Source organism: Camellia sinensis, chromosome 2 (assembly GCF_055761805.1).
Source record: "Camellia sinensis isolate YWXY chromosome 2, ASM5576180v1, whole genome shotgun sequence".
NCBI classification, from domain to species: Eukaryota; Viridiplantae; Streptophyta; class Magnoliopsida; order Ericales; family Theaceae; genus Camellia; species Camellia sinensis.
Genome location: NC_138962.1, coordinates 46,463,944 through 46,536,032, shown reverse-complemented (window position 1 = coordinate 46,536,032; position 72,089 = coordinate 46,463,944). Strand labels below are relative to the sequence as shown.

The 72,089-nt window shown below is 37.6% G+C and overlaps 2 protein-coding genes across 4 annotated transcripts; one reads left to right on the top strand and one right to left on the bottom strand.

Annotated features, from left to right (window-relative positions):
• The first annotated feature begins 30,068 nt into the window (after positions 1 to 30,068).
• LOC114282630 (uncharacterized) lies at positions 30,069 to 35,256 on the top strand. 3 transcript variants are annotated; one of them, XM_082905915.1, is made up of 8 exons: positions 30,069 to 30,236; positions 30,788 to 30,814; positions 31,179 to 31,301; positions 32,064 to 32,313; positions 32,641 to 32,745; positions 33,112 to 33,198; positions 33,287 to 33,373; positions 34,405 to 35,256. In XM_082905915.1, exons 3-8 carry the CDS (start codon positions 31,222 to 31,224, stop codon positions 34,789 to 34,791), a joined length of 996 nt encoding a protein of 331 aa, XP_082762041.1. In that variant the 5' UTR covers positions 30,069 to 30,236; positions 30,788 to 30,814; positions 31,179 to 31,221; the 3' UTR covers positions 34,792 to 35,256. The 3 variants fall into 3 exon arrangements, with proteins under 3 accessions (XP_082762041.1, XP_028081173.2, XP_082762043.1); XM_028225372.2 differs by having other exon boundaries at positions 30,069 to 30,479; XM_082905917.1 differs by having other exon boundaries at positions 30,153 to 30,479; positions 32,196 to 32,313.
• Positions 35,257 to 57,650: 22,394 nt separating this feature from the next.
• LOC145813532 (uncharacterized) lies at positions 57,651 to 58,115 on the bottom strand. The gene has a single exon (XM_082909026.1). It carries the CDS (start codon positions 58,113 to 58,115, stop codon positions 57,651 to 57,653), a length of 465 nt encoding a protein of 154 aa, XP_082765152.1.
• Positions 58,116 to 72,089: the final 13,974 nt, after the last annotated feature.

The window sequence follows — 72,089 nt, the reverse complement described above, 5'->3', positions numbered from 1 at the left end:
TGTGCAATTTTCATTGGTGGCCGACAGAGGGCATGTCGGCTACCAATGGTGGCCAGTCGGCTACCACTGGTGGCCGGTCGGCCACTGATAACATGAACTCCTCTTTTTGCTGCAACAGAGAACAAACAAAGCAAAACAGTGTATTCTCATAGGTTTGTGTGTACTGTTTACACTCATTATCATCAAATAAGCTCAAAGGAGTGAAACTCTTGGCTCTCAAACCACCAATCAAGCAATTTTCATGAATGATGGCCAAAGAACCAAGTTTATACAAGTTTAATGAGTGCAAAACAAGACTCAAAAAAGGACATCGCCCTATCATGTATGATCAAGGGTGATGGTAACCAAGGAAAATGGCACATTTCATCACTTTGAGTATGAAATGTCCCATTTTCCTCGTATTCGAATTAACGTTCGATTCGAACACATGCAATGCAACACGAAAGATGTTTATCTTGTCTCTTTTACTTGTTCATTTTATTTACTCATTTTACATTATCGGTTCTTTCTTTAATCGATTTGTCCAAAAGTGAGTGTCCTCTAATGAAAAGATGGCTCAAACCACAAGTTTCTTTGAGCATGAAAGAGGCATTACATTTTTGGTAATGAACCCCCTAAGGGATTAAACCATTAGGTGCAACACCTCAATTTCACACTTAGGCAAACAAGTGGTTTGAAACCACTTTCAAAGCAAACAAAAGAGTGAAGAATGGAGGGAGATTACAGAGATTTTAAGTGATGAAATGAAGTGCAAAACAACACTAAAACATGTTTTCAACTCAAAACAATGATGATCAAAGCATTAAAACACTAAGCTAGTGAAGGAATTAACACTATAACTATGCAATACAAGCCTCAACTGAATTAACCAGCCCAAAATAGAGCCAAAACAAGTCAAAACAGAGGAAAAAACATGTTGGACTTAAGCTAAAGTAAACTAGAAAAACATGCTAACTCATGAAGCTAACTAGGCATGCAAACTAGACACAAGGAGGGGAGGCTAACCCCTCCAATTTTGGACTTCAAAACAAGGTTTTTACCAGTAAAAAATCTCTGAGATTTAGTGGTTAAAAGGCCTAAAAAAGTTGTTTTGAAAGTGATGAAAAGATGGCACAAAAGCTTAACAAGCTAAGAAGCAAAAAGGGTGGACAACCCCCTAACTCAAATGGGGCTCAAACCACCACTTTTAGGTCTCCAAAATAGAACTTTTTACATGTCAAAACCAGCCCCAAAATAGTAGAAAAGGATGGCAAAGCAAGTATTGAAAGCAAGCTTAAATAACAAGTGTTATACCTCTTGAAGCTAAGGCACAAAATACGCAACAATCCAAGCCCAAACCTCATTCTAGAGCTCAAACAAGGCTCCAAGGGACCTCAACTCAAAGGTGGTCAAGTTTGATTAAGGTAGTGTATGTAAAAATGGGAGAGGAACCCCCCTATTTATAGAAAAACCACCCCTTGAGCTTAGAAACATCTCACCATACACATGTATGGAGATGCAGCTCAATGTGTAACAACTGGCACAGCTGTCAATAAATATTTGGAAAAAGAGACCGGTGGCCGACCGACCACATCCATGGCCGACAGCCTTGGGGGGTGGCCGACAGGTCACCAAGAGGTCCAGACACCAAGGCACAGAAAAAATAAGGTTCAAAGGCTCAAAGACAGGGCATTCTGCCGAGGACTTCGGGTGCTCAAAACGAACACAAACACACAATTATCGAGTGCACAGACGATGACGTACAAGTCTTGAGGACGGTCAAAAATGGGGTGTCTACAAAGACGATCGCTGTCAATTCGCTTTTGAGCAGGTCAAGCAGTATCTGTAGATTTTGTACCTGTCAAAGACAAACTCAACCATGGGGTGTATGTTAGCTCAAGAGTCAGAGGCCAAGGTGGGGAAAGCCATTTACTACTTGAGCAAGAAAATGCTGGATTATGAGACCCGTTACACTCCCTTCAAGAAATCTTGTCTAGCCTTGGCATGGGCTACCCGGAAGTTAAGGCACTACCTGTTAGCTCACTCTGTAATCCTGGTTTTGAGATTAGATCCTATCAAATATCTCTTTGAGAAACCAACGCTTACGGGTAGGCTAGCCCGTTGGTTGCTTTTTCTCTCTGAATTTCATCTTACATATGTTACACGCAAGTCGGTTAAAGGGAGAGCTGTAGCAGAATTCTTGGCAGATCACCCAGTAGAGGGGGATGAAGTAGTGGAGTACTTGTTTCCAGAAGAAGATATGCTGTAAATAGAGGAGAAAATATGGACGATGTGCTTTGACGGAGTAGCCAATCAATACGGTTATGGGATCGGTGTGTTGCTAATAGCACCTAATGATTCCTATATACCCTTAGCCTTCAAACTCTGATTCAAAGTATCCAACAACGAAGCAGAATATGAGGCATGTATTGTTGGCTTAGAAGCCACCCTAGAACTAGGGGCAAAAAGGTTGGACGTCATCGGGGATTCAAACTTGGTTGTGTCTCAAGCCAACGGAGATTGGCGGGTTAAAGAGGAGAAAATGAAGGTTTACCATCAAGTCTTGGATATGCTAATTCCGATGTTTGAGAAGTTAACGTTTACCCATCTGCTAAGGAAGAACAACCAATTCGCTCATGTATTAGCAACTCTGTCTTCTGTGATAGACATTCCATTGGGAGTCAAGATGCGTCTAATTATTATTGAGCAGAAGTACATGCCGACCTATGAGACCATTGCCACGATAGATGAAGCTTCTGACAAGAACCCCTAGTACTACGACATTTGGAATTTCCTGAAAAAATAGGTGTATTCACCAAGAGCAAATGCCAAGGACAAAAGGGGAATACGGCGTTTGGCCGTTCAATTTATCATCTACGGGGGCAAGCTGTACAAAAGAGGCCACCTGGGAATGCATAAATTATGTGTTGAGGAAGAGGAATCAAAAGCGCCTTATGGAGGCCATTCACAGAGGAGAGTGTGGAGCCCACATGAACGGTGTGATGCTCACCCGGAAAATCCTTAGACAAGGCTACTACTGGTCAACCATAGAAGAGGATTGTATTGGTTTTGTGCGGCGATGCCACAAGTGCCAGATTCATGCTAATCGTTTGAACGTTTTGCAGTCAAAGCTCTACAACATGACTTCACCATGGCCATTTTTTGTTTGGGGAATAGATGTTATCGGTGCAATCACGCCAAAGGGATCAAATGGGCATGAGTTCATCCTAGTAGCAATCGACTATTTCATGAAATGGGTGAAGGCTCAGTCCTACTCTCTATTGAAAGCGTTGCATGTGGCTAAGTTCATCAAGAACAACATCATCTACCGGTATGGATTTCCAAATGAGATTATCTCCAATAATAGGTCACACTTCAAGAAAGAGGCGATAGACTTGCTTGAGAAATATAACGTGGCTTTCCATAAGTCATCAACCTACAAGCCACTAACCAATGGAGCTGTCGAGGCTACAAACAAAAATATCAAGAGAATTCTACAGAGGATGGTGAAGACTTATAGGGACTGGCCAGATAAACTGTCATTCGTGCTCTGGGGCTACAGGACCTCAATCCGAACATCTATAGGAGTGACCCCCTATTCTCTCGTTTGTGGGATGGAGGCTATTTTGCCAATTGAAATTGAAGTGCCGTCGCTGCCAGTCCTGGCTGAGTCTCAAATAGCAGAGGAAGACTGGCAACAGAATAGATTTGAAGAGTTGATACTGTTTAATGAAAGAAGACTAAGAGCATTGTATCATGTCCAAGGCTACCAGCGCAGAATTGATAGGGCTTTTAATAAGAAAGTGAAATCCCAAAATCTTAAGGAAGGAGACATGGTGCTCAAAGATAACCGAGCTCCCATCCATGAACCTAAGGGCAAGTTCGGACCCAATTGGACTGGTCCTTACATCATCAAGTCAATCTGGTTAAGAGGGGCGATTATTCTCATGGACCTAGATGGCCTGGAGTTTTCACAGCCGATCAATATGGACAAATTGAAGAAATATTACCCCTGAGAGGCTCGCTAGGCTGAAAACCCGAAAGGGTGACCTAGGCAAAAGTTAGGGCATGAAAAATTAGAAATAAAGAAAAACTGAGTACGCAAGGTTAAAAACCCTAAAAGGCGACTTTGGCAAAAGTTAGAGCGTAAAATGAGAGAGTTAAAACCTGATTGAACCTGAATCGAACTACGTAAGGCCTGATTCCCATCTTCAGGATACATAGGCAACTTCATCCTGAAGTTCGGCCGTGATCATCTCTAATTCAACTGTCCTATCCATTTGTTTGATTAAGTCATCTTTGTTTGCTATTTATAAGCTTGGTTGTGCTCTTCGTAGTTTGGTTGTGACCTTCATTTTGGTACTCGTTGTATAGTGTATATCAGTGGTGGTATGCAATTAGGGACAATTATGATTTTTTCTGATTTAGGACTGTACATCTTGAGGATCGGTTCTGTACGTGTCAGGTGGTGATCATTTTTGAAAATAGTTTTGAAAAGTTTTAATAAAAGTTGATTTTTCTCAAAATATTACTTTTTACAATTTAGACCATTTTGGGACTAAAAGGAAAATTTTTAGTGCTCACAACTTTAATTCCATTGATTTCAACATCAAGTACATTCTAAAACTCTTTGCAACAAATTGAAGTTGCTTTTACATCATAAAACTTGAAAAGAAAGATCAAAGTAATAAAATTAAGGGCACATGAGTCAGGTGTTCCTGCGCCCTCTGCTCATACTGGCAGAAGTCCCTGCAGCTAAAGTTGGTCCAACTTGTGCCTCGTCCTCGAGCCAAGCCAAGCATTCGCCAAAAAGGGCATAACTGAAACTAGTGGCAGGGGCCAGAAGCTCTCTCGTCCTCCAAGCAGTGAGGTACCTAACAAACTGTGAAACACGAATCGAGAATGGAGCTGGGTATTCCACCCCCTTATCTGGGCAGGTCTGATCATGCCCGAATTAGCATTTGAACTGGAAGGGGAAATAGAACACACAGTGTGTGAGGCCAATCAACTAAACACCTGGTTGTCGGGTCATGCTGTAGCTCATCTCAACTAAGTCAAGACAGGGGCAACGCCAAGCTATATCGGCTGCAAACCTGTGGCACATCCAGTTGCACCACCATCCCTCATTGGGGAAGTCCACTAGGTGTTGGCAAAAAAGTACACTCAAGTTGACTAAACTGGGCAAGGGCTCACCACCTTCAGCTTGTCCATCAGCCAAACGTGGGAAGGGATGAAAAATAAGAGAGATTAAAGAATAGAGAAATGTATGTTGAGAGAAAAGTAAAGAAAGGACTTTGAGAGAAAATAAAGTGTGGAAGTTGAGTAATGTAAGAAATATATATGAGATAGGGTAGGAAACAATACTTGGAGCAGTAGTGGACTCCCCGCAAACCTAGTGGTCTCTCACCGATGAAAAGCGTCCAAACCCATTAGGGTCTCGGCCAAGGCCAAACCAATGCAACCCTTACCTTCTTTCAGGCGTTGGGCTACCTCGATCAACTTAATATTGGCACTGTCGAAACTAGGAGCAAGAAGATAGTGTGCAAGCATACACAAACAGAGGGCGTGTTGCCGAAAGCCTCGCTAGAGAAGGTCGCCTCGGTCACCGATGTCAGAAAATCGATGAATCAAGCTGAGTATATCTAGCTCTCTGTCGTGGGCCAAGGATCAAGCTTCGTACAAAGTAAGCCCACACATCTATTCCAAGGCTAAGACATGGCCAAAACAAGGCTAAAGTATGATTTCCTCATCGCGCCGAGATTCCATTAGTGCCTGAAATTCTTCAAGAGTCGGGCATATTTTTTGTGCTCCGAAGCAAAAGACATGCGTAATCGAGTCCCAGCATCGGACTGCGACATGGAGGAACGAAAAACAAAATGGAGTATGGCTCAATGAAAAAAGCACGTTTATGCTGAAACCCCGAAAATTCACCTTTCCCGTGCCGTCTAAAGTGGTTATCCAATCCGTGAGTTTCTCAGCAAGAAATGGCTCCATTTTATGGGAGAAACAGCAGCTGAAATGAAGTTCTGGAGAAGAAATCACAAAGAAGGACCTTTTGTAGAAGATAAAGCTGTAGTAGAGGCCAACTGTCAACTTTCTGGAGGTTCTCCACATATGTGGCCGACAGGCCACTAATGGTGGCTGGCAAACCACTTATCCTGGCCGACAACCTTTCTTTTGTGGTCGGCAACTCCCTCTTCTGGCCTGCCGTCCACTTATGTACTGGGCAGTGTTGGTAGCCTAGTTTTTGTCTTGATCTTTGTATTGTGCGGTCTTGTTTTGAGTCATTTGGGTTTTGGCAAGTGTGTATAGTTTTTTTTTTTTTTGCTTTATTTATTGAGTTGTTGCTTTATTTATCGAGTTGCATGTTGTATTTTTGTCGTTGGTTGGCTTATTATCTGATTAAGAACATTATTCCAATGCAAGCATGTTCGATTTCAAATTCAACTTCAAGTTCTTTTTTATGCAAGTATGTTACTCATGGTGCAGTGCTCATGTTATAGGACCAAAACTCTTTTCATAAAAACTACGAAGGTTTTATTCCGATCATGGATTTTACAAAAGAAGTACAAGTTTCAAAAGCAAAAGTAAAACCTATTTGAAGCTTTACATGTGCTAATCTACCAAACTAAAAGAAACTAAGCAAAAAAAAGTCCAAAACAGCGCCAATCAGCTCAAGCTTGAGAGGCCCTCTTCATCCTCTTCCTCAAAGGGGACTTAGAGGCACTGTCTCCATCGACACCACTGTCAGAACTGACTCTGAGCCTCCACTTTCTGCCTCGAAGCCAGCCTCGGCGTCATCTTCGCTCCCTGATCCTAAGCTGGCATTATTGTCCCTGCTCCCAAACTCAGAATGTCCATTTATTATCTCCTCGGAGACGCTGGTCTCATCATCATCATCGCTACTCAAAACGGGCTCTGAAGGACTGCTCTGGCCTCAAGCACCCTTGTCCCTGCATCGACCGTGATGCTCGTCTCGGCTGCATGCTGGGGCCTACCTCTCTCTCTTCCCTGCTGCTGGAGAAGGGGCTAGTGCCGCTGCTGCCACTGCTGCCCTCGGTACAACTGGGATCTGGAAAAATAGTTGTCAACATATCAGCTACAATATGTGTATCAGATACAGGCGTAGTTTGCAGAATGATTGTCATGCAGAAAATAGATACAGTGTAAGTACAGTGTTCCAATGCAATGTATCAGTGTCTGAGATGGTATGAATACTATAGTAAAGATGCTAATGTATTAGTGGAAATATGATAGTGTGGTGCACAATAGAATTAGTAATGAAATGCATGCCAACATGATGGAAAACACCTGAATAACATGGAGACCAAGCAGCGTCTCTCTCCTCTGCACCGTGCTGATCAATGAGGCAACTAGCTCGAGGAGGGTTTCTGCATACTTCGTAGTAGGTTCCTACAAGTGCATTTGACTGATCAATATCTAAAATTGACATATCTTAAATGGAAAATGTCGGACGCAAATTCTAAAGTGTGGTCCATACCTAAGGCGCGCCTCAAGCTGTAACATACTTGTGCTCTACCTCTGCTGGCTCGATCAGAATCTGGTGGGTAGTCCCATTCGGCCGCTAACATGTGATCGCAACAAGAATCTCTGGCCAACTGGTCATCTGCCCAATAGAAGGGACCCCTATAGTATGGGCCATGGTCGCCCGAGTTGCCCCACCCGCCATAAGAGCTCCTGCTCCATCGCTTGCATGGACACCCGTCAGATGAGGCATGAGATGAGTTTGGATGAATGTCGCATAATCACCCTCTGCTCTGAAGAAGTTCGCATCTAGGCCCGCCATGAACTGAATAATAGCCTCAAATAAGAGGCTATTTGTTGTCCGCATAGACACTAGGGGTGGCATGGGAATGACTGGATCAAGCAAGCCTACCGCCTAGCATACGAATCGTACTCTCAAAAACCAAGCCCAGCGGACTGGGCCCTCTAGCAAAATTTGGAAGTGAGATGTGCCCCAAGCTCCAGCATACTAGTCCTTTACCCCGGCCGACATCGTTGCCCAGGGTTGCTATGTGATCTGCAAACAAAGAATGCACAGATTGTTAGTTGTCGTCAGTTGCCAAGGTCTGAATTAGAGCAGTATTAAAGCAAAAATGACTGTGAATTTCGGGTTACCTCGTCGGCGACTATTGTATCGAAGTAGCGGCGGAAGAAAAAGAAGGTCGAATCGTCACGACTCCAGTACCAACACAAGCATAGGCACAGGCACCGGCCATCGTACCATCACGAATACGTTACTATAGGGGGGATCTCCTCCATAGGCTCTGAAGCAAGGGCAAAAAAATATGCATAAACCCATAACTGCAAAGAAAAGAACAGTAGTGTTATCTATAGTGTTAACAGATATAGAAAGTGCAAAGCAAAAAGCACCAAGCATGAACAGATATAGAAAGTGCGAAATAGAAAGCACAGGTGTTGAACAGATATAAAGTAGAAAATGTGAAGTAGAAAGCATAAATGCAAAGTATAAATTAGAATGCATACCTCTTAGGCTCGCTAGTAGCCTCTGACCCGTTCTCCCCTCATGCGGGAAGTAGAGCTCATGTAGCCGTAAAGTGTGGCAAGGCCAACTCCACTCCAGTCATAGAATCGGACCTGGGGCAAGGTCACTAAGGAGCTCAGTAAATACAATCCCACGGTGTTCATCTATTCACAAACAAGGTGGTACCGAGAAGGAACATCAGGAAGCCCTGGGGGTACTATTCTATCTCCTCTAGGGTCACGGGCTCAATCCCGTGGAAATGCTCAGAAAACCAACTATACCGCACCATCGCTGGTTTGGACACAGGTGGGCGCGCTTCGAGTAGGAAGATCTAAGTTGCCTCTCACTCGCCCATATCCGTGTCAAAGGGGATTGGATCATCCTCTACTCCTAAGCTTGTCAGCATGGAGAAGTTGTAGGGAGTTATCATCATCTCCCAACGAAAGAGAAGTGGAAAGAATCGGTGGTGTCCCATCACCTCACCACCAATGCTCTAAAGAGGGGCTGACTCGCTATGAGACGTGAAAAACTAGAGCAGAAAATGACGAAGCCAGCCTAGTCGACAATATCGCGGACCCTGCGGGGAGTTCGTAGTACCAGTCCCTAGCCGTCACCACTCCATATCCCCTGTAGGCCCAAGGGTCTCCCTGTGACAAAGAAGAGTAAATCAGAAGAAAGACAGTGATAAATGAACATTCAGAATAAAGGCAGTGCAAGAAATACAATTCGAGGGAAGGCAGAATTACATGAAAATAGATTTTTTACCTTTGTGGCGCCGTAAGAAAGATGGGAGTCTGGCTCCCTCAGCAAAAGGTCCTCTAGTACACAATGTGCAAAGTCGCTGAAGTGCCTGATGCCTCCAAGTGGTAATATATATGTGCGGGGATGATATGTCTCTGGATCGAAGGGCCAAATCCCCAGTGGTAATGGCTCGGGCTCGAGTCCCGAAGTGAATTTTGCCTCTAGGTCAGCTGTAATACCCACCGCTACTAGCTCCTCAACCTCAGCAGCAGGTGATGGTAGAGGCGAAACCTCGGGAGGAACCCTATCATGTGGAATATCGTCTGCTATCTGGGAAAGTAGGGGAAAAGTGGGTGAAAAATGAAGATAAATGGAGAAAAAATGAAAAACTTGGAAAAAGCCAACCCTAGGAGAGAGAAAATGGAAGAAAAAGTCAAAACCCGGGAAAGTTCACGAAACCCAAGAGAAACTCGAGGAGAACAAGCTTAACGTGGTGAAAATGCAAGAAAAAGTGACGAAATCAAATTATGTTATGTTCAAAACGTAGAAAATCAAAAGGGTTTTACGAAAAAAGTTTGCATGGGGCATTGGAAAGCGCGTACAAAGCATGGATCTAGAGAGAGAAAGCACCTAGAGAGAGAGAAAGGGAGGATTTTTGATCAAGTGTTTGTGAGGAAATGAAGTTTAGAGTTATATATTTAAAGACCCGAGGCTGAAAAGTCGAAACTGCCCCAATTTGGCATAGGTGGCCGACAGGCCACCTTTCTGGATGGCAAGCTTTGTTGGTGGCCTGCAGGTGGTAGGCGGCATTCCCAGGAGGTCGGAAGGTGGCCGGTGGTCTTCATTTGTGTCCTAGTACTGTTTTGTGCCTCTGTTTCCCGAGTAGTGTATGGAAGGTTCTTGTTTTGAATTCAAATTGCTTCTGGGGGAACTTGGAACTGCATTTTGGTGTGTGAATATGCCCCATTTGCCAAGATGAATGAGGTGTATCCTTTTTAATCACGTTGCAATGTCTCCGAAAGGTAAGCCGGAAGTTGTCGCTGAACATTGCTTTTGCACGTTCTGTCAAAATTAAGTATTTGTTCTCTTCTATTGCATCGAATATGTGTTTTCACATACACTTGTGTTACACGGATGCCTTACATCATTCATGATTCATACATTGAGTATGCGCCTTGAGTATGCCTACATAGAATATGCTTTCAATTAACATCATACATCGGTTGTCTGTCTTACATGGAACATGTATTATCATTATGTTGAGTTGTCATCTTGTTCATTTTGTGCATCTTTCGCACTTGTTCGCTTCATACCTTGTTTTATTATCCCCGTGGATTTCATTTCCCTAGGCCGAGGCCTTCTTGAGGAGAGATAATCCTACTTAAGTTCTAACTATTTGATTGTTCCTTTGTTCACTTGTTTAATCGATTAAAAACATCGGGTGCCCCCGGTGCTCACACCACCCTTTCTCCTCTCGCGTGCGACGCGTTAGGATTGCAAATCGGTTACAAACATCGGGTGTGCCCGGTGTTCACACCACCTTTCCTTCTCTCATGTGCGACGCGTTAGCATTGCAAATCGGTTAAAAACATCGGGTGCACCCGGTGTTCACACCACCCTTCCTCCTCTTGCGTGCAACGTATTAGGATTGCAAATCGGTTAAAAACAACGAGTGTGCCCGGTGTTCACACCACCTTTCCTCCTCTTGCGTGTGATGTGTTAGGATTGCAAATCGGTTAAAAATATCAGGTGCACCCGGTGTTCACACCACCCTTTCTCCTCTTACGTGCGACGCGTTAGGATTGCAAATCGGTTAAAACCATCGGGTTCGCCCGGTGTTCACACCACCTTTCCTCCTCTCACGTGCGATACATTAGGATTGCAAATCAGTTAAAAACATTGGGTGTGCCCGGTGTTCACACCACCCTTCCTCCTCTTGCATGCGATGCGTTAGGATTGCAAATCGGTTAAAGACATCGGGTGCGCCCGGTGTTCACACCACCTTTCCTCCTCTCGCGTGCAACGCGTTAGGATTGTAAATCGGTTAAAAATAACAGGTGTGCCTGTCTATTCACATTATCTTTCCTCCTTTCGCTTGTGACGCGCGAGGATTGTTTACCTCGATTAAAAACATCGAGTGCGCCTGGTGTTCACACCACCTTTCCTCCGCTCGCGTGCGACGTGTTAGGATTACAAGTCAGTTAAAAATAGTAGGTGCGCCTGTTTGTTCATACCATCTTTCCTCCTCTCGTATGTGACGCGTGAATATTGTTTACCTTGGTTAAAAACATCAGGTGTGCCTATTTATTCACACCACATTTGCTCCTATCGTGTGAGATGCGTTTGGATTTAGGTTGAGACCTCGGGTGCGCTCAATGGTTACGTCGCCCTTCCCCTTTCCTACGTGAGGCATAGTTAGGCTTATATTTTCTTACATCCTTTCTACATGTGACGTAGTTTGGTTTGTGCTTTTGTTGTCTCAATCGCATGAGACGTATTGATTTAATTGCATCTTTCTATGTGAGGCACAGTTGGTTTCGTTTTGCTTTAATTTATGTTGCATTGTTTTGTTTCATTGCATGATCATAAGTTATTTTTCCTACATGTGTTTTGCTTCTTGTCCCTGAACTACGCTGGTTTGATTCCTTGCAAAGGGATACGTAGGCAACTTGCGAGCGTAACCATTTACTTTATGACTTATTTGTTTTGCCCAAGTCTTACGGCCTCTTCAAAATGAGTCGTATTTGGCCTTTAACATTCACTCACGTCATTTCATGACTTCGAGTTCTGCCAAAAAGAAGTAACTGTAGACACCTCATTTTTTACCGCCCTTGCGACTTGGGCACCATCACTTGCACACCCAATGATGAATGTGTATGCTTGTCAAGTGCTCGAAAGTCCTCAACGAATTGTCGCAGCTCTGAACCTCAAAACCTTGCAAACCTTGTGCCTTATTTTTGCACTAAAACTCCAGCCTTTCAAACCTGAAAAACTTGGGACCTACAGGCCCATTTTTGTGGCCTATGGGCCATAAGTGTGTTTTGTAGATATTTTATGACAGTTGTGCTAGCTGTTTGCACAGATGCTTGCATCTGCTCCCACGTGTATGGATGGATGTTTTTGAGGGAGTGGCCCATTTTTCTATAAATATGGGTCCTCCTCTTCCATTTTTGAGGGTTAGAAAAATTAGAATAAAAATTAATTTTCTCTCTCTACAATTCTCTTTCTCTCTTGAAATTTCTTGAGTTTTTACCTATACACTCTTAACAAAACCTTGCCATCTTTGAGATGAGGTACTTTTGAGCCTAACTTGAGCTCTTGAGGGTGTGTGTGTGTTGAATTATTGCTTAAAAGTGTTCTTCTCTTCAAGAGTTATAAGACTTTGTTTGTTTCATTGCTTTACTTGCTTCTTTTCTTATTGTTTTTCTACTATTTTTGGGCTGTATAAACTCTGTATTTTTGGGCTGAAACTTGTGGTTTAAGGTCTTAAAGGGTGGAGGGGTGGTTCACCTTTCTCTCCACCTTACTTCTCTAGCCTTTACTCTTTTGTTTCTCACCTTTACAATATCTTCTTCTCTTTTTTTTGAGCTTTTAAACACTAAATTTCAGAGTTATTTCAGTGGTTAAAAACATGTTTTGAAATCCAAAATTGAAAGAGTTAGCCTCCCCTCCTTGTGTCTTATTCAGTAGCTTAACTAGCTCCATGTTATAGCTTACTATTTTAGCCATTTTTGTCTTAATTCCAACACTTCTTTTGCATGTTTTAAGACTATTTTGGGGCTGTTTTAGGTGTTCATTGCATTTATGCTTTGTTTTGCATGCTTATAGTTTAGTTGTCCTCATAGGTTTGGTGTTTTAGGCCTTAGTCACTATCCTATTGATAGCATTTGTTTATGGTTTTCCATACTTGTTTTCACCCCTAATCACTTTTGCAACCTCTCTCATTTCTTGGATTTTGCTTTGCTTTGAAAGTTGGTTCAAACTAGTTGCTTGCTTAAAGCATGAGATTAAGGTCTTGTCCTTAATGGTTTAATCCCTTTGGGGGTTCATTACCAACAGCATGACACTTCTCTCATGTCTAAAACAACTCTTGGTTTGATGTTTCTTTCCATTAGAGGACTTAAAGCTCACCTTTGGACTAAATGAATTAAAGAATGGAAAGGTAATTAAAATAGAATAATAAAACTTGGACTAAAATGATGCAAGATAACAACTTAGTTTGGGTTCAATCGGACATTAATTGAACCCTTGAGTCTTGGGTCATTTCATACTCATTAGTGATGAAAACAGTTCAAGGATCATTGTCAACCATTTCCCTTTATCATCTATGATAGGGAGGGGGTTTAAGAGTCTTATTTGTTGCATTTATTGAACTTATAAACTTTGGTTCATAAGCCATCATGCAATGAAATTGCATCGATTGATGGTTTGAATCAAGTTTACCACTCCTTTGAGCTATTTGATGATAAGGAGGGGTAAGTTGTGCAAACAACCCTTGAGAATACCCTGTGCTTGCTCTGTTTGCTCTCTGTTGTGGTAGGAAAAACTAGTCATCAATGGCCGGCAGGCCACCACTTCTGGCCGGCCGGCCGGCCACCTTTGCAAAATCAGGCAATGTACTTTTCTAGCAAAACAGAGTTGGTTTTGAGGTGAAAAATAATGCAAGTGTTCTATTATGCAACAGAGGCATTTTGCAGCAGAACGGTGGCCTTTTTCAGGTGGAAATCCGTGCATGCATGAGCACTCCTCGTTTCCCGAAGCAGAGTAATTAGAATAACTAGTTTAGTACTTCTTTCTTGTTTAATTAGTTAATTTGTAATTAATTAGTTCATTTTAATTTGTAATTAATTAATTTGTTGTAATAATTAGTTAGCTAGTTTAGTTAATTATTTCATTCATTTTGTAATTCATAGTAATTAGTTTTAGCTAGTTAGTTTATTCGGATCCTTCTGCATGAGGGCACAAATATTGTAATAATGTGTATGTCTTCCAACCTCACATCTTTCTTCCTTTTATTTACCTGTTTATGATGGTTAATTTAGAAGCATCATGTTTCATTTAGCATCTCTCATGTTTGCATCCACTTGTATTGCATGCATTGAGGCTCGATTCATCATTCTAACTCTCATTGTTAGTTTAACGCTTCTCTGAATACGTGCTTAGACCGCACGTTATTAAATTGATTCATATGTCATGTTAGTAACCGAGCCTAGTAATTCCATATCGCATGTGTTGTATTAGTCATATTACATTAGTTAGGATCATGCATTTTTTCTAATTCTTTTATTTTGGCTTGGATTACTAGGTGAGCTTTTACTCGCTTTAGCATTATTGCATAAGTATGATTGTTTCCATGTTTAGCATGCTTGCCATGAGGCTAATTGCTTAAATGATATAATTGTTTGAATTCCTGTGGGTGAAGGCTAGTTGCTTGAATCGGGATAATTTGATTAATGTCTATTTTTAGCCCACTTCCTCGAGATTCACAAACTCTTTTAAAAAAAACATGAAATCAAATGTTCCTATTTTTGCAAATTAGTCTACACTTGTGTGCAACACATAGTAAAGTTAGTCTAATAATCGGAACAAGAGCGTATAATGTAGATAAGATTCACATCATAATTAGTGGAGACTGATCTTTGATCGGGCGAGTGGGGGTGCTCAATTCATGACATTCCCTTCTTTTACCTAAGTTCTCGAGCCGAGACAATCTTGGTGATGACGGACACGTGGCCTTTGGCACGAGTCATGGGTTTCCTAAATTTTCAAAAAATATTTAGTTATCTGGAAAAGCAGTCCATTTTTAGCATTTTGATTCAAAATCAATTTTTCAAAAGATTAGTCAGTTTTGGACTCTTTTGTGTTTTCTATTTCACATTGCACTTGTGGAATCAAATTTAGAACCACAGGAGTCCGAACTGTAGGGCTTATCGTCTTCCGAAAGGAGCACGAAAAGTCGAGCTAAACTCGAGTGCTGCAATTTTCCATTCATTCACCTCTACAGTTGTCTTTTGCTGGTTTAGTTGTGCTATATTAACTTCCATTATATTCCTAAGGTTTCTTATGTTGTATTCATAGTTGTCAAATTGAGATACGAATCGTGTATCATTTTTTTCTGTTTTTCTGAATTATGCATTGTTTCTTATCATATTGTCGTTAGATTTTTTAACATCTTTAAAAATATGTAGAAAAATAAATGTATTTATAGAAAAATAATAGCTTGGGAGAACAAAACATTGACGATGAATAATTCTTAAAATTGCAAAAGTAAGGTTGCTTGAAACATAAAATGCATTTAAAATTCAAAGTGAGGTTAAAATATGCATAAAATACTATCTTAATTCATCATTTAGCTTTTAATATTTAATTTTCAACTTTATAGTTTTCAAATAGTTTGTCAACAGTAGAAAACTTTAAATTTTTACTGGTGTAAGTAGGTATAAATCAACCGCATATGATACTTAAATATTAAACAAATTGATTTTTTCTTTTAAAAAGTAGAGAAAATAAAAGAAAAGGTACCCATCTCATCTAAAAATAATAATAATAATTCGTTAAAGAAAATTTATAACAACATATTAATTTACTAGTAATTAAGTCCAATTACTTTTTTGAAATTTGCTAGAGAAATTGAAGTATTCATCTATCGTATTATGTCTCGTGTTTTGTAAATTGAATCGTGTATTGTAATATACATTTTACTTCAAATATGTATTGATGACACGTATTGTTTTCTCTCTAAAAATATTGAATCCTAATATATGTCTACTACCTACTTACTGCAGGTTAAGTGTGTCGAAGAGCCCAATCTTTCTCAAACTGAGAAGAAAACAATTACATCAATTAAAAATAAAGAAAAGACCATGATAGAAGTTGTTAGAGAGAATGGAGTTGTGAAGGTACCTGTTGTTACAATTGGTGGTGGAGAGAACAAAGTCTATGAGAGACCTGCTTCGAAGAATGTTCAGAAAGAGTGGACGACCACGTGTGAAGAAAAATTGAAGTCTCATCTTCATGGGCGAGAACACAAATCCCAGTGTGCAGAGCTAAAAGCAATTAAGGTAGCAAACAAAAACAAGGGCTGCCCGTCTTCAATAGCCAATCAGAAGCCCCAAAAGCCCATTTCTTGCAATTGGATAAACCAAAATAAAAGTAAAAAACAAGAGGACAAGGCACAAGTGAACCAGACTAGTGAGCAATGCAAACAGAAAAAAGTAAAGAACACAAAGGGTATGGAAAAAATAAGTCTAAATTATGGTGCACTATCTGTAATGTTAAGTGCCCTGGTGAGGTTGATATGGCTTCTCACCTTAAAGGGAAGAGGCACTTGTCCCATATTCGACAGATAATGAATCCTTTCGATGAAGGACATTAATAGGATCATGGAGGTAGTTTAGTATTTCATACTCACAAGATTAGTATACCTACAAAAGAAATTGAACATTGACATGGTTGTTTCTACTAATGATTTTGTGGTTTTCAGTTGTTCCGGCTTTTAGGTCATATTTGTCTCGGCTAGATAATGTATATTGTGGGTGTACTATCCCACATCGCTCTGTAACACTAGTATGAGGCTTTTTAAAGCCATGAGGGGTTAGCTGCTGGTTTTTGCCTAACTCCAAAATGGACAATATCGTGCTAGTCGAGGAGGGTTAGTTGATTCATTATATGGGTGCAGTATCCCACATCGCTCTGTGAGAGATCACAGCTCCACTACATAAGTGAACTAACTCCCTTAGACTAGTATGAGAGAGGTTAGTGTAAGAACCCCGACCTATGATTAACTGTTAAACCATGATTAAGAATGCCTAATAAGTAATTAAGGTGAATTTTTCATTAATTGCATTTGTTATATGCTATGTAAGTCTCTGTCTATTTTGCGTAGGAATATATGTCTATGGTTTTGTTCTGTTCTGCGAATTGAAGGCCTTATCGGCATTCAATCACGAAATTGACTTGGTTTATGTGTTAATTGGAATTCTTAGAATTTTATGGTAAGTTCAGTTTAACTTCGTTTTGGAATCGAATAATTAGAATAAATAATATCAATTGATTAACCATTAATTAGAGCCACTAATGGAACCTATATAAGGCTCATACAACCTCTAGAATACATTTGGCACTATCATCTCATCATCCATGAGAGCAAAAACGTGGAGAGAGAGAGAGAGAGAGAGAGAGAGGAGATTGAGTTCAAATTTGGAGGATTGCTAGAGAACTTGGGGTCTTGGCTTAGAACTTCACACAACTAACTATTTAGAGCATAATTGATCATCTAAGGTAAGAATTCAACCTTGTAACTTTGAAATTGAGTCACTTAGCGCATGAATTCAAAGAATTAAGTTGTGTAATGCTAGAATTGGGCTTAGATAGATGAACATGGGAGTGCATCATGCGCATATGCATATATCATGACATTTTGAGGTAGTTTTCAAGGAATTCTCTCATGCATGTGTCCATCTTCCTTTATTTTGAGAATTCATCTTGTTTGATACCATTTTATCTCAAATGATCATGTTTTGGAAGCTTTGAAGTCAAGGTAATACATGCATGCTATGTTTTCAAAGATTTGAGTTTCATTTTGCACAATTGGCATGCGTTTGGGCTTTGATTTTGCAAAATGATTTTAGATTTACAAGTTTGAGGTTGTTTTCTCAAGTTTTGGGGCCCAAACGTTGCATCTTGAAACTTTGGATTTGAGTTTTGAACTTAGTAGAGAAATCTAGAAATTCTAAATTCTGTCTCTCTGCTCGAGCGATAGAAGCAGCGCTCGAGCGAATACTCTGTATTTTGCACTCTCACTCGAGCGACCAAAAGTTGGCTCATGCGTAAAATGCATGCTCTCAGAAGTTTACACTTTTTGCAGACCGCTCAAGCGACCATCGAGCGTGCAGCGAGTGAAAAAATCAAGCAACTAGTACTTTTGCTAAGTTTACAGACCGCTCAAGTGAAGGAAGTTACGCTTAAGTGACCACTCACATGTTTGGATGTCCGCTCGAGCGAAGGAAGTTGCGCTCGAGCGAGACCCCCGTTTTCAGCATATTTGATTAAGTGTTTTCAAGTGCATTTTAGCATCCTCATTGTATCCTAGGCATTCCTAGGCCAAGATTAAGACATAATAATGAGGATAAGACTATACAAAGAATGAAATGAAGTAAGTTAAGTACAATCTAAGTGTGTGTTTCAGTATGTGTATTGTTATGTTTGTGTAGGTCACGCGCCGTAAGCTGTTGATCCATTGGTTGCTAGCAAGTTATCTGTGCAATTATCTATGAGTAATAACTTAGCAAAGCTAGATTTGATATGAAAATACTTTCTGAATATTCTAATATGATATGAAATGCTTCTTACTGAGACGAAAGGCAATTTTGTGATTCCATGAATGATGATCCATAATTTGAAATGTATTTGTGGTATCCTTGGCAGAGACCCTCGCCCAAGGGACATAATACTATGACTTATGGTCATGAGGCCCTTGCCCGGGGGAAACAATACAGTGGCTTATGTAAGAGATATGTTACCCGGTACCGGAGGTTCCATTATGGAACTTGATATGCTTGACCAAAGAGATATGTTAATGCTAATAGAAGTACCACACATGATTTGATTACAAATATGAACATGACTCTATTTTGACATGACTATGCTTATCTTTGAATGATATGATATGAAACTGGACATCATTCATTAAAATCTGTACTCTGTTATTATTCATTGAGCTTCGCTCACTGTTTATATTATGTATGTAGACGACCAGGCGTGTGACCAGGCTCAGAGTTAATGACTTGGAGTCTCTATTTTTCCGACCAACCATTGTGCCTCCTGAGGAGGTTCTGGAAAGAGTTCAACGGTCGAGTTTTGTAAACCATGACACAAGCTTGAGACTTTTGCTATTTTTGTGACCAGTTCTTTTGTTCTATTCTTGCATAATGACAAGGCTGGATAGATGTCTATGATGTCATATATACAGATATATATATATATATATATACAAAGTTTTAAATTATATGTCCCATGTATGTCTACACAGCTCTACGGACTATGTATGTTTCTATATTTGCTTCCCCAGCCCCTAATTATATGTTAATCTGTTCAGAGACCTTTGGTAATCCAAGGATTACTGGTCGGTTACGTTGCTAAACCTATAAGGGCGGGTTTGAGTCGTGACAGAATGGTATCAGAGCATGAGTTATACCGCACACACGAGTCTATATGAGCTATAGGATGTCTTAGAAACGAATTAGGGGCATTCCATTTGCATGTGTGGATGTGTAAACTAGTTGAGCATACTCGAACTAACATGAAATAATGTGAACATATGTGAATAAATACGAAATGAATTGAATTAGACTAGAATACAAAGAACGAGATTATTTTGCCTATGTTTATTATTGTCTTGTTTACCTATGGCAATGAAAAATACAAGAAATGATAGAACAGCTAAATCTTCTGAGGCTCAGATGAGTCGAATGGAACAAATGCTTGCAGCCCTAATTAAAGCAATGATACAACAGCAAAGACAACAACATTCCTCTCCTCTGCCCCTTCTGATCCAAGTTGAACCGGATAACAATGATATTATAAATTTAACTCAAAAGTTCATGAGGATGAAACCACCGACTTTCTTGGGTGGTATTAAACCCTTAAAGGCAGAAACATGGTTGCTTGAAATGGAGAAACTATTTGAAGTGTTTCCCTGTTCCGAGACTCAGAAAGTTCTATTGGCCACCTATACCTAAAAAATGAAGCTCGAAAATGGTGGTTATTAATCCGAATTAATAAGGGGAACATGACATGGACTCAATTCAACAAGGTCTTTTATGACCAGTATTTTCCTTAGTACTTCCGGGACCAAAAGGTTTCTGAATTCCAGGAACTAAAGCAAGGCAACATGTTTGTAGTCGAGTATGAGGCTAAATTTACGGAATTAGCTTGCTTTATTGCTCATATGGTGGATACGAACTACAAGAAAGCCTGCAAATTTAAAGATGGATTGGATCTAGATGTATTTAATCGAGTGGGCGTCTGGAAGTTACCTGCATATGTGGAAGTGTTTGATAGGGCATTGATGGCAGAGGTCACTCTAGCAGCAAAGAAACAAGTTAAAGCTCCAACAACTGAATGGAGAGGGAAGAGACCCGGCTTCAATTTCAAAAATGGTTGGTCATTTTCAAAGAAGCAAAACACGGGATCCTATAGTAACTCTAGTCAAAGTAGTGGAACTATTCCAATTTTCCCCGATTATGGAAAAAAGCATAAAGGAGTGTGTTACAATGCGTCTGGAGCCTGTTACTAATGTGGCAAAGTTGGCCATATGATGAAAGATTGTCCACTTGGGTTTGAGAGTGCCAGTTGGCCCACAGCAAGTTCAGCTGGATTTGCTTCTATAACAAGGTCAAATGCCAGAACTAATGCTAGGGGTAACACTAGAAATGAGACATTAAGGCAAGGGAGAGTGTTCACACTAGAGCCTGAAGATGTACAAAAAAACCAAGTCTATGGTGTCAGGTATACTTTCCATCTATGCCCAAAATGCATATGTCTTGATAGATTCTGGTTCTATCCACTCATTTGTGTCACATACCTTTTCTCGAAAATTTACTAAACCCTTAGAACCCATGAATTATTTATTGTCGGTATCTACGCCATCTGGGGGTTTTATGGTATTTGCATATGTTTATCTAGCATGTGATATTGTGATCGGTAATGTGACATTGTATGTTGACTTATCGCCTTTGGGAATTGCTCATTTTGCCTACATATTGGGTACGGACTGGTTAATGAAGTACTGTACAACTATTGACTGTGTGAATAAATCTATTGTATTTCGTCCACCAGGTTTACTTGAGTTTGTGTTTGTTGGGAATGGGGTAGTGTAGACACCCCATTTTTGACTGACCTTAAGACTCAGACGTCACCGATTGAGCGCTTGGTGATGTTACATAATGTGCTCGTTCAGAAGTTTCAGAGTTGCGGCCGTGAGCCCTGCCTCCGGACTTCCGAACCCTCTTCTGAACCCAAAAGCTTGAAATATTTCTTTACCCAAAAAGAACTGAACATGAGAAAGAGGAGATGGTTGGAATTGATAAAGGATTATGACTTACAGATTCTGTATCATCCGGGGAAAGCTGATACTGTTGCAGATGTTTTGAGTCAAAAATCTATTGGGAACTTGTCATGTTTACTCACTGGTCAAAAAAGATTTGTCATGTGACCTAGAAAGAAATGAAATTGAAGTGGTTTTGCACAAATAGGGCAGGATCCTAGCTGTCATTTCTGCCCAACCTGTAATCATTGAAGAAATTAGAAAGAAACAACTTAAAGACAAGTTCTTGAAGAAAATTGTTGATGAGATTGATTCAAAACCAAGACCAGGATTTGTGCTTGACAATAATGTGTTGAAATTTCAAAACCGACTGTGTGTCAGATTGTTTTGACTTGAGGAAGCGTATCATAAATGAAGCTCACAACTCTAAATTTGCTATGCACCTGGGAAACACAAAAATGTACAAGGATTTGAAACAAAAGTTCTTGTGGCCTGGAATGAAAAAGTGCATTGCTGACTTTGTAGCTAGATATTTGTAGTGCCAACAAGTTAAAGCTAAACATCAATGACCCGCCAGACTACTTTAACCGCTTCCAATACTGGAATGGAAATGGGAGCACATCACGATAGATTTCATTGCTGGACTACCTCGCTCCTCTCGAGGTATGGATTCTATTTGGATCATTTAACTAAATCTACCCACTTTTTTCCTATCAAATCTTTGTATAATGCGGATAAGTTGGCTAATTTGTATGTCAATGAGATTGTAAAATTGCATGGAGTTTCAGTTTCCATAGTGTCTGACAGAGATCCTAAGTTCACTTCAAGATTTTGGCAGAGTCTAAAGCAAGCTTTGGGAACTGAGTTAAGACTGAGCAGTGCATATCACCTACAAATAGACGGTCAATCAAAAAGAACGATACAGACTTTGGAAGATATGCTCAGGATGTGTGTGTTAGACTTCCAAGGCAATTGGGAGATCTATTTACCACTGGCCAAGTTTGTGTATAACAATAACTATCATTCCAGTATCGGTATGACTCCATATGAAGCTTTGTATGGTAGAAAATGTCGTTCTCCGATATGTTGGGCCGAGGTAGGTGACAGACCTTTGTTGGGACCGGAACTTGTGCAAGAAACAACTGAAAGCTGCACAAAGCCACCAAAAGAGTTATGCTGATGTCCAAAGGCGAGATAGAGAATACGAAGTCAGAGATCATGCGTTTATAAAAGTGAATCCAATGAAAGGCCAAACACGGTTTGGTGTAAAGGGCAAGCTAGCACCGAGATATATTAGACCGTATGAAATCCTTGAGAAGATCAATCTGCTGACGTATCGGGTAGCGTTACCGCCGATCATGGAACATATGCATAATGACTTTCATGTCTCAATGTTATGGGATTATTTGAGAGATCTATTACATGTCATCGAGCCAACACATGTGCTTTTAAAGGATGACTATACATATGAAGAACAACCAATACAAATTGTGAATCGCAGAATCAAGAGATAGAGGAACAAAGAAATTCCATTAGTAAAAGTTGATTAGCAAAACCATAGAGGGACCTATGCAACTTGGGAGACCGAAGAAGACATGATAAAGACATACCCTAATTTATTTCCTTTAGATCTGGTATTCTACCAAAACGAAGGTAATTCGAGTTTGGAGGACCAAACTCTTTGAAGGGAGAAGACTGTAACAACCTCAACCTATGATTAACTGTTAAACCATGATTAAGAGTGCCTAATAAGTAATTAAGGTGAATTTTTCATTAATTGCATGTGTTATATGCTATGTAAGTCTCTATCTGTTATGCATAGGAATATCTGTCTATGGTTTTGTTCTGTTCTGCGAATTGAAGGCCTTATCGGCATCCGATCACGAAATTGACTTGGTTTATGCATTAATTGGAATTCTTAGAATTTTATGGTAAGTTCAATTTAACTTCGCTTCAAAACCAAATAATTAGAATAAATAATATCAATTGATTAACCATTAATTAGAGCCACCAATGGAACCTATATAAGGCTCATACAACCTCTAGAATACATTTGGTACCATCATCTCATCATCCTTGAGAGCAAAAACGTGGAGAGAGAGAGAGAGAGAGAGGAGATTGAGTTCAAATTACGAGAATTGCTAGAGAATTTGGGGGTCTTGGCTTGGAACTTCACACAACTAACTATTTAGAGCATAATTGATTATCTAAGGTAAGAATTCAACCTTGTAACTTTGAAATTGAGCCACTTAGCGCATGAATTCAAAGAATTAAGTTGTATAATGCTAGAATTGGGCTTAGATAGATGAACATGGGAGTACATCATGCATGCATGCATATATCATGGCATTTTGAGGTAGTTTTCAAGGAATTCTCTCATGCATGTGTCCATCTTGCTTTTATTTTGAGAATTCATCTTGTTTGATACCATTTTATCTCAAATGATCATGTTTTAGAAGCTTTGAAGTCAAGGTAATCTAAAGATTTGAGTTTCATTTTGCACAATTGGCATGCGTTTGGGCTTTGATTTTGCGAAATGATTTTAGATTCTCAATGTTTTACAAGTTTGAGCTTGTTTTCTCAAGTTTTGGGGCCCAAACGTTGCATCTTGAGACTTTGGATTTGAGTTTTGAACTTGGAAGAACAATCTGGAAATTCTAGATTCTATCTCTTCGCTGGAGCGCACTCGAGCGACAGAACCTGTGCTCGAGCGACCACTCTGTATTTTGCACTCTTGTTCAAGCGACCAAAAGTTGGCTCGAGCGTAAAATGCATGCTCTCAGAATTTTAAAATTTTTGCAAACCGCTCAAACGACAAGAGTTGCACTCGAGCGAAGACCTTAGTCTCACACTCAAACGACTGTTGAGCGTGCATCGAGCGGAAAAATTAAGTAACCAGTACTTTTGCTAAGTTTATAGACCGCTTGAGCGACCACTCACATGTTTGGATGTTCGCTCAAGCAAAGGAAGTTACGCTCGAGCGAGACCCCTGTTTTCAGCATATTTGAGTAAGTGTTTTCTAGTGCATTTTAGCATCCTCATTGCATCATAGGCATTCCTAGGCCTAGATTAAGACATAATAATAAGGATAAGACTACACAAAGAATGAAATGAAGTAAGTTAAGTACAATCCGAGCTTGTGTTTCAATATGTGTATCTGTTATGTTTGTGTAGGTCACGCGCCGTAAGCTGCTGATTCATTGGTTGCTAGCAAGCTATCTGTGCAATTATCTGTGAGTAATAACTTAGTAAAGCTATGTTTGATATGAAAATACTTTCTAAATATTCTGATATGATATGAAATGTTTCTTATTGAAACGAAAGGCAATTTTGTGATTCCATGAATGATGATCCATAACTTGAAATGTATTTCCGGTATCCTTAGCTGAGGCACTCGCCCAGGGGACATAATACTCTGACTTATGGTCATGAGGCCCTCGCCCGAGGGAAACAATACCGTGGCCCAAGCCCTCGCCCGAGAGAAACAATAACGTGGCTCATGTAAGAGATATGTTATCCAGTATCGAAGGTTCCATTATGGAACTTGATATGCTTGACCAAAGAGATATGTTAATGCTAATGGAAGTACCACACATATGAACATGACTTTGTTTTGACATGACTATGCTTATCTCTTATTGATATGATATGAAACTGGACATCATTCATTAAAATCTTTATTCTATTATTATTCATTGAGCTTCGCTCACTATTTATATTATGTATGTAGGCGCGTGACTAGGCTCAGAGTTGATGACCTGGAGTCTTTGTTTTGTCGGCCAACCATTGTGCCTCCCGAGGAGATTCCGGAAAGAGTTCAACGGTCGAGTTCTGTAAACCATGACATAAGCTTGAGACTTTTGCTATTTTTGTGACCAGTTCTTTTGTTCTATTCATGTATAATGACAAGGTTGGATGGATGTCTATGATGTCATATATAGATATATATATATATATATATACAAAGTTTTAAATTATATGTCCCGTGTATGTTTACATAGCTCTATGGACTATGTATATTTCTATATTTGCTTCCATAGCCTCTAATTATATGTTAATTTGTTTAGAGGCCTTTGGTAATCCAATGATTATTGACCGGTTACGTTGCTAAATCTATAGGGGACAAGTTTGGGTCGTGACAATTAGCTGTTTCATTTTATGTGGGCGCACTATCTCATATCACTCTGTGAGAGATTACAGTTTCATTACATAAGTGAACTAACCCCCTTAGACTAGTATAAGGCCTTTTGAAGTCGTGAGGGCTTAGCTACTGGTTTTTGCCTAACTCCAAAGCAGACAATATCATGCTAGTTGGGGAGGGTTAGCTGCTTTATTTAGCACCGTTTGTGAGAATTGCCAGTTGAGGCAACTAGTCCCCTGGGGAGTTATGTGGGTGCACTATCCCACATCGCTCTGTGAGATATCATAACTTCACTACATAAGTGGACTAACTCCCTTGTATGAAGTCTTTTAAAGGTGTCGTCTGTGAGAACTCCCTGCTCAGGCAGCTAATCCACTAGGGAGTTATATGGGTGCACTATCCCGCATTACTCTGTGAAATATCACAGCTTCACTATATAAGTGGACTAACTCCCTTATTTGAAGTCTTTTAAAGCCGTAAGGGGTTAGTTACTAGTTTTCTCTTGCTCAAACAGCCAGTCCACTGGGGAGTGAAAACTCTCTGTTCAGGCAGCTAGTCCACAGGGGAGTTATGTTGGTGCACTATCCCACATCACTCTGTGAGATATCACAACTTCACTACATAAATGGACTAACTCTCTTATATGAAGTCTTTTAAAGCCGTGAGGGGTTAGCTGCTGGTTTTCGCCTGCTCAAGCAGCCAGTCCACTGGGCAAGTATATGGGTGCACTATTCCACATCGCCCCGTGAGAGATCACAGCTCCACTATATCCCTTAGACTAGTATGAGACCTTTTAAAGCCCTAAGGGGTTAGCTGCTGGTTTTTGCCTAACTCCAAAACGGAAAATATCGTATTAATCAGGAAATGTTAGCTACTTCATATGCAAATGGGATGTTATGTATTTTGGTACAACTTTACAATTTAACTAGGATTTTACGTGGCCAATCTTTGATTTAAGGAACTCTAGAAGAGTATTATGATGAATGCCGAGTGGTCATCCAAAGAAAATTGGCTATTCATTCCCCTTTCTACCTATGGGATAAAAATTGAGATTTGATTAGGTTCATGGACTACTTCACTTTTAATATATGATCGTCATATTATTTTCAAGAAAATTGAAGATAAGAACATCAATAATGAAATTTAAGTGGATGACCTTCACATTATTTTTAGGATAAATTACAAGTACCATCCATGATATTTACTTAAAATACAGATTGTCTTTTGTAATTTTAAAAATTACAAATGCTCCCTTTTCAAAAATTTAACAAAATTAACAAAAAAAATAAAAATAAAATTCCCAATCACTATCCTATACAATAATAAAATAACTTGAATTGTTAATTGAAATATATTTCTAACATCGTTAAAATTGTTAATTAACTTGATGATTTATGAAATTGGAAATTTAAAGGAGTGAGATGCAATTTTTAAAATTACAGGGGCAATTTTTATTTTAAGTAAATTTCTTGAGATATATTCGTAATTTATACTAAATTTATAATTTAAAAGTTAAGCATTACGTATTTATAAAGAGTTTTGTTAACAACTAACTATTTTTATTTTTATTTTTGGGAGTTGCCATTCTATGGGCTAACAAAAATTCACATGTGATAGCCCGAGCTTGTGAAGCCCAACTTTGCTAATATAACTATGCATGGTCTTCGGGAGATTCTATTTGGCCCCAAAAAAAAATGTCAAGAATTCCTAATTTTTTGATGCACTCTATTAAATTATTTAGAATTATAATTTATTCTTACCATACCTTATATTTTTTTTTCTAAATTACCCTTCAAGGTACACTCAAATAATAAATAAATCAAAAACTCAAATTATACCACTTTGAAAAATTCTTTAAAAAAATCCTTAAACAAATTTCTCATTACATATTTCTTTTGTACACAAATAGAGAATGCCGGCACCGGCAAAGAAAAACCACGAAACACATGCCTCTCTTCATCTCTACCTTCTCAATCTCTTCTAATATGATAATATTAATATCAAATAATATCAAATATAAATATATACATATTCATAGATATGATTTATAGACTATTTAAATCATTGTTGTTTTGGTAGTTTTTCGAAAATAACCCCATTAATGACCAATCCATACATGATCATCACATTTGAATACAGGAAGCGATAAGGCAAGAGAGAGAAAGAACAAATAAAACCAGAAGCATGAAGATGTTTAAAAGATTGGCTTCATGAAAAATTAAGAGGCTTTCAATGAAAATACAATGGCACATATTGTGTTTTTGTTTTCGTTGTAAGTAGTAACACAATAACAAACAATGATATTGATAATAATGGGAGAGTTTTGATGGAGTAGATTGGGGTTTTGGAGTGAGAAGAAAATAAAATAATTGAAACTTGAGAAAGAAAAAGAATACATATATAAGTTGTTTGGGTGTATTATGAAAATATATATATATATATATATATTAAGATTTAATATGTATTATCTTTATTAGTAAATTTACATTAAAATATAATAAGAATTAAATTTTAAAATTTTATTTAAACATATTAAATTATTATTTAGGTGCAAATCACCACACTATCCTGGATCCAAAAATCTGGATAGACCCACCAAGCCCAATCATATGCCAAGAATGGTCTGTTCACTTGGGGCCTTAAGGATACGTGTCTGAAGCGCGTATGCATTGGTTTATCCGTGCGGACTCCAAAAATTTTTGTAGACGAGGCCACTTTATAAATTTCATAAGTAAAAAATTAAATTAAAAAATATTCATTCTATTTGGTTTTAAGGTCTTAAAGGTAATTTGAGTTTTTTATTTTTCATATTGTTTATAGATTTTTTTTTTAGTTATAATTCTAATCAATTTTTTTTTTTTTTTAAATGTACATAAGTTAGATGTACCTAAAAAAATTATCAAAAAATCAATAAAATAAATCAATGAAGACAAAAAAAAATTGAAAATATACTGAATTTTTGCATTTTTTTTATATTTGGTGATTTTTTTAAAGATTTTTCATCAGTATTTTAATTTTTGAATTTATTTAGATTAAGAGAATCGGGAAAAAAAATAAATCAAACACTATTTTTAAAAACTGTTAACCAGAGTAATTTAAACTTTTCAAACACTAAGGTGCTGTTTGGTAATACTTACGTTTTCAGTTTTCTGTTTATATTTACAAAAATTTAAAAAAACTCAAATAAAAACTTGTTTGATAAAATTTTTGATTTATAAATTAGTGATTTTAGTTTGTAAATTTGGCCAAAAAATGAAAACACAAAAAATGTGTTTCCATTTTGAGTTTTCAGTTTTTTTTTTTACCACCCAACACTAGCCACCACCCGGCACCATTTTCCACCACCGTCTTCCGCCACCACCACCCACCATCCACTCCCACTTGCCACCACCACACACTACCCACCTCCCACCCACTCGCCACCACCACACATCCCTTGCCACCGCCGCCACTGCCGCCACCACCACCACCCGCCACCTACTTGCCACTACCACTCACCACTCACCTACCTCCACCATCCACCACCAGCCACCCACCACCACCACCAGCCATCCGCCACTCACCCGCCACCACCACCCACTGCCACCACCACCCACCACCACCACCACCACCATCACCCACCACCCACCCACCACCCACCTGCCACACCCACCCACCACCCACCTGCCACCACCACCCACCACCCACTCGCTACCACCTACCACCCGCCATCGTCACCCCACCCATCCACCACCACCACCACCTGCCACCACCCACCATCACCCGCCATCCCCCACCCACCTGCCACTACCACCCACCACACGGCACCACCATCACCACCACCCACTCGCTACCATCCACCACCAGCCACCGTCACCTACTCGCTACCACCCACCACCCGCCACCGTCACCCACCCACCCACCATCACCACCTACCACCCACCCGCCACCGTCACCCACCCACCCACCATCACCACCTACCACCCACCCGCCACCACCCGCCATCCGCCACTCACCTGCCACCAACACCCGCCACCACCACCACCACCACCCACTCGCTACCAACCACCACCCGCCACCGTCACCCACCCAGCCACCTACCATCACCATCTACCACCCACCCACCACCACCTGGTATCCGCCACCCACATGCCACCACCACCCACCACCTGCCATCACCACCCACTCACTACCACCCACCACCCGCCACTGTCACCCGCCCACCACCCGCCACCCACCTGCCACCACCACCCACCACCACCACCCACTCGCTACCACCCGCCACAGTCACCCACCCACCCACCACCACCACTACCACCCCACCCACCACCACCAGCTACCCACCACCCACCGTCACCACTTTCCACCACCGTCTTTCGCCGCCACTTGTCACCACTTGCCATTTCTCACTTTTTTTTATATTTTTAAATTTTTTTAAACATTTTGTCAATTAGCAAACGCGTTTGTAGTTTATGTTTTTCTAAAAATAAACAAAAAATAAACAAAAATCAATTTATAAAATTTTTGTAAATATAAACTGAAAACGTAAACGTTACCAAACAGACCCTAAGGGTCTAATAAATGAGAATCCCTATTTAATGGAATCCTTTAATTTTTTTAATAAAATAAAATAAAATGTTAATAATATAAATATTTTTTTTTTTCAAGAAATTTTTATGGCTTGACCTTGTGGGATCATCACACCTCAAGTAATGCCGGCCGTGTGGGTTTCTCTTAATCCTCAAGAAAGAAAACGAAGGAAAGCTGTGAGTTCTTAAAAAAAAAAAAGACTGTCGATTGACCTTCCACGCAACTACCACAGTCGTACCGTACAACATCAGCAGGTCACTTTCGTAATTAACAAAGTACTTCACGACTAGAATCATATTCGTGTCCCTCTTTCTCACAAAGTAAAGTCTTGATTTGTTTAATCTCCATCTCATCTCATCTCATCTCATCACATTATTACAAACAAACCCAAGAAATTCTTAGAAGAGAAAGTTAGGTTGGAAAGAGATCCAATTCTAGATGGGATTTGTGAGTTTTCTCAAGATGGGTTTGAAGTGCTTCTTCGATTTTCTTGCTTGGTATGAATCATTTGTTTTATCTGGCTACACCAAGAAAGTGAAAGAATTTTTTTTGCATTATTTAGTTACTTTGTCTTTACCCCTCTCTGTTTTTGATTTTCTCTTCGAATGTCCAACTTTCACGTTAGATATACTAGCCGATCTTTGGGAAGTTGATTTTCAGCTTTATCTCTATGTTTTGTTCCAACCTGATTTGTATATACACGTTTATGTGTATGTGTATGTGTGTATATATAAATATGTACGTACGTATGCATGTAGATACATACATATATATAATCTTACGTATTCTTGTATTTCACTTGCAGGCCTCTCTTTGCTCTGGTCTGTCCTCTGTAAGTACTCTCTCTCTCTCTCTAGTTTTTGATGAGTGAAGAGTAAAGTTGGTATCTTTTCATGCTAATGCGATTCAGAAATTTTAGTTCAGTAATTTTGTGAGAAAGGATAAAAAATGAAGGGAAAGATTACTCTTTCTTATGTTTGTTTGGTTTATAAATTAAGTGAGCAAATATGAGAGATCTCTGTTATTTTGTCTATTTCATTTCTCAAAAAAAGAAAAAGAAAAAGAAAAAGAGATTAGTGAGAAAACATAATCATTTTTTTTCCCTTTCTCATTTCATATGCTACCAAACGAAATTTTAATGTTAATGCTCGTTTTAATGGATTTTGCTTTGTTATATTCGGTGCTTTGTTTGACAGATATGCCTCAGTATGGGCAATCGAGAGTAATTCCAACTCGGACATGCGAAATATTGTGGCTTATTGGATTGTTTTCTCTTTGATTTCTCTCTTCGAGCTTGCTTTTGTGAAACTCATTGAGTGGTAATTAATTCTGGCACTACACTCTAGTACAAAGCTCGTTTTTGTTTCCTTATTTGTTTAGAAAATGATATTCGCAAATTTCATACATTTCTTCACCTCCTACTTCATTCAAATATTAAAAAAAGAAAAAGAAAAAATTATTTAGTAGTTTTGAAGTACTACATAGGCAATACATGGTACATAATAGGTAACCTAGGAGTCGCAAAATACACCGAGTGAATCGTTTTGTCTCCCAACTGCCTAACAAAGTTGGGTTAGCATTGTTCTATCTGTAAAGTTATTCGTTATGCTGTTGGTTATTGTACTCCAAAACTATTAAATAATTATTCAACATTAAATGTCGCCAATAGGATTTACTATGTCCAAAAAATATCAAGTAGTCCAGCCTTTAGGGCAAGGGATCTTTGTCCTCAACACACTCCCAATCATGCAAGATTGTCATATTTTGAAATTTCTGAATTAGAACCCTGCCTTATTGTCTTCTATGCTCGATACACTTCCAACCGCACAATCATGCTTAACTATTCCTGGCTTTCAACTTTTCCACCTTGGGAATCCCCAGCCTACATTTGTTTATCCATTGTTGTGTCCCTAAAATGTACCCAAGTTGGTCTTTATTTTGGGCTCTCATACATCTTAAGAGCGCAGAATTTTTACCAGACTTTCCCAAAATGTAGTATTGTTCTGTTTTTTTCTTTTTTTTCCCTTCTAAATTGTTCAATTTATTTGGCGGTGCTTTCTAATTTCCTTTGTGCATGTCAGGCTTCCATTCTGGCCTTACATGAAGCTAATGGCCATTTGTTGGTTAGGCCTACCCCACTTTAATGGTGCTTGCTATGTTTATGAGTGCCTTATTCGTCCGTGTTTATCTGTGAATCCACAAGGAGTTATCAGGCAGTTTGTCAAACACAAGGAGGACGTATCTCTCAATGCAGAAAGCTTTCTAGCTGTGGCAGAGATGTATGTTAAAGAGAACGGATCTGAAGCTTTGGAGAAACTCATCGACAGAAAGGTATGCCATACTCACTAAGCCTGTCAATGATAGATAAGATGTATAATGAGGAGTGTTTGAACAATTGGATAAATTTTGTAGAAAGCTAAATGTTTGTTAACAGAGTCTACAGTTTTATTAGGCTTTGAGTCAGCAAAGTTCATGTTATAATGTCATATGATAGGATCATTACGTGCAAATGCTGATATGCATGCATACATAATTGTCAAAAACTTGGATCTTTTCAATTTGGGTATACACGGAATATGCATGACAAAGTATATGCTCTCTCTCTCTCTCTCTCTATATATATATATGCTGTTGATTACCCTTTTGCCTTTGCTTCAGTCCAATCATACAATGCCAAAGATTGATGTGGAAGAGATCAAGGCAATAACAAATACGGTAGCAAAAGAAACAGTTGAGACAAAAGAAATGGCTGCAGCAATTCAGGTAAAGTTTCTTATGCTGCTTGTCTAATCCATGAGTTTTATCAGCTTCTGTTGTGAAATTCCAATGGGGGTTAGTGTTGGTCTTGCTTAGATTGAAGGGACAGACATAATCCTCCAATGGGGTTAGAATTTGGAAAGAGAAAAAAATCGTTGTTATTCTATACGATATACAATTTATTTAAATGTTTAGGACATATTCATGTACTTGCAGTACATATCCCAATATCAAATGATTAAGGTTTAGGGAATTTTGATGCCTACACATACCCACACCTGATACTCATACTGGAGTCGTGTAACAAATGTTATACCATGATTGAGTTTGTCATTGATAAGTATATCCTCTATGAACCATCTTTTTTGTTAGTCCAAATTCAAGGAGCCTAATGTTGCCAACAAGGATGCCAAAACAGTGGAACCAAAGGAGAAAATTCTTGCAGCTTCAACACAATGGGTAAGGTTTCCTATTTATTTTCTATCATAGTAATGTTTCTACTTTAAAGATAAAACCACCTATGAATCATCTGTTTTTCCCTTTTCAGTCCAAATTCAAAGAATTTGCTGTTGCTAAGGAGAATGCCAAAGCAGAAGAACTGAACGAGAAAAATTCCACAACTGCAACAGAACAGGTAATGTCTGCTATCGTATTTTTCACTATATTTTGGTTCCTCAAGTGCTGCAATTTTTCATTCATTTTTTTCATTCATATAATCAACTTATATCCCTTTCCCACCTCTACAGTTGCTTTTTGTTGGTTTAGTTGCATTTTATTAACTTCAATTACATTCCTAAGTTTTCGTTTGTTGTATTCATAGTTCTCAAATCAAAATATGAATCATGTATCATTTTTTCTATTTTTCTGACTCTGTATTGTATCATATCATATTGTTGTAAGATTTTTTAACATCTTTAAAAATAGGTAGAAAATAAACCTAACAAATATCTTGAGAGAACAAAACACTAACGATGAAAAATTCTTAAAATTGCAAAAGTAAGGTTGCTTGAAGATAAAACACATATAAAATGTATAATTCTCAATACTTAAATGCATATAAAGTGTAGAGTGAAGTTAAAATATGTATAAAATACTATCTTAGGCCTCGTTTGGGAACATGTTATTTTAGTAATTTTTTGGCTTTTTATGAAAAGATGTGCAAAAAGATAGAGTGTGATGTGACAACTTATGATAATTTTTTGACTAAATTATATAGTCGACAAACGAGACCTTAATTCACCATTTAGCTTTTAATATTTTCAAAGAGTTTGTCAATAGTAGAAAATTTTAAACTTTTACTGGTGTATGTAGGTATAAATCAACCGCATATGATACTTACATATTAAACTAATAGATATTTTTCGAAAAAGTAGAGAAAATAGAAGGGAAGGTACCATTCGCATCTAAAAAAATATTATTTTTTAATACATTAATGAGAATTTCTAACAACATTTTAATTTACTAGACATTAAGTCCAATTGCTTTTTTCAAATTTGCTAAAGAATTTTAAGTATTCATGTATCATATCATGTCTCGTGTTTTGTAAATTGCATTATGTATCGTAAGAGCATCTCCAATGCATTGCTAAAATAGCTGCCAAAGCCATAACACGTATTGATTTCTTGCTATAAATATAAAAATGTAAGATATGTCTGCTAACTACAGGTTAAGTGTGTTGAAGAGCCAAATCTTTCTCAAACTGAGAAGAGAACAGTTACCTCTATTAAAATTGAGGAAAAGACCGTGATAGAAGATGTTAGAGAGAACGAAGTTGAGGAGGTACCTGCTGTCGCAGCTGGTGGTGGAGAGAACAAAGTTAAGGAGAGACCTGCTTCAGAGAATGTTCAGAAAGAGTGGACGTGTGCTGTATGTCAGGTGACGACCTTGTGTGAAGAAAACTTGAAGTCTCATCTTCAGGGGCGAAGACACAAATCCACTTGTGCAGAGCTGAAAGCAATCAAGCAAGCAATCAAGCTAGCAAACAAAAACAAGGGCTGCCCGTCTTCAACAGCCATCAGGAGCCCCAAAAGCCCATTGCTGGTGATTGGATAAACCAAAATAAAAGTAAGAAACAAGTGGACATCGCACAAGTGAACCGGATTATTGAGCAACGCAAACAGAAAGAAGTAAAGAACACTACTGGGTATGGGGTGAACAAGTCTAAATTATGTTGCTTTATCTGTAATGTTAAGTGCCCTGGTGAGGTTCATATGGTTTCTCACCTTAATGGGAAGAAGCACTTGTCCCGGGTTCAACATATAGTGGATTCTTTGGGTGGAGGAGATTAATAGGATCATGGAGGCAGTTTAGTATTTCATCCCAACAAGACTAGCATACCTGCAGAAGAAATTAAACATTGACATGGTTGTTTCTACTAATGATTTTGTGGTTTTCAGTTCCAGCTTTTTTTGGGGTCATATCTGTCTCGACTAGATAATGTATACAAATGGGATGTTATGTATTTTGGAACAGCTGTACGATTTAAATAGATTTTTATGTGGCCAGTCTTTGATTTAAGTAACTCTAGAAGAGTATTATGATGAATACTGAGTGGTCATCCAAGGAAAATTGACCATTCATACCCCTTTCTACCTAATGGGATAAAAAAAAATTGAGATATGATTAGGTTCAAGGCTATTTCTGTTCAAATTAGTCTTTAAGCAAACACAATTTTAGGGGCTGTGTCTCTGATGTTGTAGTTTGGCGGCAAAGAAAATTTATTGACCTTTTCTTTGAGGTGCAACAAAACTTCCCTCTGACCCTTTGTCGTGTCCAAATCCGGACCTTGCAAACTTCCAGGATGCTTGAGCTTGACCATGTCCCAATACTCTCTCAAAATGTTTGTTTGGACGGATTGGATAATGAGATATTAGAATCTATCGGATTGTAATCCTGAGATTTATAGTCCTGGGACTATTTAGTTGGATAGGATATATATCCAAGTCGGTTTAGTCATAGGATTAGATGTCAGGAAATACTCAAATAACTATTTTACCATTTTTAATTATTTACTAAGTAATAGCAATATTAAACGTATCTTTAATATTTTAATTATTTTTAGCTTGATTAAATAAAAATTTATTTTATTTTATTTTATTTTTTACACAATTAAATAAATAAAATATAAATAAAAATATATGCTATTTTTTTAATTAAAATTTTAAATAATAATAATAATTAAATAATGAAATTAAATAAAACATCTATTAAAATTTAAATAATGAAATTAAATAAAATATCAACAAAATTTAAAAAAAAAATCAATAAAATATCTATAAAAAATTATTTAAAAAAATTAAATCAATAAAAATCAATAAAAATTAAATAAAATTATTTTATTTTATTTTTAAATTGAGACTACTTTATTAAGTATAATTAATACCATGAGGAAAAAGATATTTAATACTAGAGGGTCAACAATGTAATTTGACAACCTAATCTCACGGGATGAGTTTTTTCATGATTTGTGTCCCACTCCCCATCATGGGATACAATAGTTCGATAAATTTGGGATTAATAGTCCGAAAAAATTTAAAACAAACAATGGACAATTAGTCCAATCCCACCAAACAATCGTGCTATCTCTCTCTCTCCCCCTCTCTCTCACGCAGTCACACAGTTAAAAAGGAAAATTGAAGATGAGAACATCAATAATGAAATTTAAGTGGATGACCTCCATATTATTTTTAAAATAAATTATAAATATACCTCATAAAATTTGTTTAAAATATATATTGTCTCTTATAGTTTTAGAGATTAAGGTCAAGTTTGGGAAGATAAGAAAAAGTCAAAAAGTCAAAGTTACTCAAAAAGTTAAAAAGTTAACACTATTCACCAAAAGTCAACAATTACGGCTGCAGAACTCTCAATCCTAATTTTCCCTACAAATCAAATTTTACAATTTTTTAATACATATTTTTCCATAAAAAGTCAAAAAGTTAACCTAAACATTCATATTTTTTTCCTCAATTTTTTAGTCCAAAAAGATAAAAAGTGCACTTATTTAGGGCACCCCAAACAATCCCTAAGGCCAAGTTTGGCAAGTTGCCAAAAAGTCAGAAAGCCAAAAAAGTTACTCAAAAAGTTAAAAAGTTATCACTATTCACCAAAAGTCAAAAATTACAGCTGCACAACTCTCAATCCTAATTTTTCCCTACATACTAATTTATATAATTTTTAATACACATTTTTCTATAAAAAGTCAAAAAATTAACCAAAACATCCATATTTTTTTCCTCAATTTTTTAGTCTAAAAAGATAAAAAGTACACTTATTTAGGACAACCCAAACAACCCCTAAAAATGTCCCTTATCAAAAATTTAATAGAATAAATAAATAAATAACTCAACTAATCTTTTATACAATAATAAAATTATATGAATTGTTAATTAAAATATATTTATAATATCATTAAAAATAGTTAATTGATTTAATGATTTATTGATAAAATAAATTATTTATTATGGGATGAAAAACTTCAAAAGGAAGATATTTTACTGTCGAAATTGAGATCGCCTCCAAAAGATGCCTTCAAGCTAGTAAATGAGAAGGCAGCTAAAAAAACTGGATTAAGAACATTAATGCCGACTTGAGTCATATCCGGTTAATGCTAGGTTTATACACAAGTCCAATCATAAATGACATTTTTCTTAAATAAAACTACGTCTAGGATATCAAAAAACAAAAAAAAAAAAAAAAAAAAAAAATCCAGAAACACCAAATTTGATACAACCTTCTTATATGAGATGGGTTCTACTTTTTTGTGCATTTCACAGTCATACAAGAATGTCATGTCTGATTCTGTAATTAGTTATACATTGAAGAACTAAAAAGAAAAAAGAAAAATAAACAAACACGTCTAGTTGCTTACAACAAATTATTTTTTTCAATATCTTCCAAGCTTGTAGATAATTAGGCCAAAAATAGAGTAAATATATCAAAGTAATGTTTTGGAAAGATGGTAAAAATTTGATTTTTTGACTTTTTTGTGTAAAAAAATAAAATGGTGATGTGACTTAAAAAAAGATAAAAAACAAAAAAAAACAAAAAAGCTAATTTTTCCAAATTGTCCCAAAGGAAAATGTTATGGTGTGCACTCCTTTACGGATGCATACCGTATACACTCTACTACAAAATGTATAATTTTACCACAAAATTTTGTGAGCAAATAATAAAGAAGGAGATGGATTCAAGTGATTTGCCTTAGAAAATTACAACCCATTCTAACTATACAAAATTAGTGGCACAAATAAAAAATTTAATAAATTGCTCAAGCAAAATCAATACTCCGAAGGCAAGAAAGGGGGCTTGTAACAAAATCAATAATTTCAGGCACAAATAGCAGGTCATTTTCAAAGAAAATGAAAATGCTAGGGGGTTTTAAATGATTTTCTAAAAAAATATTTTGACTTAAAAGGTTTTATTTTGTTTATCCATGTGCCTAAAATAACCTTACAATCTAAGAAGTATAGATAGAGACACATGACACGACATAGATATGACACGGATACGCCGACACGTTAATTTTCAAAAAATACAGGATACGACACGTGGAGGACACCCATGAAATATATAATTCTATATATTTATATATATGAATATATCATTCAAAAATAATAAAAAATGTAATATGACACTAAATTTTATAAATTTTTATGGCTTTTGTTTTGTTATTGTGTTTTAAGTTGTTTTATTTAAACTTATAATTAGTTTCACATGTGTCTAATCAATAGACATGTGTGTTTAAGTAATTGGCACGTGTATCATCTAAATGTCCAAAGAGTGTCCAGATCTTTAAAAAAATTTAAAAAATAAGATACGTTTTGAAGAGTGTCGGACACGTTCTTATGAGTGTCCAAAGAGTGTCGATGTCCGACACGGATACGAAACGGATACATCACCTTCTTAGAAGTGTCTGTACTTCTTGGCTTACAATGAATAGACATAACTATTTATTTATTTATTTATTTTTCTAATTGGTTCTTTAATGAGAGCTTACTACTTTAAAATAAGGGGGAATTACAGCACGGTGAGAATAAGAAAAAAAAATTATAAAAATATGTGAAGTGCAAATGATTTTATGATGAGATGCAAGTGAAATATTGTGGGTCCCTCCGTATTTGTGCCAAAAAAAAAAACCTATATCCCATTGAGATGTAATTCTCCCTTAAAAAAACTAATCAGAAAAAGAAGTTATCCTTACTTAAAAATGGATGAATAAATTTTTTTTTAGCTTTAGGTTGATAACAATATTATTAAAAGAATAGCATTATATAAATATAATTTTTAAATAACATTTTCATACCGAGAAACAAAGCCAGCCTAACTTTCCATGACACATAACATAAAATTTGAATGGAAACATTTTTATATTTAAATAATATTATATTATAACTCTTTAACGTAAAATTTATTTCTTTTTCATTCTTCTAATTAAAATTCAATTTTTTTTTATTTTTATATTTGGGTCATTAGACAAGGAAATTTTTTTTTACCAGGTCTTTGAAAATAGAGATTTTTATTTATTTATTTTAAGCCTCAACTATTGAGGGTCTTTGGACAATGACATCTTTTATTTTTCTTCACCATTCTATGCATTTTGAATTACGCTTTGGACATTCAACAAATAACTTAAAAACTAGAGGTCTATGTGCATTTGATTTGGGTTTTCTCATCAAAGCACAACTTAGACAAAAAATTTCAAGTACAACATGACATGGGAAGAAATGCAAGCTCTCTCATGAAATGGAAAGGGACACACTTTTGTTATATTTGGACCACCTTTTTTAGAATTTTTAGACTTTTTAGATGTACATTTTGTATTTGTAGAATAATTATTTGGCACTAATAATGATACTGAAAAATTTATCAATTTGATAAATGATTGAAACATTTTAATTTTTGTTTGTGAATTTTGATTTATTTTTAGTTTATTTGTGATAGTTTGTATTGAAATACAATGCGAGAAGTATAAGTAGTAGTTAAATTTTATTTTTTAAAAATATTTTTACAATAATAAATAAGACTGATCCGTAACAACTTTTTTATTTTATTTTTTGGGAGTTGTTATTCTATAGGCCAACAAAAAATCACATGTGATAGCCCGGGTCATGTGAAGCCCAACTTTATCAATCCTCTTGTATATCACCACTCTTTTGGGGATTCTATTTACACCTAAAAATTCAATTATTGTGCTTAATTTCTCAGTACTCCTTATTAAATTATTTAAATATATAATTTAATCTTAATACATCATATATTTTTCTACAAATTACCTTTAAATATTATAATATTTTAATTTTATGGAACACTCAAAGTCACCATGTTCAAACTTACAAAGCCAAACATAGTCAGAATGTTCAGCCGTCCAGTGCCGAACAAGTTTGTTTTGTTTGGACTTTCAAATCTGAACAAAGTGAATTTGTTTGGATCTAAAAATTCGAACGGCATTAACGTAAAACAAGTTGAATATTCACTTCTATGTAAAAAAAAAAAAAAATTAGCACAGAAATCAATAATTGTATTTTGATATTTATGTAAATACTTACCTCTTCTTTGATAGGTTGTTTCAAACAAGAGTTTTGATTATTATTCTCATCTATTGTTTGATTTTATTCAAACTTTCTTTTTTTTGTAAGTAACAACACAATGAGAGACAATGACGTTAATTATAATGGTGAGTTTTGGTGAGGTTGATTGAAATTTTGGAGGAGGAAGAAGAAGAGAAGATATTTGAAATTTGGGGAAAAAATTAAAGAGACTTAAATATGAAAAATATGTATAAGTGATTAGGGTGTATTATGAAAAAAAATATTTTATTTTAGAGATTAATATATGTTATTTTTATTAATAAATTTTTATTAAAATATAATAGAAACTAAAATTTTAATATTTGAATTCAACTCAGAGAGTTTTTTTTTTTTTTTTTTTTTGTGCAAATAGAATCTCTTGCACTCTCTCCTAAGTTCAAAAAGGGCAAATTACCTAGAAATCTATTTTGAAAAGTGTGTATTCTATTTAATTTCAAACTTTTTAGATAGATCCAAAAGTCCTATATGCATTTATCTTCTTCTCTCTTCCCTACACCTTTCTTTTTCTCTAATATCAGCGCCACCGACAACCACGACCACAACCATGCCTTCTTTCTTTTCTTTCTCTTTCTAATCTACAGTCACCAGCGATCATGTAATAACCCCGACCTATGATTAACGTTTATTCATGATTTCATGTGTCTAATAAGTCGCCAAGATCAAATTTGGGATTTATTCCATATGTTTTATATTATTTGTGTTTCTATCTATTTATTGTAGGAATATCTGTTTGAGATTCTGTTATATTTTGCGAATTGAAGGTCTTATTGGCATCTAATTCTGAAATTGATTTGATTTATGTGTTATGTGGAATTTATAGGATTTTATGATAGGCTTAATTGAAATTCGATTTGGAACGATTAAATTAGAATAATTAATGTCAATGTGATTAACCTAAGTCAATCTTAATTAAGCCACTTTAATTAAGCCAATCTAAGGCTACTTAGACTCCGTTATTTTACTTTATACCCTCATTCCCTACTCCTTGAGCTCAAAAACGTGAGAGGAAGAGAGAATTAGAGAGTGAGAGTTGATCTCAAGAGGCAAAAAAGGAAGATTTGCTAGGAAATTAAAGGGAAATTGGAGAATTGAGTTGAGATTCACCAAGAGCTTAAAGAATTGAAGACCTTAAGTAAGAAACTAGGCCTTTAGTCTTGAAGTTGAGTTGATTCACCAATGAATTTAAGTGAATTGAGCTAGGAGATGCAAGAACCAAGCTTAAGAAGTAGGAGGGAAGATCAATTCATACATGCATGTACATTTTATTACATTTGGAGCATGTTTACTAGGAATTCTCTCATGCATGTCATAAATTGAGCTTAGTTGTAAGAATTCATTATGTTTTACATCCTCTCATTTCATTTTATCATAATTTGGAAACTTGAAGCTTAATCATTTCATGCATGTCATGTTTTTGGAGAGTTCATGAAGTTTAAGTTGAGTTTGCGAACAATTGGCATGCTTTTGGGCCTTGATTTCATGAAAGGATCTTTAAATCATGATGTTTTATGAATTTCTAAATGTTTTCCAGAATTTTGGCCCAAAAGGATGAGTTTTGAAGTATTTGGTTTGAGTTTGAAGCTTGGAGATTGTAACAACCCCGATCCGTAATTAGCTACTAATCCGTATTTAACGATGCTACTAAGAAAATTAAAATAACTTATATGTTTATTTTGTATTTTCCATAATTTTGGCTTTCTATCTGTTACTTATAGAAATATCTGTTTGGAATTCCACTTTAATATGTAAATTGAAAGCCTTATCGGCGGCCGAATCTGAAATCGATTAATATTTTATGCTAATTAGAATTTATGTGACTTTATGGTATGTTCAAATGAAATTTGATTTGGCATGATTAAATTAGATTAAAAAGTTGTATTACATCATTTTGAATTATTTACCAAATTGCCATTAGTGGACAATGCTAGGCCATCTATTAGTCTTGATTTATCTATGCTTGGCATCACTCTTCATTCATCTTCCTAGAGACAAAACCGACTAGAGAGAGAGAGAGAGAGAGAGAGAGTTAGGAGAAAATTGGTTTCAACTAGGAATTCTTGCTTGAACGTGGAAGAATTGAAGAGAGGATTGCATAATTGAGCTTCTAGACTTGAAATTAAAGACCCAAGGTAAGAAAATCATCTTCTTGATTGTGCATTTAAGTTATACCTTGCATGGTCCATGGTAAAATTGAAGATTAAAGTTAAGAATTGGTTTAAATGTTGAATTGAGTAGTAATTCATGCATGCATGTTCATATCTTAGCATTTTGAAGTGTTTTCATGGAAATTCTTGCATACAAGCCCATATTCTAGCCTTAGTTCATGAATTCATCATGATTTTGAGCTCAATCTTACATTTGGTCATGTTTTAGAGCATTGGATTTAAAATGAACACTTGCATGTTAAGCTCTTGTTTTGTTCTTGAAGTTTTATTCGAAATTGGGTTTAATTGACTCACTTTTGGGCTTTGATTTTACAAATTGATCTTTGAGACATCTTATACTATGAGTTTACAAGTGTTTTCCAGAAAATGGGTCCAAAGGGTTGAGATTTGACGTGTTGAATGCTTGGTTTGAGCTTGGGAGGCAAATCTGGAAATTCCAGAATTTGGCTTCCTCGCTTGAACAAAGGATTCCATGCTCGAGCGACCATCGTTTGTTTAGAGCTTCGCTCGAGCGAAGGAATGGTGGCTCGAACGTAAATTACAAGCTCTCAGGTTTTAGGTACACGCAGACGCACGCTCGAGCGACGAGACCTACGCTCGAGCAAAGAGCTGTGTCTCACGCTCGAGCGAGCATCAAGCGTGAAATTTCAACAGCCAGTACTTTTGCATTTTTACAGACCGCTCGAGCGATGGAGTCTACGCTCGAGCGACCTCTCTGTTTTGACAATCTCGCTCGAGTGAAGAAAGCCTCGTTCGAGCGAGACCCCTGTTTTCAGCAAGTTTTGAAAAATGTCTTCCAAGACATCTTGGTATCCTCATTCCATCTTAGGCATTCCTAAGCCTTAATTAAGCCATAGTATTGAGGTTATTGTCACGACCCAAACCCGGCCCTATGGGTTTAGCACCGTAACCGGCCAGTAATCCGAGATTACCGAAGGCCTGCAGAACAGTAATACAGTAAAACAGAGTACAGGGCCTGGCGGAAGCCAATACAGTAATTAAATAGTGTCCATTGAGCTGTGACAGTCTGTATGCAAAAAGGCTTTTCATACATTTATACACAAGCAGTACAGAACAGTATGTACAATATTGACATCCATTCAAACTAGGGACTCAACCCTACAGAACAGTACAGAAAACATTCCGTCTGTACAAAACAGTACGGTCTATACAAAACAGTAAAACAGTACAGAAGGGGGAAAAACAGACAAAACACCCCCAAGCCATAGCATGGCAACTCGGAACCTCGCAGTGAGGCACAAAGGCTGGCTTGACAAAACTGGAGTAACCCTGACGCCTCTAGCTGCGGTCTGGTGCCTGAACACCTACATATATATATGAGCAGTGAGCTAAAGCCCAGTGAATAACATAAAGCGTAAAGAGGTTTAGAATGAATGTCCTTACAGTAATGAAAACAGTTCAATTCAATCAGTATTTCAGTTGTTCAGTACAGTAAACAGTCATATGTGGTACATCCATTAGCATAACAGTAACAGTAGGTCTTGAAAGACCGAACAGTAATGATGGCCATCAGTCAGTAAACAGTAGTGGTTCCACGAGGGAACCGACAGAGATCTCTGTAACAGTAACAGTAACAGTAAACAGTAGGTGCTAAGGATGCCACAGTACAGTTCAGAAATAAAGGACATACATTCATTCAGTTAACAGTAATCAGTTCAGAAAACAGTACAGTTCAGTTGTTCAGAAAATAATCATTTGTGAACATATCTTTACACAATCGTTACTCACAGAGTTCTGGGCTACAGTATGCTAGAGCGTGTCTCCCCAGTTGCCAACCCTACACAGTTCACAGGTTGAACACACTAAGCTACACAGTTGGGAAATCTCATAACTTAATCCCTAATTTGCCTTGGTGTGTTCTACAATGATATCCTCATCTAAATGTCTTAAACTAGGCCTAAGAATGCCTAGGATGGGATGAGGATGCAAAAATACACTTGGAAAAATTTCGCAAAGTTTGCTGAAAATAGGAGCCTCGCTCGAGCGAGACTTTCTGCGCTCGAGCGTAAGTCCAAAATCAAAGGCTTCGCTCGAGCGAGGAATCCTTCGCTCGAGCGGTCTGCAAAACAGTAAAAGTACTGGATGCTGAAATTTTACGCGCGATCGTCGCTCGATGGTCGCTCGAGCGGAGCCCTGGACAAAGGTGCTCGCTCGAGCGGGGAATCCTTCGCTCGAGCGAGGAAGCCAAATCTGGAATTTCCAGATCTGCCTCCCAAGCTCAAACCAAGCATTCAACCACTCCAAACTCGACCTCTTGGGCCCAAATTCTGGAAAACATCACTAAATTCAATGTATAACAAGTTTCAAAGCTCAATTTATGAATTCAAGCCCCAAAGGTGAGTCAATTAAAACCATATTCAAACCCATTTTCAAGAACAACATTCAAACATGCATGAATGAGTTTTAAACCAAATTGAAGCTCCAAAGCTTGCTCAAATGAGCTCATTTCTTTCCAAAACCAGATGAAAACATGGTCTATAACAACAATATGAGCATGCATGTACCAATGTCTATGTAATCAACCTCAAAATGCAATAATACTAACATGCATGCAAGAGATGAGCTTCAATCCAACATGTATGCACCAAAACATGGCTTAACTCTACAATTAAAGCATGAATTGTGCAAGAATGAACTCAAGAACAACAACAAGAAGATGAATGTCCTACCTTAGTCTTGTATTCAAGGTCTAGGAGCTCAAAGTAGCAATCACACTTCAATTCCTTCAATTTCCAAGCAAAACTAAGCCAAAAGAGGTGAAATCTAACTCTCTCCCTTAACTCTCTCCCTTTAGTCGGCAAAAGCAAGAATGAGCTGAGCAAAATGTTTGATTCAAGCATTTCAAGGTTCCAACATGTTATAATAAGGGCCCACTAACAATGGCAAAAGTGTAATTACGTCGAATTCTTTAATTAGCTTATTTTAATCTAATTTAATCATACCTAATCAAGTTTCAAATAATTATACCATAAAATCACATAAATTATGAGGGTCATAGAACACTAATCGGTTTCGGATTCGGCCGCCGATAAGGCCTTCAATTAGCAGTTTAAACATATAAGCATGAACAGATAGTCAGACAATCAAACAGATAGAATGCAATTAACTAACATATACTCAGTCAATTCAGTTTCCAATTTCAGTCAGTCAGTTCAGTACTTTAATCAGTTCAATTATCAGTCAGTTATCAGTCATCATCAGTTCCGTTTAGCAGTAATCGGTGATTATCGGTAATCAATCAGTCCCTAATCAGTAAACAGTATGGGGGTTGTTACAGTTATGGATTAGAAACACACTAAGAAAAGAATGTACTAAGTTCCGAGACTGCAAGTGTGTGTGTTTTTAGGCAATGTGATAAGATAGAATAAGAACCAATGTAATAAAAGCTAAGCCTTAATGGCCTCTTGAATGTGTAATGATAAGGCATGCTTGTGTTATGAATTTTGTGACTGTAGCTCAAGACTCAGGGGTTGATTGACCATTGCTGGAACCACTGTGAGTAACATTTCTGTAAAGATATGTTGATATGAATTATGTTCCAAATGAAATGTGATAAGCTATGATTTCTGAAATGATATTTATTTACGTGAACGAACATCCCAAGTTTGAAATCTATTATGGCATCCATAGATAGTCCCAAGTCATGGGGGACGACATGAAAATGTGGGTCCATGACATACAAGTTTACGAGATCTCATTAGCCACTTCATTGTGGTGATATGTGTTTAATCGGTATCCGGAACCGATTACTCTAATCAGAAGACGTTCTGTGATGTGTTCTATGGGATGTACCATTATTATGTTCTGATATAAGAATGATTATGCTCTGGTCTATTTTTTGCTTATGATATATTCAGATTTCGTTCACTAAACCCTTTACCTTAATGTTATTCATTGGGCTTTAGCTCATTGTGTGTATATATATGTATAGGTGAGCATTCTGGAGCCCGAGCCTGAAGGCTTTTGTCTAGATCCGTGTTCTGTTGTCAGTCAACCATTATGCCTCACGTGGAGGTTCCCGAAGTGTCCTGTGTTCAAATTCTGTTGGTTTTGTGTTTATGTATGACTGGATTTAATTCTATTGGCTGGACTTAAGATACTATAATGTGTGTGGGTATAATGTATGAATGACTGCTGCATATGTATATAATGTTTTTTAAATATTCCGTATCATATAAGTTAGCACAGCTCATTGGACAACTATATTTATGTATTTGCTTCCGCTAGCCCCCTTAATTTTGTTAATCTATTCAGAGGCCTTCGGTAGTCCAAGGATTACTGGCCAGTTACAATGCTAAACCTATAGGGGCGGGTTTGGGTCGTGACAGAGATCAAATCTGAAAATTTCAGAATTTGAATCTACGCTTAAGCGTAAGAGTTCACACTCGAGCGAGCACTCTGAATGCGTGCACTTTCACTCGAGCGATATGATACCCGCTCGAGCGTGAGATGCATGTATCCATAAATTCATATGTTTTGCAGCACGCTCGAGCGACAGATGTCATGCTCCAGCGAGGGTCTGAGTCTCACGCTCGAGCAGAGATCGAGCGTCCATCGAGCGTGAAAAATAAGCAACTAGTACTTTTTCAAAGTTTGCAGTCCGCTCAAGCGAAGGAAGTTACGCTCGAGCAAACCCTCACTTTTTGCATGACCGCTCGAGCGTGGACCCTGTTTTCAGCAAGTTTTGGGAAATATTTTCAAATGCAATTTTTGCATCCTCATTCCATCTTTGGTATTCCTAGGCCATGGTTAAGACACCATAATAAGAATAAGGGTAGAAACACACTAAGAACAAATGAAATAAGCTATGTATAATTCGAACGTGTGTTTCAATATATGTATCTGTCATATTCTGTAGGTCACGCGCCACAAGTTAAGTGAATCACCTACTCTACTCGTCTACTTGGAGCCGTCTGTTAACTGTGAGTAATAACTTAGTAAAGCTATGTTCAACTTTATTTATTTCTATATGATAAAATAAGATCTGTTTTCTGAAATGTTATATTCTGTACAATGAATGATCGTCCGATCTCTGACAATGTATTCGTGGAATCCTTAGCATCATGTGATATCTGTTAGCTGTTACCCGATATCGGAGGTCTCCTTATGGGACTTATTATGTTTGTCATCTGTTACCCGTACCAGAGGCTCCATTATGGAGCTCATAATGTTTATTCTCTGTTGCCCAGATCCGGAGGTTCCTTTATGGAACTGGTTATTCATAACTACCATATGTTCTGCATCTGTTCTGTTAGCACTAATGGATGTATCACGTATGATTAAGCATGAATTCTGATCTCTGTATATGTATATGAATATGAATATGTATATGAATCTGAATTTCTGATTTCTGAATCTGGTATGGACTTCATTCATTAAATTATTTACTCTGTTATTATTTGCTGGACTCCAACTCACTATTTATATTATGTATGTAGGTGAGTAAGCATGTGACCAGGCCCAAAGTTGACGGCCTAAGTTTCAATTTTTGTCAGCCAGCCTTTGTGCCTCCCGAGGAGGTTTCGGATGGAAACAAGTTTAGTGGCTGTTTTTGTGATGTACTAGACTTTGTTCTTTTTAAGTACAGACAAGATTTTTGTTTATATGTTCATGGAGTGATGTGTAAATACTATACCTTTTGACTTCGCTCGCAAGTTTTTAAAAGTTTTAAATTATCTATCTATCTGTCCCATGTATGTCATCACAGCTCATTGGACCACGTATATTTTGTGTATTTGCTTCTATAGCCCTTAATGATATGATATTTTGTTAAGAGACCTTTGGTAATCCAAGGATTACTGGCCGGTTAAACCCATAGGGGCGGGTTTGGGTCGTGACAAATCACCATTGATTGGGATTCATGGGCAACCACCGAGCACCAACTCATTGCTTCGTGCTCACCGATGGCGAAATAGATGAGTTTTCGACGAAAAAGATGAGTAGATCAACTCAAATCGAATGTAGATCTACGTTAGATCCTGCTAGATCTAAACCAAAAAATAGTTGTCAGAATACATGCATCTCTCTAGATCTATCTATTTCTTTCGATCTCTTAGTTTTAATACTTTTTCTATACTACACACTTATATTTTCTAGTTATAATGGGAAAAAATTTCAACTTCTAAACAAGTTGTTTTCGAATTTTAATTACAAGCGGTGAATAAAATTATATATATATATATATGTATATATATTAGGCTGAAATGAAACATTCTTTAGAACTGTAAAATTTTGCGGTTTCATTACTTTCTTTAGAACTGTAAAATTTTACAGTTTTAAAATATTTTTTTCAGTTTAATTAATAAGGATAAATACTTAATAAAATCATATTTTGAAACTGTAACATTTTACAGTTTCAAGACTTACTTTTCAGTTTGATCAACATTGAAAATTATTTGCTTAAACCCTACAAAAATTAAAAATTATTTGCTTAAACTCTATTAAAATTGAAAATAACATATGTTTTTTTATTCCATTGTTGTTGTTTGTTGTTCATAGTTTTTTTTTTTTTCCTTTCAATTTATCAATATTTAGCACATTTTGCTATGTTTTTTCACTTTAATTTTTCAATTTATTCTTCTTCTTTTTTCCGGCAATATTCTAGACATTCTGATAAGTCTCTAGTGGTATTTTTGACGTCCAGCGAACATTCTAGGCATTTCGACGACTTCCAATGACGTTCAGAACATTCCGACGATACTCCAGTAATATTCCGGCAATTTCTCGGTGATGTTGAACATTTTGGCGAGTTTCCATTAACTGTCTGATGGAAGTCTAGTGGTGGTGGGATGTATCAGTGTCTTTAATATTTTTTTAAATAGAATTTTTTGGTAATAATTAAAAATACATAGGATTAATTGATACAAGTATTTTATTTTGGGAGTAGATAAATTTTAAATTTTGTGTATAAAACTTATCAATAAATTTTCCATGCAAAAATCTGGATAGGCCCACCAAACCCAATCTTATGCCAAGAACGGCCCGTTCGCTTGGACCCTTAATAATACGTGTCTGAAGCGAGTGTGCATAAGTTTCTCTTAATTCTGAAGAAAGAAAACGAAGGAATGTTGTAAGTTCATAAAAAAGACGTGTTCATTGATCTTCTTCCACTCAACTACCACAGTTGTACAGTACAACAACATCAGCAGGACACTTTCGTAATTAACAAAGTACTACATGATCCCTCTTTCTAACATGGAGCAATGATTCAGAGCACTAATTTTGGTGCTCTAATGAAACACTAATGATATGGTAAAGAGGGAAAAAAAAAAAAAAAAACCAAGACCAAAACATCACATCATAGTGGGTGGAGTCCACTGTCAGCTCATTATAGCTGACTTTAGAGCTCAAGAATTAGAGTTCCGAAACATTTTTCTTCTAACATGTATAAGAGAATTTTCAATATTTCACCAAATTTAAATTTGAGAAAATTTTTAATAAAAATAAAATAAAATTCTTTCATCAAACTTGTATCAAATTAAGGAAGAAACAAGTTTTTTTTATCAAATCAAGGACGAATCAAATCTTTCACTAAATTTTTAATAAGTTTTTTCACTTAAATTTGATGAAATTGTTAAAAGATAAAGGATTAGACTATCTCCAATCCAGACTCGTATATTTCATCAAATTTAAATTTGATAAAAAAATTTGGTGAAAATAGTGTTTCAACTGTTTTACCAAATTGGTATCAAATTAAGGGAGTCATACTTTTTTGAGTTAATTACCTAAAAATCCTATTTACAAATGTCATAGTAGCTCAGGTCCTATTTAAGATTTTTTGAACTAATAAGTCCTATTTAGTAAAACTGAAATATTATCAGTTTTTCCTAATTTTTAAAACTAAGAACATTATTAATTTTGTACAGTAATGTTCCAGATAATTGTTTCACTAACTGATGGAAAAAAAATAGAGCATGAGATTAAACGTTTTTGCCATTCTACTTATTGGTTTTATTTAACTATCCAATAAAATCGAGAACATTAACAGTTTTTTCAGTTTTAAAACTGAGAACATTATCAATTTTTTTTCAATTTTTTTTTCAATTTTGCATATCAATATTCCATTATCATGCTCTTTTATAAACATAAAATTTTTAGTTTTACACACAAAAAAAAAAAATCAATTTTTTCAAATATATATATATTATATATATTTTACGATTTTTTTTTGTATGTTTTTTTTAACAAAAAAATTAAAAAGTTGATATTTTAAAATTTTGAAAATCAAAATAAATGTGAAATCATCATGTTTCTTTATAGATAATCATAAATAATGAAATATCATTGTTTGAAGGGCAATTTCGACTATTAAAAATTTAATAGGACTTGAAAGTTCAAAAAATTTTAATTAGGACTTAATGGAGTATAAGTTCATAAACTAAGACTTGTGTGTAAATGCTTCTACTTTTTTCATTAAATCAAAAGGGCATTAAACTTTTTATCAAATCTTATAGGTGACTGTTGATGGACGACCGAGTGGACAATTGGCCGGACAACCGGGTGGACGATCGGATTGGGAAAGATTTGATGAAAATTTACACTAGGTTGGATGACCAACCGAATGATTGGCCAGACGACCGGTCAAATTGGATGAAATGATCGGAGAACATCATATTAGATCAAATTTTTAGTCAAACTTTTATTTAAATTTGATGAAAATTTTGAATAAACATTGGAGATACTCTTATAGATGAGTTATTTTTCACTAAAATTGATGAAAAATAAAATTTGAGATGAGAAAGTAATTTTTTAAAAGATTTTGACGAAAATTTAATGAGAAGATTGAAATAACTCATATCAAATTAAGTTTTTACATAAATTTGAAATCTGAAATATTTGATGAATGATTGGAGATGTTCTGAAGTCTTCATTTGAAAGAACCTCATCACATTATCACAAACCCAAGAAATTCTGAGGAGAAAAGGTTAGAAAGAGATCGAATCCTAGATGGGTTTGTTAGGTTTTCTCAAGTTTGCATTAAAGTGCTTCGATTTTCTTGCTTGGTATGATTCTTTTGTCTTCTCGCTACACCAAGAAAGTGAAAGAAAATTTTGCATTATTAGTTGCTTTATCTTTGTGCTTCTGTGTGATAATTGATTACTCTCTTCGAATGTCCAACTTTCACGTCAGATATACTAGCCGATCTTGTGAAGTTAATATCTCTCTGTTTTGCTCCAAGCTTATTTGTATATACATGTGTATCTATACATATGTACGTACATATGCATGTAGATGTTAGAAATGGTTTCGGAAAGGGAAAAAAAAAAGATTTTTTCCTCAACTTTGGTTTATTTTTTAGGTGGGAGCCATGCGCCAAAGTTGGCAGGTCAGGGGTGGTTCAAGAGAACGCCCTGTCGCAGATATTGCCGAGTCTCAAGGACCCCCCAGATCGTGCCACCTTGACCCGAGTATAGGTTAGTTTGACCCGGGTATAGGCTAGTTTAACCGAAGAGTGAATTTATCTCCACTCACCGTCCTCGGGATCTGGTCCTTTGTTCGGACTCCATTACGCCCATGGTTCTGGTACGTAGATCCCGGAAAGCTTCGAGTCCGCAATTGTTGTGAGACTCATTAATGGAGCGGCTTCTAGATTGTGTCTGAATCCGTTCGAAGCCAAGTGCTTCGAATCTCTAGGTTCGTGGATCCGAACCCTTTCGAGTCCGGGCTCGAGTAAGTCTCTAAGTTTGTGGATCCGAACCTTTCAAAGAGAGCAATTCGGCTCGTTTGACGATGATAAATCCAGGCCCACCAACCTTGGACTATTGGGCCTAATTAATTTAGTGGGCTCAGATTAGTTCCTCTTACAAAGAGTAAAGTTGGTATCTTCTCTCATGCTAATGCGATTCAGAAATTTTAGTATATAAAATTCAGTAATTTTGTGAGAAATGACAAAAAAAATAAAGGCAAAGAGTACTCTTTCTCATGCTTGTTTTATAAATTAAATTAGAAAATGTGAGAAAGAGAGCTATCTTATTTTGACTATTTTATTTCTCATTAAAAAAAAAAATTGTGAGATTTAGCAAGAAAAAAATTGTTTGGTTATAAATTTTTTATTATAGGGATATTATCCATTAAAATACTAGAGGTAAAAGAAACGGTAAATTATAAATACACTTCCTGAGATTTGTTTAAAATACAGATTGTCTTATGTGATTTGGGAAATTACAAATACCCCTTGTCAGAATTTTTTATTTAACAGAATCAACTAAAAAAATAAAATTTATAATTGCTCTCCTATACAATAATAAAATTACTTAAATTATTAGTTGAAACATATTTCTAATATCATTAAAAACTATTAATTGACTTCATAATTTATTAATAAAATGAGCGATTTGTTATGAAATTAGAAACCTCAAGGGATGGAATGTAATTTCCAGAATCACAGAGAATGATTTATATTTTAATCAAATTTCAAGTAGTGTATTTGTAATTTACATAGAACTATCACATGTACGTGCTTAGTTTTCTTACTCATCCAACGAATGATGAGAAAACATAATATTTTTTATATACTAAACGGACTGTCCATGTTAATGGATTTTGCTTTGTTATATTTGGTGCTTTGTTTGACAGATATGCCTCAGCATCAGCAATCGAGAGTAATTCTTACTTGGAGATGCGAAATCTTGTGGCTTATTGGATTGTTTTCTTTTTGATTTCTCTCTTTGAGCTTGTTTTTGTGAAACTCATTGAGTGGTAATTAATTCTGCCACTATACTCTAGTACAGAGCTCATTTTTGTTTCTTTATTTGTTTGGCAAATGGTATTTGTGAATTTCATAGTTGTCTTCATCTCCTACGTTGATTCAAATATTAAAGAAAAATACTCAACCTTGAATGTCACCAATAAGCTTTACTGTACCAAAAATAGTAGGGTGAGAAAGACATATATAGGAAAAAATATCTAATGGTCCAGCCTATAGGGCATTGGTCCTCTGTTCCCAATATCTGTGTCCTAGTCTACATTGTCCTCTGTTGAATGGATAGATGAGAAAGAGAAAGAGAAGGAGAAGAAGAACTGTGAGAGAGAGAGAACCAGCTGTTGTATATCTTATTCAAAACGTGTTGTTGTATATCTTATTCAAAACGTGTTGTTGTATATCTTATTCAAAACATGTTGTTGTATATCTTATTCAAAACATAGGGTTTCCCCCTTAACACACAACTATTTATACTAATAAGAATAAGACACAAAGACCAAAATATCCCTAACACTTAACACTCCCCCTCAAGTTGGTGCAAAGATATCTCTCATGCCTAACTTGGCACCAACTTGCAACAAATAGGGTGAAAGACTTTACTACTAAGACCCTTAGTAAAAAATCTGTCAGTTGATCTTCAGACTTAACAAAAGGCATACATATCACACCCTTATTCAACTTCTCGTTAATGAAATGTCTGTCAATCTCAACATGCTTAGTCCGATCATGTTAAACAGGATTGTGTGCAATACTAATAGCAGCCTTGTTATCGCAATACAAAGTCATGGGATCACTGTAATCAAGCCCTATATCACTCAACAAAGATTGAAGCCACATTAGTTCACATGTCCCATATGCCATAGCCCTGTATTCAGCCTCAGCACTAGATCTGGATACTACTGCCTGTTTCTTGTTACGCCATGTGACTAGATTTCCCCCTACAAAAACACAGTAACCAGTGGTAGAGCGTCTGTCATCTATAGAGCCTGCCCAATCTGCATCTGTGAATGCTTCCAACCTCAAGTGACCATGATTAGAGAACAAAATTCCTTTTCCATGAGCAGATTTAAGATATCTCAAAATGCGATAGACGACATCCAAATGAGTTGTATGCAGATCATGCATAAACTGACTCACTATCCCAACTGCATAGGTAATATCTGGACGAGTATGAGATAGATATATCAGTCTTCCTACAAGTCTTTGGTACCTTTCCATTTCCACAAGCTCACCAACCCCACTACAAAAACAATGATTAGTCTCAATCGGTGACTCAGCTGGTCTGCAGCCTAACATGCCCGTTTTCGCAAGAAGATCTAGAATGTACTTCCTTTGAGAAATGAAGATGCTTTTATCTGATCTAGCAACTTCAATCCCAAGAAAGTATCTCAATGGACTAAGGTCTTTTATCTCAAACTCCTTGGCTAACAATATCTTGAGATGGGTCACCTCCTCCTCATCATTACCTGTCACAACTATGTCATCCACATATACAATAAGCACTGTTACCTTATGTACATTGTGTTTGACAAATAATGTGTGATCAGCATTGCTTTGCTGATGCCCAAATCCCAGCATTGCCTTCAGGAATCTACCAAACCAGGCTCTAGGAGATTGTTTCAAATCGTATAAAGCCTTCTTCAATCTACAAGCCTTTCCAACTGTAGACTGTGATGAGAATCCTAGAGGTACATCCATATATACATCCTCCTCCAAATCCCCATGAAGAAAAGCATTCTTCATATCTGGTTGTTGTAGAGGCCATCCCAAATTAGCAGCACACGACAGAATAGCTTGAATGGAATTCATCTTTGCTACCGGGGCAAAAGTTTCTTGATAGTCTATTCCATATGTCTGGGCAAATCCCTTGGCCACTAGTCTTGCTTTGTACCGTTCAATCATCTCATCTGCATTATGCTTGATAGTGAACACCCACTTACATCCGATTGGTTTTTTCACATTAGGTAAAGACACCAAGTCCCATGTGTTATTTTTACTCAAAGCTTGCATCTCTTCTACCATAACTACCTTCCACTTCGGATCATTGATGGCCTTTTTCCAACCCTGCAGAATACACACAGAAGAAAGAGATGAAACAAAAGCACAATATGAAGAAGACAACGAATCATATGACACGAATTTAGAAATGGGGTGTTGAGTACAGGCTCTAACCCCCTTTTTGAGAGCAATAGGAAGACTCAAATCATCAACAACAAGTGAAGAAATGGACTGAGGATCATTGCCTATAGAGTCAGTGAAAACTGGTTGTGGAACTGGCGTAGGAGATGATTGACTCAGTGGCACAAGAGAAGCCCGCTCTTTCTGACGCCGTGAATAAGTCTTAAGATCAACTCTATCCAAATGACCACCAATATCAGTCTCATCAACAGAACTCGTAGGCTCCCCCTCACCACAAATAATAGCCCGCTGATTAGGAAGGAAAAAAGACAACTCTTGTTGATATGTCGTCTCCGTCTTATCCACAATCTCATCTATACCACTCTCCCCCTGAGGAGATAGCGGATGACAAGGAAAAAAGGACTCAGATTCACGGAAGATAACATTCATACTAACATACAGCTTATGAGTCTGAGGGTCATAGCATTTGTAACCCTTCTGAGTAGCAGAATAACCAAGAAAGACACACCAGATAGCCTTAGGATCAAGCTTCCCACAAGTACGAGGTTGAAGATAAACAAAACAAACACTACCAAAAACCCGAGGCGGAAGGGAAGAAGTGGGATAAGTGACAAGGAGGAGCTCAAGAGGAATTTGGAAGTGGATGACACTAGAGGGCATACGGTTAATAAGGTAAGCCGCGGTAAGAACAGCATCCCCCCAAAAGGACTTAGGAACATTCATGGTAAACAAGAGTGAGCGAGCAAACTCAAGGAGGTGGCCATTCTTGCGTTCAGCAACTCCATTCTGTTCAGGAGTGCCAACACAACTAGTCTGATAAAGAATGCCATGCTCCTCGAGATATGCCCTCAAAGCTCCATCAACATATTCAGTTCCATTATCACTTCTAAGAATTTTGATAGTAGCATTGAAGAGATTGGAAACCATTTTATCAAAATTTTTGAAGCACGAAAAAACCTCATTTTTAGTGCGAAGTAAATAAACCCAAGTCACATGGGAATAACAATCAATAAATGTGACAAACCAACGATAACTGGAGGTAGAAACCACAGGGGAAGGACCCCACGCATCGCTATGAATAAGCATAAAAGGAAAAGTACTTCTTTTATTAATGGAAGGATAACAAGTACGTTTATGATTAGCAAACTCACAAGCATCACAAACAAAGTTATTCCTAGGACAATCTCGAACTAAAGAAGGAAAAAGTTTCTCTAAAATACTAAAGGAAGGATGCCCCAAACGGCGATGCCATTGATGAAGAAGGTGAAGGGAGGAGCCAAAAGTGCATTGAAGAGCCCGAGAGGACAAAGTTGATGCAGAAGCGACATCCAGAAAGTACAAGCCATTGTGTGCACTACCACTGCCAATCATTTTCCCCGTAGCCAGTTCCTGAAAGACACAATGAGTCGAAAAAAAGGTTACAGAGCAATTGAGAGCAATAGTAAGGCTACTAACAGAAAGTAAGTTAGTGGAAAAATTAGGAACATGAAGAATAGAGGAAAGCAAAAGTAAAGAGGTGCAATGAACAGAACCCTTGCCAGAGATAGAAGATAATGTGCCATCTGCCACTCCAATTTTATCTCGCCCAGAACTAGGTGAATAAGAATGGAAAAAACTAGAAGTACCCGTCATGTGATCAGTAGCACTGGAATCAATGATCCAAGGAGACAAAGAGGCACTAAGTGCACTAGCAGAAATACCTGTGTGGGCAAAGTTGGAAAAGGCAGAAGAGGAAGGAGCTAAGGTAGAAGAAGAATCAAGTCGAGCCATCAAATGTCTGAGAGTGTGAAGCTCATCTTGGGAAATAGAACCAGCATCATCCGAGGCACTAGCAGCAGTCTCAGACACATGGGCTTGAGGACGAACACTACCACCACGACCATGGCCTCGAGTAAGCCGACCATGCAACTTCCAACAGTGTTCTTTATCATGTCTATCTTTCCCACAATAATCACACTTCAACCGGTCCCGATCAACCAATAGACCCTTACCACCACCCTGAGGCGGACAAGGTAGAGTATCACGGGACTTGGGGCCGACAACCATCGCTGACCGATCCTAAACAGGGGCATGCACCATAGCACCACAACGACTCTCCTCCTACTGAACCAGGGCATAAGCCTCACGCAATGTGGGAAACGGAGAGCGACCCAATACCTGAACCCGGATCTGATCATACTCCAAAATCAAGCCAACAAGAAAATCATACACCCGCTCCTTCTCCACAGCCTACTGAAACATAGTGGCATCCGTGGAGCAAACGGGTTGGAAACTCTGGTAGTAATCTAGCTCCTGCTATAAACCACTCAACTCAGCATAGTAGACTGCCAGAGAGCGATCCTTCTGATCCAAGCCCCTAATCTTCTTTTGCAATTCATAAGCATGTGCATCATTACCCTGTTGAGAATACATCTGAGATGTCGCTATCCAAATCTTGTGAGTGGTATCCATCAAGAGAAAAGTCCTACTAATGGTAGGTTCCATAGAATTGACCAGCCAGGTCATCACTAAAGCATTCTCCGAAATCCATTGAGCAAATAAAGCATTGTCCTCAGTAGGTTGCGTAGTACTACCAGTAATATAGCCAGTCAAACGCCGAGCAGCAACGGCAAGGCTGCAGGAGTGAGACCAAATCAAGTAATTGGTGCCATTAAGATTGACCAGACTAATTTGGAGAGAAGGACTATCACCCAAAGTCATACCACGACTCAGTCCACTATCCTCCTTGCCCTTAGAGTACTGACCCTCGCATTCAGCCATGAGATAAGAGAAAGATGGGGCAGAAACACAAACAGTTTATCAAACAAGTCCTGACAAAACCTAACCAGCACAGCAAAGCACCTTCTAAGGCGAAACCAGTGCAAAAATAACCCTAGAATAACATAACCAGATCACATATGAGCCCAAACACTGAAGCAGAGCATCCAAAAATTGGGAAAAAACCAAGGGAGAGCCAAAAAAAATAGCAAAACAAGGACAGCACAGCCCAATAAAGGCCTAGTCTGCTCCCTAGGATGTGAGGGAGAGAGGAAAAATCAAGCAAAAAAAGGTGCACCAGTGACTTTCAAAAAATCACCCATTTTTGACGAAAAATCAAAAAAATTGGAAAACTCAATCAATAATAACCAAAAAATAAAAAGGAGATTACAGGATGAAAGCTTATCAATTTTCGAGCATACTGGAAATTTTTTTATTTATTTATTATTATTATTATTATTTTGAGACGTACCAGATACAAGAACGAGGGAAGGAAAGAACAATCTTCAAGGAGAAAGATATTGCTCGGATACCATGTTGAATGGATAGATGAGACGGAGAAAGAGAAGGAGAAGAAGAACTGTGAGAGAGAGAGAGAACCAGCTGCTGTATATCTTATTCAAAACGTGCTGATGTATATCTTATTCAAAACATAGGGTTTCCCCCTTAACACACAACTATTTATACTAATAAGAATATGACACAAAGATCCAAATACCCCTAACACTTAACATCCTCAACACTTTCCCAATCAAGCATGATCCTCGTATTTTGAGATTTCAAATTTAGATCCCTGCCCTAATGTCCTCTATTTTCAATACACTTCCAACTGTACAATCATGCCTCAAGATTCCCATGTTTGAAGTTTTTCACCTTGAGAATCCCTATCCTATATGGTACTGGGGGGGAGTGAAATATCGGCTCTATTCAATACAGAAGTTAGTAGGTCTCCGATCTCGAATTTGTTTATCCATTGTTCTATTCAATACAGAAGTTAATGGTGCTTGCTATGTTTACAAGTGTCTTATTCATCCGTGTTTATCTGCGAATCCACAAGGAGTTATCAAACAGTTTGTCAAGCACAAGGAGGACGTACCTCTCAATGCAGTAAGCTTTCTTGCTATGGCAGAGATGTATGTTAAAGAGAATGGATCTGAAGCTTCGGAGAAACTTATTGACAGAAAGGTGTGCCATACTTAGTCCTGTCAACAATTGATAAGATGTCTAATGAGAAGTGTTTGAATAATTGGATAATTTTCATAGAAAGCTAAATATTTGTTAACAGAGTCAACGGTTTCATTAGGCTTTGAGTCAGAAATGTTCATGTTTATAATGTCATATGATAGGATCATTACATGCAAATGCTGATACGCATGCATATATAATTGTCAAAAACTCAGATCTTTTCAATTTAGGTACATACGGAATATGCATGACAAAGTATATTCTCTCTCTCTCTCTCTCTCTCTCTCTCTCTCTATGTTGTTGATTACCCTTTTGCCTTCTTGTCAGTCCAATCATACAATGCCAAATCCACGAGTAGCAACAAATACAGTAGCAAAAGAAAAGGTTTGAGACAAAAGAAACCGTTGAGGCAAAAGAAATGGCTGCAGCAATTCAGGTAATGTTTCTTATGATGCTTCTAAAATCCACGAGTTTTATCAGCTTCTGTTGTGAGATTCCAGTTAGTGTTAGTGTTGGTCTTCCTTAGATTAAAGGAAAGACACAATCCTCCATTGGGGTTAGAATTTGGAAAGAGGAAAAATTCATTGTTATTTTAGATAATATACAATATATTTGAATGTTTTAGATATTCATGTACTCGTATTGCGTATCCTAATATCAAAGGATTAAGGGTTTAGGGAAATTTGATGCCTAGACATAACCACACCCGATACTCATACTGAAGTCATGTAACAAATGTTAAACCATGTTTGAGTTCATCATTGATAAGTATATCCTCTACGAACCATCCTTTTTGTTAGTCCAAATTCAAAGAGCCTAATGTTACTGAGGAGGATGCCAAAATTCCTGCAACTTCAACACAATGGATAAAGTTTCCTATGTTATTTTCTATCATATTTATGTTTTTACTTAAAGACAAAACCACCTATGAATCATCTGTTATTTCCGTTTTTAGTCCAAATTCAAAGAGCCTAATGTTGCTGAGGAGAATGCCAAAGCAGGAGAACTAAATGAGAAAAATCCTGTAGCTGCAACAAAATAGGTAATGTCTCCTATCGTATTTTTCATTATATTTTGGCTGCTCGAGTGCTGCAATTTTCCATCCATTTACCTCTACAGTTGTTTTTTGCTGGTTTAGTTGTGCTATATTACCTTCCACTATATTCCTAAGGTTTTCTTATGTTGTATTCATAGTTGTCAAATTGAGATACGAATCATGTATCAATTTTTCTGTTTTTCTGAATTGTGCATTGTATCTTATCGTATTGTCGTTAAATTTTTTAACATCTTTAAAAATAGGTTGAAAAATAAATGTATTTATAGAAAAGTAATAGCTTGATAAAACAAAACGCTAACGATGAATAATTCTTAAAATTGCAAAAGTAACATTGCTTGAAACATAAAATGCATTTAAAATGCAGAGTGAAGTTAAAATATGCATAAAATACTATCTTAATTCATCATTTAACTTTTAATATTTAATATGCGACTTTATAGTTTGTCAACAGTAGAAAACTACTTTTACTGGTGTAAGTAGGTATAAATCAACCGCATATGATATGTAAATATTAAACAAATATATTTTTTCTTTTAAAAGTAGAGAAAATAAAAGAAAAGGTACCCATCTCATCTAAAAATAATAATAATAATTCGTTAATGAAAATTTATAACAACATATTGATTTACTAGTAATTAAGTCTAATTACTTTTTTCAAATTTGCTTAAGAAATTGAAATATTCATCTATCATATTATATCTCGTGTTTTGTAAATTGAATCGTGTATCGTAAGATACATTTTACTTAAAATATGTATTGATGACACGTATTGTTTTCTCTTTAAACATATAGAAACCTAAGATATGTCTGCTAACTACTTACTGCAGGTCAAGCGTGTTGAAGAGCCAAATCTTTCTCAAACTGAGAAGAAAACAGTAACATCCATTAAAATTGAAGAAAAGACCCTAATAGAAGTTGTTAGAGAGAACGAAGTTGTGGAGGTACCTGTTGTTGCAGCTGGTGGTGGAGACAACAAAGTCCAGGAGAGACTCGCTTCGGAGAATGTTCAAAAAGAGTGGACATTTGCTGTATGCCAAGTGACGACCACGTGTGAGGAAAAATTGAAGTCTCATCTTCATGGGTGATAACACAAATCCCAGTGTGTAGAGCTGAAAGCAATCAAGCTAGCAAACAAAAACAAGGGTTGCTCATCTTCAATAGCCAATCAGGAGCCCCAAAGCCCATTTATGGCAATTGGATAAACCAAAATAAAAGTAAGAAACAAGGGGGCAAGGCACAAATGAACTGAACTAGTAAGCAATGCAAACAAAAAGAAGTAAAGAACACTACTGGGTATGGGAAAATAAATTCTAAATTATGGTGCACTATCTGTAATGTTAAGTGCCCTGGTGAGGTTGATATGGCTTCTCACCTTAAATGGAAGAGGCACTTGTCCCATGTTCGACAGATAATGGATCCTTTGGGTGGAGGACATTAATAGGATCATGGAAGCAATTTAGTATTTCATACTCACAACATTAATATAGATGCAGAAGAAATTAAGCATTGACATGGCTGTTTCTACTAATGATTTTGTGGTTTTCAGTTGTTCCAGCTTATGGGTCATATTTGTCTCGGCTAGATATTGTATATTATGGGTGCACTATCCCACATTACTCTATGAGAGATCACAATTCCACTACATAAGTGGACTAACTCCCTTAGAGTATTATAAGGCATTTTTAAAGCTGTGATGGGTTAGCTGCTGGTTTTCGCCTAACTCCAAAACAGACAATATCATGCTAGTCGAGGAGGGTTAGATGCTTCATTGTGTGGGTGCACTATCTCACATCGCTCTGTGAGAGATCACAGCTCCACTACATAAGTGAACTAACTCCCTTAGACTAGTATGAGGCCTTTTAAAGCCGTGAGAGGTTAGCCACTAGTTTTCACCTAACTCCAAAACAGACAATATCGTGCTAGTCGGAGAAGGTTGGCTACTTCATTTTATGTGGGCGTACTATCCCACATCGTTCTGTGAGAGATCACAGCTCCACTACCTAAGTGAACTAACTCCCTTAGACTAGTATGAGGCCTTTTAAAACCGTGAGGGGTCAGCCACTAGTTTTCACCTAACTTCAAAATAGACAATATCGTGCTAGTCGGAGAGGGTTAGCTACTTCATTTTATGTAGGTGCACTATCCCACATCGTTCTGTGAGAGATCACAGCTCCACTACATAAGTCAACTAACTCCCTTAGACTAGTATGAGGCCTTTTAAAGCCATGAAGGGTTAGCCACTAGTTTTCGCCTAACTCCAAAACAAACAATATCGTACTAGTTGGAGAGGGTTAGCTACTTCATTTTATGTAGGCGCACTATCCCACATCGCTCTGTGAGAGATCACAACTCCACTATATAAGTGAGCTAATTCCCTTAGACCAGGATGAGGCTTTTTAAAGCTGTGAGGGGTTAGTTGTTGGCTTTCTCCTAACTCCAAAGTGGACAATATCGTGCTAGTCGAGAAGGGTTAGCCGCTTTATTTGGCGTCGTTTGTGAGAACTCCATACTCAGGTAGCTTGTCCACTAGGGAGTTATATGGGTGCACTATCCCATATTGCTCTATGAGATATCACAACTTCACTACATAAGTGAACTAACTCCTTTATATAAAGCTTTTTAAAGCTGTGAGGGGTTAGCTGCTAGTTTTCGCCTAACTCCAAAACGAACAATATCATGCTAGTTGGGAAGGGTTAGCCGCTTCATTTGGCGCCGTCTATGGGAACTCCCTACTCAAGCAGCTAGTCCACTGGGGAGTTATATTGTTACACTATCCCATATCTCTCTATGAGAGATCACAGCTCTACTATATAAGTGGACTAACTCCTTTATACTAGTATGAGACATTTTAAAGCTGTAAGTGGTTACCTACTGGTTTTTTCCTAACTCTAAAGCGGACAATATCGTATTAATTGGATAGGGTTAGCTACTTTATATACAAATGGGTTGTTATGTATTTTGGTATAACTTTACAATTTAACTAAGATTTTATGTGGCCAGTCTTTGATTTAAGGAACTCTAGAAGAGTATTATAGTGAATGCCTAGTGGTCATCCAAGGAAAATTGACCATTCATTCCCCTTTCTACCTATGGGATAAAAATTAAGATTTGATTAGGTTCATGGACTGCTTCACTTTTAATAGATGACCGTCATAGTATTTTCAGGAAAATTGAAGACAAGAACATTAATAATGAAATTCAAGTGGAAGACCTTCATATTATTTTTGGGATAAATTACAAATATAATCTATGATGTTTACTTAAAATATAAATTGTTCTTTGTAAATTTAAAAATTACAAATGCTCCCTTATCAAAAATTTAACAAAATTAACAGAAAAATAAAAATAAAATTCCCAATCACTGTCTTATGCAGTAATAAAATTATTTGAATTGTTAATTGAAATGTATTTCTAATATCATTAAAAATTGTTAATTAACTTGATGATTTATTAATAATATGAGTTATTTGTTATGAGATTAGAAACTTGAAAGAGTGAGATATAATTTTCAAAACTACAGGAACAATTTGTATTTTAAATAAATCTCATGGGATATATTCATAATTTATACTAAATTTATAATTTAAAAGTTAAGTTTTACGTATTTATAAAGAGTTTTTTAAACAACTAACTATTTTTATTTTTAGTTTTTGGGAGTTGCCATTCTATGGGCTAACAAAAATTCTCATGTGATAGCCCGAACTTGTGAAACTTTGCACATATAACTATGGATGGTCTTGGGGGATTCTATTTGCACCCAAAAAATATTAAGTATTTTGAATTTTTTAATACACTCTATTAAATTATTTAGAGTTATAATTTATTTTTAATACACCCTATATTTTTTTCCCTAAATTACCCTTCAAGGTATACCCAAATAATAAACAAATCAAAAACTCAAATTACACCATTTTGAAAAATCCTTTAAAAAATCTTTAACAGATTTCTCATTACATATTCCTTTTGTACACATAGAGAATGACGGCACTGGTGAAGAAAAACCATGAAAAACATGCCTCTCTTCATCTCTACCTTCTCATTCTCTTCTAAAATGATAATATTAATATATAATAATATCAAATAAATATATACACATTCATTGATATGATTTATAGAGTATTTAAATCATTGTTGTTTTGGTAGTTTTTCGAAAATAACCCCATTAATGACTAATCCATACATGATTGTCACATTTGAATACATGCAACGATGGTGTGCAAAAAAGAAAAAGGCAAGAAAGAGAAAGAACAAAGAAAACTAGAGGCATGAAGATGTTTAGAAGATTGCCTTTATGAAAAATTAAGAGGCTTTCAATGAAAATACAATGGCACATATTGTGTTTTTGTTTTCTTTGTAAGTAATAACACAATAACAAACAATGACACTAATAATAATAGAGAGTTTTGATAGGGTGGATTAGGGTTTTGGAGTAATAAGAAAATAAAATTGTACGGGAAAGAAATAAACCTTCTCGTATAATCCTGTTGATCAAGTCCGCGCTCCTCCAAACGTCGTCGCTTTATTCCCTGAAAACACAAACGTGAGCTAGCCGGCAGGTGTGTGCCGGATACCTCTCCGATGCCTAAGACAGCAAAATAGACAAATAGACAAAAAGCTCTGTGTGTTTGGGAATCAAGATTGTGTTCGGGAATCAAGGTTGTGTTACGTCTCCATAGGTGATGTTGTGAGCTTTTATAGGTTCCGTGTGGCACAATCCTAGTAGGACTCTTATTCCTCCCTGTAGAGTCCTCCTAGGAATCACATTCCTGAAAGATAATGCTTATCCTCTAACACCCCCCTCACTGCTTAAACCAAGTGAGATGGTTTTACCATGGTCGGAACCCAATATAACTGAGGTAAGGATGGCTATGCTAAGTCACAGAGTAGACCGAACTAAAGCCAGTTCGGTTTCTTCCATTCACTACTCTTACCTCGGCTTCTCCTCTACAAACCATGATGCGTTCAGACCGAGCTAAGAAATAGCAAGGTTTTGACCGAGCTAACCGCAACATGCCACGACCGGGCTAACTCTGAGTGTAGTGAACGGGTTATCTATAACACTCTCTTGGACCGGGATAACAAGGCCTTTTTGGGGACCGGGCTAACGCCAAGGCCCTTTTTACTCCGCCCTTCTTACTGTGGCCCACAACGGCCCATTACCCAGCTCGGCCCAATTTATATATAAATTACCCTCTCAATTACCCCTTAATTCCATCTGCACAGCATGATAGGGATTACTTGTTATGAGTCGAGCTAAAAAACCTTTAGCATTCCAACCAAGCTAAAAACTTTTAGCGTTCTAACCGGACTAAATTCTTTAGCATTCCAACTGGGCTAGGTTCTTTAGCATTCCAACCGGGCTAGGTTAACACCGGGCTACTTAAATATGACTAGTCAAAACGTCTCTTTAATCACCACAACTGAATCGCTTCTCATTCCTAGGACACGTGGCACACTCTTATTGGCCCAGTGCAGCTGTCACGCCATCTTCGTACTTCGCGTAATTTAAACAGTCCCGCCTTTTTTGTCCTTCCTTCTACACAAAACAAAACCCTTTTGTTTTTGGATCTTTCACTTCACTTGCACTATTCACCTTCTCTTTCTCCCTTGCTTCTGATCTTCCATTGCTCCTCAAACTTGCAACTGCAAAGCTTGTGAATCCCTCCAGTGCCATTTCCAACTTTCAGTTCCTTCCTCTTCATCTGGTAAGCTACACAGATCTGTTCTATTTTTCTTATTTTCGCACTTGTTTAATCCACAGCATATTGTTTGTGTTTTTGCAAAACACATGTTTCCCATTTTTTGTTCTGCCTTGTGTTTGCTAAGAAACAACCTTGTAAGAACCATTTGTATTTACGAAATAATCTGCAGAACATTGTATTTGATCCAAAATCACCATCTAACCGAACTAGGAAGTTGTTTGTGGTTGATGTCAGTCTGGCCAAACTAACCAACCAAACTAACACTTCGCACTATACTAGTAGTTTCAACAAGTCAAACCATCGTTTGATTCATTTTCACCGAACTATCGAACCGTACTAAGTCTGCACACTAGTGTGCTTGAATGCCTTAACCACGACCGAGGTACAGCTTAGGGCTAAACCAGCCCTCTTAGTCCAGACTGAACTAAGAACGCTGCCCCTAGAGGCTCAACTAGGCTAACAAACACCTTGCTTAAACCGAGCTAAGACCCGCAGTATCTCACATAGCCGAGCTAGGACTTCATTTATCTTGCCCTTATTTGTTTTAGCACGGTCCAACGATCTGTGCTTAACACCTTTGTTTTTCGCTTTGCAGACTTAGGTTGCCCAGGCACTCCTTTGAGCGCTCAACCGAGCTACTCAACATCATTCTTCGACCGAGCTAACATTCCAGTTTAATTTATTCATAACTTAAACCATAAATGGGAAAGTATAGGTTCTTAGTTAACTCACCAGGTGCCATGACCGAATTCTGAAAAGATTATAACATCCCTAATGATGTCCATCTCGCCCTAGCCGACCTGGATATCATACCATGGGGAAAACACGGCTTCGTCCCTTTTACCCTGCTGTCCATAGTAGAGACCAGACTAAGATTCCCTGTACAGCCTCTCCTCTATGAATTCCTTAGGCAGACCAACCTTTGCCCAACCCAACTTTCCACCAATTCTTATCGTATAATAAATGGTATTGCCGAGCTAAACTGCCGGGCTGGCCTTAATCTCGGTTTAGCCGAGCTGTTCCATCAATATTCTATAGGCTCCGCCGAAGATTGATGGGTCTATTATTTAAGAATAAGACGCCGGCGAGAACAAATAATAAAGGATACCCCGGATAAAGACGTAAATGATGAGGACTTCCTCTGGGTGTTTGGAAATTTTGAGGACCAACAGGCCCAGATCCCTGGTGACAGAATAAATTGGAACAAGGGTGTAGCCGGTAGAGTTACCTCGACTTCATACTATGCCTTTCTTTTCTTCGGTTTTCTCACCTTAAACCGCACTAACTGTTTGTCTTTTTTTATGCAGATTTGAACTTCCTCAAGTCCCAATACAGCTATCCCAACTTGAATATACTTCGCGCCACCCTGCGATATCAAACCGAAGTTGGACCGAGCTACTGGACTTTCAACCGACCTACCTATATAGTGGCAAACGGAAGACCAAGGTAACTGATTTCTTATTGGAAGCCTCTCCTAAACCGGACCCAAAATTGCCTCAAATCAGATTGATCCCTTTAACTGTTGAGCAAGAGATGGCCAAAAAACGAGCTGTGAGGGCCCTTTTGACCGAAACAAACCAAGCCGAGATACCATCAGCAAGCCTACCCCAAGAGACCGTGGTGGCCTTACCGACGCATCAACCCTCTTCATCTCGTCCAAACAAGCGTGCTCGGACTTCCACGACCGAGCCACGCCTTGTTGATGAAGAGAATACCATTCCTCCACCAAGCCCTCTACGAAGCCCACAACCGGAGCGCTCTGACTGAGCTAACTCTTCCAAGTGGGCTCCAAAAATCACTTTTCAGAACCGTGCTATACGAGATACTGACTCTGTGGTTGCTGAAAAAGATCACCTAATGGCCTTTAATCTGGCCAAAAGTGTTTTCCTTCCACCTAACATGGAGCACCACGACCACCTAACCAAGCTAAAGGCACTTCGCTCATCCACAAAATCCATGGTGCTGGTAAGTAGCTCTCTTGCTTATTTTTCAAATTCTTACAACTTTCTGCTCGGTCGTACTTAACAAAAGTTTCTTTCCATCCCTTTGTAGTCCATATAGAAGAACCATATCACTCATAAACGAGTGTTGGAGCTTCAAAAAACAACAAGGCAGGCTATGGCCGAAGTAACTGAAAAAAACGCCAAGCTAGAAGAGGCCAGGAAGCAGCTGGCCGAGCTACGAACCGAGAATGGTCGTCTAACCGGTCTTGTTAGCTCGGCTGAGGCGGACAAACAAAAGGCAGCGGCCGTGGTAAAAGATAAGTATCTGCGCGAGCTTACCAAGCTCGAGGGAAAAAATAACACCAAGATAACCAAGCTTGAGAAGAAGCTGGAAGATGCGGAGGACCGTGGTTTCAAAGAGGGGGAGGCTCTTTACATTAAGCAATGTGAGGCGGCTAAAGACTTATTCTTTAAATGCGGATGGAGGGCGGCCGTGACACAGCTCGGTCACGGGCCAGAGACCGAGGTCTTCAACCCTCATCCGTATTTTATCCCTGGTTCGATCACGGAGTACGCTGCTGCCATTCAGCAACAATTTCTTCAGGCTGAGGATGACGAAGAAGAGACCGGGCCAAACAATACCCCGCTTGTTAATGAACCTGATGTTCAATCAGCTCAATTGGAGCCACTGGTTGAAGATTTGACGACCGAACTACCAGATGAGACCAGGCTACCAAATGAGACCGGGCTCCGAGTTGATCTTGACGCGAAAATAGATGACCTTTTTGCTTAATCTCTGTATTTTTCTCTTTTTGCTTTTGCAGAAGAAGTTGTAACCAGGCTGAGGTCCCACCTTGTGTATTCAATTTGCACTTAATGAAATCCTTTTTTGTTCCAACTGTTATCTCGGTTTACTTCCATGCCAATACTTGCTTTCTAACTGTAATCTGAATGAAGTATAACCTTCTCTTGCCGAGATACTTTATCCCGGTCTTTAGCTTTCCAATCTATCAAGCCATAGTTACCAACCTCTTCAGCCTAGATTATTATCTCGGCTGAAGAACAATAAGTGTTGGTTTTTCCAACCAACCACTCTTCAGCCTAGATCCTTATCTCGGTTGAAGAGTACAAAGTGTTGTTTTTTCTAGCCAACCACTCTTTAGCCTGAATCCTTATCTTGGCTGAAGAGGACTAAGTATTGGTTTTTCCAGCCAAACATCCTGCAGTCTGGATCCTTATCCTGCGCTTAGGAGGGGTGTTGGTTATTCTAGCCAACCTCTAAGTTGGTTTTTCCAGCCAACCTAGAGTTAAATGTTTGGTTTTTCCAGCCAAACGTCCTGCAGCCTAGATCCTTATCCTGGGCTTAGGAGGGGTGTTGATTTTTCCAGCCAACTTCTTCAGTACTGATCCTAATCTTAGCTGAAGAGAGTACAAAGTTGGTTATTCTGGCTAACTATGCTTACAATGCTCCTAACTCACGAAAACAATCTTTTACAGAAGGAAACAACTATACTGAAAAGAAACTATTTATTTTATTGAGAAAGAAAAAATTACAGATACTTGAAATGAAAGCTAAAAATAAAATAGTTTGAGATTGGCAATGTTCCATGGCCTGGGAATAACTTTGCCGTCCTTGTCTTCTAAGTGGTATGCCCCTTTTCCTGCTAATCCAACCACCTTGTAAGGTCCTTCCCAATTAGGCCCTAACTTGCCATCTCCGGGTACCAAGGTGTTTCCCATTACTTTGCGCAGTACCCAATCTCCGATCCTGAACTGTCTTGGATGTACTGTCTTGTTGTATTTCCTTGATAACTCTTGCTGGTATGAGGCGATGTGAACCAGTGTTCTTTCTCTTCTTTCTTCCATAAGGTCGAGCTCCAAGGTGATGGCTTCTCCATTTAGGTCTGGATCAAAATTTTCACTTCTGATTGTAGGGAGGCCGACTTCCAATGGGATTATTACTTCCATGCCATAGGCCAGGAAAAAAGGTGTTTCCCCAGTAGATCGACGAGGTGTAGTACGGTAAGCCCATAAAACATGAGGGAGCTCTTCAGCCCACTTGCCCTTTGCTTTTTCTAGCCTTTTCTTCAATCCATCCGAGACAACTTTGTTTGATGCTTCTGCTTGGCCGTTTGCTTAAGGGTAAGCCGGTGTAGAATTGTAGAACTCTATCTTGTATTCTTCACAAAAGCCTCTAAAAATTTTACCGTCGAACTGGGTGCCATTGTCTGATATTAGAGCTTTTGGTATGCCGAACCAAGTAATGATATTCTGCCAGATGAACTTCTTCACATCTTTCTCCTTTATTGATGCTAGTGCTTCTGCCTCCACCCACTTTGTGAAATAGTCCGTTGCTGCTAGAAAGAACTTTCTATTGTCGGGTGCTGTTGGGAGTGGCCCTACTATGTCTAAGTCCCACATTGCGAAGGGCCATGGGCTAGTTAATGGTAGAAGTTCTCTGGCTGGCTGATGTATTTGGTGTGCAAACTTCTGACATTTCTCGCACCTTTTCACATACTTCTCTGAATCTGCTTGCATGTATGGCCACCAATATCCTTGCGAAATGGCTCTGTAAGTTAATGATCTTCCTCCTTGGTGGCTTCCGCATACGCCTTTGTGTATCTCGAACAAGAACGCTTCAACGTTGCTGGGATGGACACATCTTAGATAAGATCCTGTGAAGGATTTCTTGTACAAGGCCATTGATGGAGAGAGCCAAAATCGCTGTGACTTTGCTCTGATTTTGTTGGCCTCTTTCTTCTCTTCCGGTAGGACGCCATCTTTTAAGAATGCTATGATGAGATCCATCCATGAAGGGCCTAGTTCGACGCAACATACTTCTTCTACTTCAGGTTCTTCAATGCTTGCTCTTGGTAAGTAGTCAATCAGTAATGGATGTGGGACGGATGTATCTGCCATTAAAGCAAAGCCTGCTAGTTCATCCGCTCTACTGTTCACTTCCCTACCAATCTGTTCTATCCACACTACTTCAAATTTCTTGATCTCTTTTCTGACTAATTCTTGGTACTTAGCCATCCTGTCGTCTTTTGCCTCGTAGTCACCTGAAATTTGGTTTACCACCAGCTGTGAGTCATTGTAAACCATTAGCCTTCATGTGGGATACTGATTTTAGTCCTGCTAAAAGTGCTTCATATTCCGCTTCGTTGTTTGATGCTGGGAAGCCAAGGTTGACTGCTTGTTCCACTACTAGGCTATCTGGTGAGATAAGGACTATGCCGAGTCTTGCTCCGTATCTGTTGGATACTCCATCCACAAAGAGCTTCCACATCTCTCCTATGAATAACTTCCAGCAAGTAGAGGGATCGGATGATGCCTTGGGGTCCTGAGTGTTGCTGGTGTTTTCTTTCAAGTCCATGCTTGCTGTTTGCCCTTCATTATCTGATTGTACCAAGTCTTCATTTGCTGGTGAATCTTTGCTTGGTGTAGCACGGTTTGCTTCTTTTTCCCTTACTTTACTCTGGTCTGTCTCAGGGTCTGACTGGATATCCTGCACTAGGGGTTGCGCTATTCCAGCGTCAACTTCTAGCCCTAGTTCGGTTGTATCGGTCAGGTCGACTGGGCAGATATGATGACTTCCTGAGGTGAATTCTGCGACAAAGTCTAGCAAGGCTTGGGCTTTTATCGCGGTTCTGGGTTGGAACTTGATGTCAAATTGCCCCAACTTCACTGTCCACTTCAAGATTCGCCCAGAAAAGTTCGCCCTTTCAAACAGAGCCTTTAATGGGAAAGCTGTGAGGACGATTATAGTGTGGGCGTGAAAGTAGTGCGACAACTTCCTTGATGCCATCATCAAAGCTAAGGCCAATTTTTCCAATGGTAAGTACTTGATTTTCGCGCCTAACAATGTCTTGCGGACATAAAAGATGGGTAGATGTTTGATTCCTTCCGCTCAGACCAACACTGCGCTAATTGCGTGCTGTGAGACTGCCAGGTACAAAAATAGCTCTTCTCCAGGTATTGGGGTCACTAGCAGCGGTGGAGAAGATAGGTATTCTTTTAAACTTTTAAGAGCACAGTCGCATTCTTCATCCCATTGAAACTTGGCCTTCAACGCTTGAAAGAATGGTCG

What these genes read in the sequence shown, in the direction of transcription:
- LOC114282630 (XM_028225372.2), top strand. Translation starts at nt 30,421, where the DNA reads ATGGGATTTGTGAGTTTTCTCAAGATGGGTTTGAAGTGCTTCTTCGAT. An exon ending in TTTGCTCTGGTCTGTCCTCT is followed by an intron (nt 30,815 to 31,178) that starts GTAAGTACTCTC and finishes TTTGTTTGACAG; the next exon opens with ATATGCCTCAGTATGGGCAA. An exon ending in AGAAACTCATCGACAGAAAG is followed by an intron (nt 32,314 to 32,640) that starts GTATGCCATACT and finishes CCTTTGCTTCAG; the next exon opens with TCCAATCATACAATGCCAAA.
- LOC145813532 (XM_082909026.1), bottom strand. Translation starts at nt 58,115, where the DNA reads ATGGCTGAATGCGAGGGTCAGTACTCTAAGGGCAAGGAGGATAGTGGA.